Source organism: Ambystoma mexicanum, chromosome 4p, assembly GCF_040938575.1.
Source record: "Ambystoma mexicanum isolate Mex_15411 chromosome 4p, UKY_AmexF1_1, whole genome shotgun sequence".
Classification (NCBI taxonomy): Eukaryota; Metazoa; Chordata; class Amphibia; order Caudata; family Ambystomatidae; genus Ambystoma; species Ambystoma mexicanum.
The window spans coordinates 974050719-974122807 of NC_090927.1; positions in this window are offsets into that span (position 1 = coordinate 974050719).

The window sequence follows — 72089 nt, forward strand, 5'->3', positions numbered from 1 at the left end:
GCTGAGGACTTAGAAAGACACACAGATTCACCTACTATCTTGATCCTGGCAAAGCACCCTGAAGGAGATCCATCCATATTCCTTGCTCCAGACTCCAGAACCTTTGCAAGCAGAAAGGCCCATTCCATTAGTTGAACCATTTTCAACTAGGCCTTGAATTTCCAGAACTAGAATCCCACCACCAAAGGGGAACATCAAAGAAAACAGCCGGGCTGTGCTGTACCTGCTTGCCTGCCAAATAATTATCTGCAGAACCAGGGCAGATTAAACCCAATCCTGTGCCGTGTTGTGCCAATCCCGTCCAGTCCTGTTGTGCAGTGACCAGAGCGCCTTGCTGATTGCAGACTCTGTCCAGTCTGGTGTGCCCTGCAGAATTCCTGTCCAGAAATCTTGACTGACCAGAATTCCTGACGGTTCTGTTCAAACATATATAGTGAGTGTCCAGAGTATAGAACTGTGTCACTAGCCTATGTACTATCCATAGTCAATCCCTATCTCAAATCCATCCTCTCTTATATCCAGAACTGCATTGTTAGAATTATTTTGAATTATTTTGAATTGCCTGAACTCTCTATCTCATCCCTACAATCTTCCTTCTGTAATAGTATTGTTAAACATATCTTTGCGCTGATATATTTCTGAAGAAGAAGGCAAGCTCCTCAGCAGGCAAAAACTTGATCCAGAGACGTCCTCGTCTAGTGGCTGTGCTCCCGTGTAGTATTTGCTTCTTCATAGTCTGACCCTAGTGTAAAGAAATCCTGTTTGTCTTTTGAGAGCGCATCCCTGTTTTCCGATTTTACGCCTATTTGATAAAAACGACCTCCACAAAAACGTCCATAACTTCCTCAAATTTAAACGTCTGCTTGTAGTTAACATCCACAGCTGTCCATAGAACCAAAAACCGCATCTCTAATCCCTATAGTTTTCCCGCAATCTTGATTACCGCACACGGAAAAGTTTGCCGCAAATTTTCATTTTGGCAAAATATTACACGTGTAAAATAGCTTTTCATTGCACCCGACCTCAGATTTCAGTTTGCACATTGCCTATTGGTGTCAAATCATTGCTAGTGTTTGTCTGCAACCATACAAAGCGGCTTCCATTAGAATGTAAACAATTTCAGTGATTTAGCCCATATTTAGTGTTTTACCCAATCCATTCAAAGCCAACTTTAAAACCATTTTGACAGTTTGCCAATCAATTCTGTTTCTCTCTTTTGTCTGCTGGGGGAAATTGGGATTGACATTGTATTTGAATTCTGCATTCCTGAAACCTGTTCTCTCTCCTCCTATCTCTCTGCGGGGTTGAGGGGTGTGCAGGGGGAAATAGTAACCCCATCGCCATTTGATTTGAACACACACCCACAAAAGTATTATTGCTGTGCTGCATTGTGTTTGCTTATTATTATTCCTTGTGATTAAAGAGGTTGCTTAGTGTGACATCACCCCATTGGTGATTACTGTATGCCCATTAAACATAGTGTGATTATATTGTGAATACATAAATAAATATTTTTACTTTGCAAACCAGCCTGATTCCTGGTTCAGTGTGACCCGTGGGGTTCCAAGAGAAGGGCGTGATATAAGTGGTACATTGTTCAGAATAAAAGAACTTTTAGACATAAAAAAATAAATAAGGATTTCAGTCGTGCATTACATGCTAGGCATTGACTTAGGTGAAGTGCCGGATTGAAATCACTTACACGCTCGAACCTTTACAGGTGATATCAACAAATATGCAATATTCATGAACCAGTGCCACTTGCACTTCCTGTGCAGACCAGGGGCCTTCCCAAACGACCAGTCAAGAGTCACGTTTGTGCTCTCTTATCTGGGCGGCATTGCTGCAGACTTGTCGATTCCCTTGGTCAACCGTGATGACCCATTGCTTCGTGATTTCAGGGGTTTCCAAAACGAGCTCGAGAAGTTATTCGCCCGGCACACCAGAGGTCAAGCCTTGGATAAGAACTGCTGTCCCTCTGACAAGGTAACCAGGATCTATTAACGTACATCGCCACCTTTAACAGGCTAGTGGTTGAAACTAACTGGCTAGAAGAGAAAAGGACAACACTCTTCTACCGGGGCTTGCGAGGAGAGTTAAAGGACGTGTTGGCTCAGGTAGTGGACCCCCCCGAAGGGTGTGCGGAATACATTGACTTGGCAGTGCAACTAGACCACAGGCTACAAGACCGGAAGAACGATCGAGCCCGGTCTGAAGGAGGAGCAGTGTATGTGCGACCCAAAGAAGCTCAACCTCGGCAACCCGAGACCCATCCCAAACCCATGCAAATTGGAGGCTTGCGGAGCCCTCTTAGCAAAGCTGAATGAGTAAAGAGAAGGCAACAGCAGCTATGCCTGTACTGCGGCAAGCCAGGCCATTTTCTTTGTGAGTGCCCAGTGAAACCACCCAGAAAGACAGTGGGGACCACAGACAAAGATACAGAACCCGATTCGGGAAACTCCATTGCCCGGCAAGCACAAGGGTCTGCTTGTCGAGCAAGGAGAAGGAATTACCTCAGACCTCGCACCTAGTCGTAACAGTCATCCTGATAAGCCATGACCAGCCGTCCAAAATGCATGCCTTGGAAGCGTACGTGGACAGTGGCGCAATTGGCAATTACCTGGATCAAGACTTGGCAGAAAGGATGAGTCTACCACTCTGGAAGAAATTGGCAAAGAAAATGTCAGGGCAGTCAATGGCATCCAAATGTCCTCGGGTCCGATAACACGCTTCCTCCACACTGGCCCTACGACTGCCCAATCGACCTTATACCTGGGGCCCAGATTCCTTGTAGCCGGATTTATGCACTAACAGAAAAAGAAAACAACCACCTGAAGACCTACCTGGACCAGTACCTGGCAAACGGCTTCATCCGCCCATCCAAGTCACCTGCAGCCTCGCCCCTTTCTTTGTGCCCAAAAAGGAAGGAGACCTGAGGACTTGCATAGATTACAGATCCCTGAACCAGATCATGGTAAAGAACCGATACACCTTGCCACTCATCCCAGAAATCTTAGACCAGGTCAAGGATGCCCAGATCTACACCAAGCTAGACCTTAGAGGGGCCTACCACCTGGTAAAGGTTAAAAAGGGAGGCGAATGGAAGACTGCCTTCCGTACAAAGTATGGTCTGTACGAGTACAAGGTCATGCTGTTTGGGCTATGCAACGTCCCAGCAGCATTTCAGTTCTTTATGAACGATGTGCTCTGGGAGTTGCTCAATGCCTGCGCTTTAGTATACATAGACGATATCCTGATCTACTCAACTTCAAGGCAAGATCATATCGCCCATGTCTGAGCGGTCCTCCAAAAACTCTGACAGCACCATCTGTATGCCAAGCTAGAAAAATGCTCCTTCCACGTTACCAAAGTTGAGTTTTTGGGTTTCATCCTCACCCTGCGTGGCATTTAAATGGACACCCGCAAAGTGGATGCCATTCTAAACTGGCCGTCAACAACATCTGTGAAAGGAGTTCAGAGTGTCCTCGGTTTCGCAAACTTCTACCGCTGGTTTATTCCAGGGTTCTCCAAGATTGTCCATCCGATTGCTTCGCTACTTCGGAAGAACAAACGCTTTACAGGAGCTGAAGCACAAGTTTACCACAGCCCCGGTTCTGCAACACCCTTGGCCTGATCTCCCATATGTGGTAGAAACTGACGCCTCCAGGGTCACCATGGGGGCAATCCTCTCCCAGAAAAACCCAGATTCCGGCCAGTTAGGCCCGGTAGCATTCTGGTCACGCAAGTTCTCAGCACCAGAACTAAACTATGCAGTCACCGACAAGGAACTCCTGGCCATCAAAGCGGCATTCAAGGCATGGAGACAGTACCTTCTGAGTGCCAGGCACACAGTCACAGTGATTACAGACCATCGCAATCTGCAAAACTTGAAATCAGCCAAAGCGCAGTCTTCTCGTCAGCTCCGCTGGTGCCTCATTTTAACGGAATACGACTACGCGATCATGTTCCGGCCAGGGGTGTGCAATGGAAAAGCAGACGCACTGTCCCGCATGGGTGAGGGTAAAGATGCATACCCAATACCAGCCCCCGTAGCTATCATCCAGGAAAAAAGGATTCTGGGCGCTCTTTTCACTGCTTCACCTCTGGATGACCTGCAAGCCGAAGTTCAATGCCTTGTGAACGAGGAAGCCCAACAAGCCTGGGTGATGAAAGGACAAAACAATACGATCTACATCCCAAGCAAAAGACTGCAACACCAAGTCATCGGTAGCTACCACAACTCACTAATAGAGGGACATCTGGGAATCGCCAAGACGATGGCCAAAATCAAGAGAAACTACTGGTGGCCAACCTGGCGGAGGGATGTGGCCCAATACGTGTTAACTTGCAGGATCTGTACACGGAACAAATCCCAAAAACAAAGACCTGGGGGTCTGCTTTGTCCCCTGGCTATACCTCCTACACCCTGGCACATGCTGTTGCTCGACTTTATCACAGACCTGCCTCCCCACAAGGGCTACAACACCATCCTAGTAGTGGTAGACTTGTTCTCAAAGATGGCCCACTTCATTCCACTAAAAGGCCTGCTGACTGCGTCCACCATGGCAAGCGTGTTTCTGGAGCAAGTTGTTCGATTACACGGATTCCCACTGATTCTGAAATCAGACCGAGGCAGCCAGTTCGTTTTCAAGTTCTGGAGAAAAAGCTGCAAATTCTCACAAATCGACGTTCGTCTATCTACAAGCCATCACCCCCAGACCAATGGACAAACCAGACGCTGGAGCAATACCTGAGGTGCATGCTGCACCAAACGGAAGACACCTGGAAAGACGTGCTGTGGATAGCAGAATAACAATTTGATCCATACCAGCACCGAACAGACCCCTTTCTACACCGTGTACGGGCGACACCCACGGACATCTGTTTTCGATCCACCTGATACACTGGAGATGCCAGCAGTAACAACTTTGCACTCCATGATCACTCATGTTTTCAAGGAAGCAACTGAACACCTTGTCAAGGCCAAGGAAAGACAAAAGAAGTTTTCTGACCATCACCGAAAGGAAGCTCCAGCTTACCAGGTCGGGGATGCAGTATGGTTGGCATCCAAGCACGCACCACTGAAGGGACCAAAGAAATGTAATCCACGATACATAGGCCCATATGCCATTGAGGTCATCATCAATCCTATTTCTATGAAACTATCCCTACCCTCCGACATGCACATCCACCCAGTGTTCCACGTTTCACTTCTAAAGCCAATGCCACCGAGGACAAGGTTTACACCATCACCAGCTCCGGTGGTTGTGGGTGGCAAACCTGAACTCGAGGTCAAGGACATCCTGGTTTCCAAGGTAACAAAGTCCACATTGTACTACCTCATGGACTGGAAAGGATATGGACCCCAAGATAGAACATGGGAACCCAGCGACCAAGTTCATGTTCCATGCTTTCATCGCAATCACCTGACCAAACCAGGACCAGGGCATAAACTGCCCTTGAGAGGGGTCTTGGGGGAGTACTGTCACGATGAGCAGACCAGATTGCCCCAGTCCAACAGCAGTGGGAACATTGGGGCACATTACGGGCCTTGACTAGATCAAGCCTCAAAGGAGGGCCACCTCGGCCCAGTCCTGGCGCCTTTGGCACCAGGCTCATGGAGCTAACCCCAAGGAAAACACAGGTGTAGACGGTCTGCCACTGAATGAGTGACTTCTGTGCTAATTGCAGTTAAGGGCGTGGCTTTGAGCCATTAGCTTTTGCATTAGTCTACAATCATGGGCGTGGCAGAGAACTTCTGCAACTCATTACACCTTAGGAGTGGCAGGGCGTGGTTAGCTATATAAGCCCCATCCAAGCCCAAAGGTATGCTTCGCGTTATTCTGCAGTTAGCAACGTAACACTCCCCGAAGAACTCCTGCCAGCAATCTTCCACAAACCTGCAAAGAAAAGCCGGAGACCATCTGGCCTCGCATACTTACCTCACTGACTTACCTGTGCCTCTAGCAACGTCCCGGTTGTTCAACAAGGACTCCAGTTTACATCTGTCGCCGGCACCTGCAGGAGCAAGAGAAGGAAAACAAGGTGAATCGCTGAACTCATTCATCGCGCTCTGTCACTGCCGCGCATTACTCACCACTTCCGTCGCCATCGATCGGATTCATTCATCACACCGGCTCACAGGTACCTGGAAAAGAGAAAGAAAGAACAGGTTAGATTACGCAAACCGCACCTGAGCTTGCACTGGCCCCTGGACACAAGGCAGGCCACCCTGGCTCACTGGCTTAGCCGCTCACATGCATTGCACCAAACCAACGCACACCATGGTGGGATTAGTGCCACAACAGTGACACGAGCCACAACAGTGAAAAGAGCACTGACTGCGGCACGCAGCAAAGGACAACAAAGATAATTGGACACGGACAACATACAATACAACGGATTACACGGACAATAACAAGCAGAGCAACACAAGCAACATGGTCAAGGGTCAGTGAAGTAACTGGATCCTACAGGACATTGCGCCCCTGCTGAGACTAAGCAGGAAGGAGAGCCCACCAACCAAATACACAAGGTGAGAGCACCCCGGAGTGGGGAACACGTGTGGAAGGAACAGGGTGGGGGTCACAGGTGGCAGGCACAGACAGTCTCACTCACCACCCTTTTCCCTATCGTAGGAGCTGACCAAGGCCAGTCCAGGAAACAAAGGATGCGCAGCGCCTTAAACCAGGGAAGCAGACACGCCACGCACCAGCGCCTGACGTCCCCGTGGAGACAAGGTGAACGTAACAGTTATCTGTACTCAGTTGAGGGGGGGGGGATTGGCACCCCTATACATATTCTTGAAGCCCTTTTTTCTTCCAACCTGGCAGTTGAGCGAGGAGAAGCTAATCGACCTATGAATAGTGTTATGACTCACGCTAACTTGGTACGTAGGGGTGTTAATACATCTCCTGTCTGTCCCCTCAGTTGTTGTCCAACCTACACTAGTCAATACTGTACAGTATTGCAGATAAAAAACTTATTTTGTGACGGTAGGAATCTATGCATAAATTACTCATGCCTCCTTGCCCTCTTATATGCCGTGGCCCCCCTGCGTTACATCAACACCAGTGATATAAGATTGTGGACAAATGTGAGAATGCCAATAAAGCTACTGCTCTTGTGCATTTCCACACAGAAGACACTCTTTTTTACATTCTGGAACATTGTGTGGCAATCTACAAATTGGACTATGAATGTTCAATTATTTACTTTGTAGACTTCAATGGGAATAAATATTTGGGTACTGCTGGAGTGTTGAGTGGCACAAGGCCGCCAAGGAAGGTTGTCAACAGGGTAAAGCACTGTGAAGCCCTTAGATGCAGATGGACAGGGGTTCCAGGTGTTGAGTCACACTGGGAATTGTTAGCGTCCTTGGTGGAGATGAGGGGGTCTCCTCACTCCTAAGCACGGGCCTACTCAACCTTTCTTGCTGCTGAGTTGGAACACACAGGCATGCTCCATTATTTCACCTGGGTGGTCTACTTGACAATATAGATGGGTTTAGTGTTATCCTACTTCAGGAGACCTTGTTAACGGATCCCCTCGAGATGGATGGATGGAGCTTCATAACCTATGAGGCGATCGACTGGGCACTTAAGTGTCAACTCGGTACAAATCGTATTATGTGGAATGACCGGAATGTGGCCAAGGCACTGATGGTCGCACAAGACACTCTATTATAACAACAGGGTCATCTAGTATTGTGCACACATCAATGGAGAGCGCTCATCTGGTTATTTCCCAGTTTGAAGCTCACTTGGCAATTATTCAAAAGTGCTCCCTAATAGCCACTTATTCCACACATAGGCTGGACCTTGGTTTTAGGAACCCCCATCGGCATCCATATAAGGAAATCAGGAATAAAAAGAGGATGTTGAGGGTGGAACTATAGGCCATTGCTGAATTAGAGCTACAATCGGTAGCACATAGTCACAAGCTGAAAATCACTGAACACAACTATCGTAAATGGTTGAAGAAGCACAGGTATGTCACCAACTGTCTCTGGTGGCATGATTTAGTACAGGCGTCCCTGTCTAATAACGCCATAAAATTGTGAAGGATTGGAAATGGTAGGGCCTCGACTACCGGAGACATAAATTATATACCTGACTTTGGTTGGGCTAAGTAGATACATCAGGTGCTTGGAGGAACATATGCAGCTCTTCTTGGTTGGACGAGGTCTCTGCCTTGTCTTCTGATGATATCTTTGGGATAATTGGAGACAGTAATTCCTCTAGGGCCCTGGGTACTGATTGGATCTGCACATAATCATTAAGTCTGACCCGGTAGTTTCGTCTCTGGCATTACATCAGCTTTTTTGTTGCATCAAGACTTTGCAGAGAATCCCAGCTTCTTGGCAAAATTGCGTAATCATGACAGTTCTGAAAAGGGGCAAGCATGATGATCCAAAAAATGATCGCTTACTTGCCATGTTGAATGTCTCTGCCCGGGTCTTACTTAAAGAGCTGGAGGACTGGGCTGAATCCCTCAATATTATTCTCTATAATCAGACGGGGTTTCGGAAGAAGTCTAGTACCATCATAAACATCCTCGCCCTGTCCACCATCATCCAACAAGCGTGGATGATTAGGAAAATCCCGATCTACGTCGCTTACATCGATCTAAGTGCTGCGTTTGATACAGTGGATCATAATAGGTTGTGGGGAAAGTTGTTAAATCTGAAGATCCCTTCTGGATTATTAAGGATGATCATGTTGTTATACTCTCAGACCAGGGTTAAGATTAGATTGGACCAGCATGGTGGGACTACTCATTGGACTACTACCGAAAAAGCCCTGAAACAAGGCTGTATCTTAGCCCCCATGTTGTTCAACCTATTTCTTTCCGACCTGTATGCGGTCCTTTAAAATCCCTGTTGCTATTCCTCCCAAATTAGGCCCCACGCCGATAGAGTGGTTAGGTTATGCGGATGATCTTGACATTTTGGACCTCACCCCAAGTGGTCTACAAGCTTCTTTGAATTAATTGAAAGAGTATGTTGATGACAATTCACTCATTATAAATATCTCCAAAACTAAAATAATGGTTTTCAACTCAGTGAGAGAGAAGAATAAAAAGGCGACATGGGAGCTAGAAGGGACCAAACCTGAAGCTGTTCCCTCATATAAGTATTTGGTGTACATCTTGATTGCAAATTAAACGCCAGAATTCATTTGGATTATGTCAGATGAGGACCAATGTGAGTTTGGGTGGCATCCACTACTTCGCCCAGAAGGGTGGGGGGGTTTTCATCCGGCTCATTGGTCCAGTTGTACCAAGCTAAAGTGGCATCTCTCCTACTTTATGGTGCTGAAAAATGGGCACTAGTACATTTTTAAGAGACGTGCAAATTTAAAAAGATCTTTGTTAAAAAGTCTTTTACGCCTTCCCTTATGTGCAGCAATTGAGATGGTGTTCCTGGAATATAACATCATGCCCATTCAATGTAAAATATACCTTAGTTGCTAAACCTTACGTTGGAAGCTAGTTAATTCTCCGAAATGTTCCCTACAATGTTTAATCTTTGTTGTGTGCAAGCCCAGAGCTTCCTTGATGCCATTTGTGATGTCATCTTTGATGTCCTGTGTGTTAGTCTTAGCAGTGCACGGTGGTGGCGCGAGTTATGGTTGCTTAACTTACCATAACTGGGAAATTTCTGGGGTTTTTCAGTTTTACTTTTAACAATAACGTCCCTTTAACAAAGGTTTTTTATTGAATTTCATAAGTTTTTATTAGTCGAACTTAACCATAACGTCCTTTTACCAAAGATTTTTGAGTGAATTTCATAGGTTTTTATCAGTGCAACTTAAGCATAATGTCCCCTTAACAAAGTTTTTTCATTGAATTTCATAGGCTTTTATTAGTGCAATTTAACCATAACGTCCCTTTAACAAAGTTTTTTCAGTGAATTTCATAGGTTTTTATCAGTGCAACTTAACCATAACGTCCCCTTAACCAAGTTTTTTAATTGAATTTCATAGGTTTTTATCAGTGCAACTTAAGCATAATGTCCCTATAACAATGTTTTTTCATTTAATTTCATAGGTTTTTATTAGTCCATCTTAACCATAACGTCCCCTTCACAAAGTTCTCTATGAACCCTATTTATAAGGGTTCTGTAATACCTCCTGGTATTAGAGAACCCCAGTCCTTCTCTAAATTCAGACACAATCTGACTAACTGGCTTAAAGAAAACGATAAATAATCATTTTGATATACATTCTCTTAACTGCCTATTTTCATGCATACCCTTCTGCTTACTGATTCGTTTATCATGTGTTAGTCCCTTTGGACACCTTTTCTGATGTACTGTGATCACTTTAATTCCATTTGCTCATGTAATTTACATTGTATATACAGATGTATCTATTGTATTACTGGCCATGCATTTCATGTACCCTGTAACCAAGCTTAACGTATCCTTGTTTTCTGCGCCCTGATGCCCCTGGGTCTGGTGCGCATTATAAATAAATAAACTAAACTAAAGTTTTTTCATTGAATTTCATAGGTTTTTATTAGTGCAACTTAACCATAACGTCCCTTTAACAAAATGTTTTCATTGAATTTAATAGGTTTTTATTAGTTGAACTTAACCATAACGTCCCTTTAACAAAGTTATTTCAGTGAATTTCATGGGTTTTTACCAGTGCATGCTATTTTCCTACAACTGACTAATATCATACTTACCCAATATAGCAATATTTGTGTCCGATTTACAAAGTGTCACCTTAAAACTCTGCCATTTCCCACCTTCTAGAATCATTTTTAGCACTTCTATACACTTTTTGCAACTATTTCAACTAGTTTTGCATCCTTAGACGTCTGCGAACATCTAACTTCATTGCGGACCTTCCGGACAGTGCCACATGACCACACGCTGGTCGCGCGGCATGATGATGTGTCAGAGAACCTGTCCGCACTTCACAATAAGATCTGTGCTTCATGGGCAGTTCCGAACTACATTTTCTACTGATCTAGGAACTTTCAACTTAAAAATTTCCATTGCACAGCTCCAACACCTGTTCCTACTCATTATCCATTAACAATCTAGTACACAGTACATACTTTTAGCAAAACTGCTATTTATCTTAAAATGGCATCAGCTAATGCCATCCCTCCTCCCCAAGAGCCACCACCACTGCTGCAATCAAGGAGCATGAGAAACACTGCCCCCTACCTTAGAAATAACACACGCACAACATTTTCCCCTGTCCACCTACCCCTCCATATTAGTGTTTGGTGTCTCTTCCCTCATTTTCCTCCACACCTTTTGTTCTTAGCTCTCCTGTCAAAAAAAAAAATACATTCAAAAACAATAAAATAAATGTTCCTTTAGGAACCACTTTTCACAGTTAAAAAATAGAGAACTAAACAAAAACGTATAGACTCCATCTACTTTATATTTCTCAGTAAAGTACATTGGCCCTCATTACGACCCTGGCGGAATTCGGAAAACGATGGCGGAAATGCAATACCGCCATCGAATAGCGCTCGGTGCGACTATGACCCGTCACCGCAAAGTACGATGCCATTAGCGACACCGTAGTGAACGCCAACGCTAACTGCACCAAGCACGCACGCGCGCGCGCGCCATGCCAAACCGTAAACACCACCATGGCGCAACGGTACGCCAATTCCGACCCTAGCGGACATGTACCTAACGCCATCAAGCATGGCGGAATGCACCATTCCGCCATGGTGAGAAGTACGGCATCGCGAATCAACCGTAAACGGCCCCACTGAGTGCCCGTACACCGCTCCCTGCCCACAAAGTACAACTCCCCGTAGGTGCAATGAAGTCACAATGCAACCAGTGAAATGTACAAGTCACCCATGCATGCCAACGAACAAAAGAAACACAACAGGGGCCAATGGGAGCTGCAGGGCACAGATGGCACGAATACAGAAGCCATCCCAATGGACATGACCACAGTCCCCCACCAAGAAACGCACGCAAACACAGGCACCTGTGACCAGCAATATTCCGAAAATCACATCATTCCACCAGTCCACCTGGCTGACCGGCATCTGTTACACAAAACCCAATCCCCCGCCCCTGAGCATGACAACATTCAAACTGTCATATTGGCAGCCCCCATCCCTGACCTCACGTGCTTCGTAGGCAAACGCGCCCAGGACAGTACCACGCAACTAAACTCCGAAGCTGGAACCCAGTGCAGATCTCCTCACAATACATCGCCCCCCAAATAGGCATATGCCACATCACTTGCAAAGAAGAACGCTACACGGGCCAAATCAGAATAGAAATTTAATGCACATCAAAATCACCAAGCCCATACAGCCATCAGGCCATGAACTCCAAAACACATTTCACCATTGTGGGCTGCATCCGCAAGAAATGACCAGCCACTACTTGTGTGACGCCCTGTTCCCTCATGGTACACAGAGCCACATTCACGTACGAAAAGGCAACATGGAAGCGCACAGAACCGCAGGGCCGTCCCAATGGGGAGGCACTAGTCCAGCTGAAAGGCCGAAATGTTGCTCCGAGCCACTAGTACTGCGTAAGGGCATGTGGCCCATTGGCGATCGTCCCATAAGATCGTAATGCTGCTCCACTGATTAACACGAAGCAGCAGGTGTCGGGAGTAAAACCCATCTGCAGGAGTGGCATACAGATGGCAGTGGCAAAAGGGGAGGAGATACCTGTCAACCAAAAGAAAAGAAAAAGAACAGAATGGCCATCAGTACTACATTCCAACAACTCACTGCAATGATCACACTAAATCCACAGCCATATGCATGCTAGCCCACTCCAAAGGATCATCACCACCCCAAAACCACTTGCGACTCATAACTATCTATATCGAGGTGTAAAAACCATCACAAACGAGTGTACCTGTGCATGCGTCTGTGAAAACAGAATCCATCTGATGGGATTGTTAACGTGCATGGACACAAGTGTCTGAAGGCGCGTCGAGACAGGGAGGGCTCAACAAGGCCAGATAGACGATGGTCCCACTATGGCAGCCCTGCATCACATAGCGCAGGGGAGGTGGACTGATTCCAAGAAGCCCTGTACATGGCAAACTCTGTATCAAATCATCTGCCCATGCATCCATTCATCATTCCCTCATCCCGGTATAAAAACGCCTGAATATTTACTCACATAACATTAGAAATATCCATTGAGTCTGTGCGTTATGCAGCCTGCAAAATCCACAGTGCCCCAGCCCGTAATTCCAGTGTAGTGAAGTAACATGTATTTGGGAACGTCCGGCCTCATCGCCCACGTCGCTATTGCGCATCCAAAACCATTCATATCAATCATTGCATTCTCGCCATGGCCCCTGTCTCAAGGACATTGTACAATAGTACGTTATATTTGCAGTCAGACCTGTGGGCATTTCCTCGCCGCTAGCTGAAAACCGAAAGCGCCGCCCTTCGAATTCCTCATTTGCAACATCACGTCGAAGAGGCATCTGTGGCCGTTTGAAAACACTAATTAATCCATCGAGTGCGGCTGTGTGTGAAAATGGCAACTGCCTTCACCCACGAATGGGACGCCCCGCCCGTCGTTGCAACTCGGTACAGTGATGCATGAGGGCCCACCGTTACTCGAGTACTACGTTCCACTGACCCTTCACAAGTCTGTTCGCGACTGCAAAGATTGTATGTGAAACAATGGGACCACAGCAGAATGAACATATCAACCAATGTTACACGGCCATCGGGTACAAATACATGATTGCAATAGCAAGATGCCATTCCCCGAATTGCAGCGTTGTGCGCGGGACGTGCTCGGCCAAAGGGGAGAGCAGTTTGCACAGGTGGAATGAATCACCACAGGTGGAGGCCATACAGCCTGAAAACACATAAATTGCACACCCAGTCTCCTCCCACAACCACACCCACTCCGAAATGCTACCGGCAGGACTCGCGATGTTGGCCCTGGGGGACCTGATAGCACTGCAAGTACTCCAACTCCAAGAAGAAGACGAACACCAACTACAACCGGCCGCACGGAGGAGACGCAGGAGGAGGAGGAGGGCAAGGCAGGGCCAGCAAGGGCTGCCAGCACAGCCACTACCACCACGCAGGCAGCCCGCAATCCCACGCCTCCGAGCACATCCGTTCAACCTCACTGATGAGCAGATCCACACCCTCTACCGTCTGGACCGGGACACCATAGCCGCCATTGTGGACATGACACAGGCTGACCTTGTCAGCATGATAGATAGCCCAACCGCCATCCCACCCCTACTGAAGGTGGTGTCTGTACTCCACTTCCTGGCCACAGGCACCTACCAGCACACAGTCGGACAGTTGCATGGCATTTCTCAGCCACTGTTCTCACGGACACTATTGCAAGTGCTCGATGCCCTCCTGCAGCACGCAGACGACTACATCTCTCTACCACGCTCGGAGCAAGAAATTACCAACTCAAAAATGGGATTCCATGCACTTGCCGGCATACCGGGTTGCATTGGTGCCATCGACTGCACCCATGTGGAATTGGTCGTCCCACATGCCATGGAGGCCCAGTACCGCAACCGAAAACAATTTCATTCTCTGAATGTACAAATGGTGTGTGACTCCAACAGGATCATTACACATTGTTGTGCCCGATTCCCTGGATCAACCCATGATTCTATGGTCTTGAGGAACTCTACAATACCACGCTACATGGAGCGACACGCAGGGAACAGATCCTGGCTACTCGGTGAGTCTCATTACATGCATGATAATGTGGGTATGTGATTCGGCAATGACCTGGCAGGAAGGGGGGGGGGTGTGCGTACGTAGCAATGGCATTCCACATCATACGTTTATCGTCCACATACAGGTGATGCTGGATATCCACTGAAGAGATGGCTCCTCACACCAGTCCGGAACCCACGGGACCAGCATGAGGAGGACTACAACCATGCCCACTCACGTACCCGTGTAGTCATTGAACAGGCATTCGGCCTACTGAAGGGTCGTTTCCGCTGCCTCAGCAGGTCTGGCGGGGCACTCCTGTACCGCCATGAGAAGGTTGCAAAGATGGTGATGGCATGTGTCATGCTCCACAACATGTGCGTACGTAGAAATGTGCCCATGCCCCCTGACGCAGAACTGCAAGCACCTGATGATGGTCATGATGAGGGTGGGGATGTGGCAGCACCTCAAGGAGTCTGCGAGGCACCGGAGGGCCGTGACATTCGTCAGCATCTCATTGATGTATGCTTCTAGCACTCACGCCTGGTGGCTGATACATGGACACGGGACTCGTGGCACTGTGTGTGTCTGGGACATGCACAATATGGACTGTACGCCTATGATGGCCTAGTACACAAAGATCAATGTCCACACATCTCATTGGTTGATCGTGCACTGTTTATGGCATATGTGATATCATGTTGAACACCCTATCGACCCGCCACCCAAGTGAGCCCAACACACCCCCTCCATCCTCCTACCTCCCCCCCGAACACCAGTGTCCAAAGATGCTCATTGTCAGTGGGCTGTCGCTATTGCAAGCCCCCTCTGCGGGTATCAGGGGCACCCCTGCCTGTGGAGCGCAGGTTCCTCCCAGATCTACGTTGGGGGCTGCCCTGGACGGAACTTGCAACGGATGATGTCTCTGCCTGCTCACGTCCATGCATGTCCCTAAGGGTTTGCGATAGCTCAGTGAGCACACGGCGCACTGCGGCAAGTTCGGCACATACGTCTTTGGACGTCGCATGCAGTTCCCCCCTCAGGCTCTCGGTGCTTCTCTCCATTTGGACTCTCAGGCTCTCGGTGCCACTCTCCATTTGTGCCCTTAGTGTCTCTGTACTTCTCTCCATTTCTGCCCTAAGTGTCTCAGTTGATGTTTCTATGTCTGCCTTAGTGCCCCCACATTCATCGGCATGGTCCTTGAGGAGCGTGGCCAGTTGCTGCTGTTGCACGATTAACTGGTCGAGGGACTGTTGCCTCTGCTGGGCCATGGCCATTTGCGGGGGTGTCACAGAGGACCTGTTGACCTCATGTTGCCTTGCCACAGGGCTTGTGGGGGATGGCCAGTCGTCGTCTTGTGGGTGCCCCTGCGTGGTATCCTCATGTTGTACGGGATGGGACAGACAGGGGGATTGGGACAGGTCATGGATGGATCTGACTTCGACATCCCCGTCTTCTGTGTCGGAGCATGCTGCCATCAATGGGGTGTCACCTATGGTGCTGCTGCCACCGGAGGCAGTGCCTTCTGTGGCATCCGTTGGGGGGACCTGTGGTGGTGGTGTTGTGGGCATGCTGGCTGCTGGGGTGCCTGTTGATGTTCCCTCCTCTGTGCTGCCACCTGATTTGTGCTGCTGCCGTGTCTTGATGCGTGCAGCTGAGGTGGAGGGTCTTTGGCCGTCGGTCTTGGCCCTCTTTGCAGGTGTGCTGGTAGGGGTGTCCTGAAGCTCGTCGTTTGGATCGGACCCTGTGGTGGAGTAAAGGAGGGCGAGGGTTATTGATGGGTCTGTGGGAATTGGAATGGCATTGTATCACATGCATTGGGGTGGTACCTGAGGGTGATTTGGGTCGGGGCCTTGGAGGTGCTTTCATTTGTGTGTGGAGTGAGGGTGCAGTTGTTTGGCAGCCTGCAGTTAGGGTGTGCTTGCTGCACGTGTAGTGCGTGTTTTAGGGGTTTTTAATTATTTATGTATTTATTGTGGGTTTTAACGTGCGCTATCAGGCCAATGTGTGTGGACGTTCTCCTGGACATGTGTTTCTGTTGCACTATGTGGACGCATGGTACTTCACATGGATGGACTTTGTGGATTTGGCATTGTTTTATTTGGGCCACCTACCTGAATCTTCGGATGTCTGCACTCCTTTCTCCATCCCTCCGACTCCCTCTATGCTCTCCATTCCGATGGTGGAGGCACAGATTTCTTCCCAGGGGGTCAACTTGATGGGTGATTCAGGACCTCCCCCGGTGGCTGTGGCAATGTTGCGGTTGGCAGAGAGTATGCTGCGGACGCGTATCCGCAGGTCGTCCCATCGCTTACGGCATTGCTGTGGGGTGCGGGGTGCGGTCCCCACCGCACTTACACGCTGTGCCACCGAGCCCATATGGCCTTCTTGTTTGCAAGTGCCGTCCTGGTCATTTGCGTGCAGAAGACGACGGCAGCATTCTCCTGGAGGGTCTCTGTTAGCACGGTGAGTTCCTCACGGGAGAAGTGGACCTGCCGCTTGCGGTCGCACGCTTTCTTCGCTACTTTTCCCATTTTTCTTGGTTTCGCTAGGGTGGATGACGGGTTGGGGTGTGTCTCAGGGTAGTGATTTTAGTGGTTGTGTGGTTTTAGTGGTTTTATAGGTGTACGGCGGGATGTTTCCCGTTCCGGGCCCATGTTTTAACTTCCGTTTCCGTATATTTCCGGTCACCGTACTTTCCGGTAGGCGCACACTGCGGTGTCCGCTGTGATGGGTGGCGGTATTGCACCTAGGGCGCCGTACGGCGGCGGTGTGGGCCGTTTTGGGGTCATTTCCGCCATCGCGGACTTTGCACTTCCGCCATGCCGTGGTGCTCGTGCCCGATGGGTCGGAATGGGCCGCACTTTGCTCCTTCGTGCAATGGCGGAAACGCTATTTACGCTGTGGCGGTCCGGTCAGTCACTTTCCGCCAGGGTCGTAATGAGGGCCATAGACTCAATAAGATTTTCCAACATTTCCATTTGCATTTTGTGTTATGCTGATGGGAATATTGTGGCGTTCATCCTCCGTTCCAGGGACTGGAACGGTGGACACCGGCCCAGCAGCCCACGTTATCAGCCCAAGCAAAGCAAGGGTGGATGGAAAGGGAAGGGCCCCTCTTCGATTTCCATGGCAGCCTGCAGAAGGCAAATAGAGAACTCTATGACCATATTACCACAAGCACATTTTTCTTCCTTTTCAAATCTATCCTAATTTCGAATAACTTTACCACAAAGCCAGTCCCAGGTGGACATGGCCAATTTAACCCCATGTTTTGTCCCTCGTGATCATGGCTAGTAGCCAGATTGTCCGGATCATGACCTTATTCCATGACCCGCACAATCTGGCCACTGCCCATGGCCACAGGCTACATCTCAGTCACCAAAGGTATATCACATTTTTTTTGGACCTACATTATGACACTTGTCAAAAAATAAAACACAGGCACATTTGCAAAACCATGGTTTCAGATCCTTCTCAATGCTCCTTACACAAGTTTTCTGGAAATCCACCCATGTTTTATTTTTTCAAAAGTGTCAAATGTATGCACATACAATCGTCATATAACCTAGCCCCCACTTGCCAAAATCCATTCAAACTTTACAAAAACATTTGTATCTAGATCAGAGGTCTTCAAACTGTGGGGCGTGCCCCCCCCCCGGGGGGCGCAGCCGCATCCCAGGGGGGGCGCGAGAGCCCAGCATGAAATGTAAAAAAAAAAAAAATAATGGTTTTTTTTTTTTTTTTAGTTTGGAGGAAATGGCCAGGGGCGGCTCACATGGTCGTACTGGACCATAAAACTGACTCAGACACCAATGAAAAAGTGGCCTGCAGTTGCAAACGGATATTCATTCCTTTAGTCACCGACCATTTGAATAGTACCCAAGGGGGTATTTTGTGCCAAAATGTAAGCAAATGGTGATGTTTAAAGAATATTTATTCCGCAACAATGGTCAAAACTACTAGCTGCATAGTGAAGTAACTCATCAAACTTGTCTACATTGGCCATAAGAGTGGGCCATTTTGATTGGGATACACTAGCATTTTGCATTTTTAGTACAGGCATTGTCCTATTGCCCTATAGGCCAGTCCGAGCCTAGCAGCTCATCCATAATGGCCGAGGGGGTATCCACCCAGAGGCCCCCTCACCCATTATGGAGGGTCCGAGGAGCCAGCCCAGTGAAACACTGAGCACTCCCGCAGCTGCTTTTTCCAGCTGAGGGAGTGCTCCTGGGCTGGCTAAACTGTGTGTGTTTGTTTTGGTCCGAAGAGCTGATTTTGTAGATTGGGGGTAGAGTGGGGAAGGAGGGTTGTACAACAAATGCATTTTAAAAATGCCTTTGTTGCACAATCCCCCTACCCACATGCCAAAATCAGCTCTCCTTCTGAGGCGCTGTGGAGCCCAGGGGACAGGGATGGTATTTATTTTCCTGGATATCTATCATAGATGTCCAGTCAAAAATACCATGCTTTTCCCCTTGGCCCCCCAGCGCCAATTGCAAACTGTTTGGCTTTTTACCCATTTCTTTTAAACCATACTCTAAAATGCAACATTTTAACCCATTATTTAAAAAAATTCACACGGGGAAACCCCCCCAAACCTCCCTTGATTGGTTCCCACTCCCTCGCTGTGCTCGTTCGCTATGGCATTTTTATGGGAAATATTTATGCCCCTCCACCTAAAAAAATCCCAGATCCCACAGGCACTCGGACTGTGTTGGGAATGTGGGGGGGGAGCTCAGGGACTGTGGTGGGAGCATGATGGGCGGGAGCACTGGGATAGTGGTGGTAGCAGGGTGGGAAGAGCCCAGGGACTTGGTAGGAGTGGGATGAGGGAGCCCAGCGACCGTGATGGGAGAATTTGGGGGAGCCCAGGGACTATACTGGGAGTAGGGTGCAGTGACGGCGCGCAATATTTCATAGCCATTTGTACATACTGTCCATTTGACATTTTGGGGGGGGGGCCCGGCCTGGCCAAACTTTGCTCAGGGGGGGCCCAGGCCAAAAAAGTTTGAAGACCACTGATCTAGATCAATAATCTTTTTGCAAACCTTTTTGTAGATTTGTCAAATGGCACCATATTTATAAGCCTTTACAATATTTTGGGACCCCCCTCTAATTTTGCCCCCTCTTGACAGAATCCCACCAAACTTTGCAAAAACATTTATATCTACATCTATTATCAGTTTGCCAAATGAAGTGTAGATTCGTCAAATGGCACCTAATTTATAAGCCTTTACATTATTTTGACCCCCCCCTCTAATTTTGCCCCCTCTTGACAGAATCCCACCAAACTTTGTAAACACATTCGGGATCAGGTCAGGAATATAATTGCAATGCAGTTTCATTAAGTGGCACCAAAGTTATAAACCATCCAAGAACTGCTTTTCACCAACCCTGTAATGCCGATGTGTTCGCGAACATCCGAACTGTTTGCGGACTTTCATGGCGAAAAACACCATTTTTTTTTTGCTTCTTGCAGCCATATCCATCCCATCCTCATCACTCCTCACCTCCTCAGAGATTATTTGATAAGTTTGACAAGTGCAATGTTGTGTTTTTTAATATATTTTTACTGCGATGTCCGCGGACTCCGGCCGCTGTCCGCTAATCCAAGGTGGCGGGCGTTGCCAAAAATCTGATGCACCTCACGCTTCACTCCAACCAATCAGCGAACACGTCGTGTGTCCGTGGACATGACGCAAGCCGATTATCCAATCGGTGTCCTGTCCGCGAAGCGAACAGGGAAGTGTGTCTGCGGTGCGGACATAGATATCACTAATTTTTTTAGACCAAAAGGTTGGTCGTTTTAAAAAATAACTACTGGACAGATTTTCACCAAATTTACAAAAGCACGCTTTCGGGAGCAAGCCGCTGCTCTTACTGCAAATTTGGTGAAAATCCGTCCAGCGGTTTGGGCTGTAGGCGCGAGAGAAATTTTTTCTCCATTCAGTCTATGGGAAAAAAAGAAATGTTGGGACCCCCCCTATAACTTTGCCCCCCTTTTTTTGCAAAGTTTGGTGAGGATTCGTCCAAGGGAGCAAAGTTATAAGCCACCCAAAAAGTGCTCTTCCTATGAGATGAGCAACTTAACCATAATTGCATGGCCGCTACCGCAGGCCATGTAATATACATACATACATATTTATGTATATATTACAAGGCTCGCGGTAGCGGCCGTGTAGTTATGGTTAAGTTGCTAAGCTCATAGGAAGACCACTTTTTCGGTGGCTTATAACTTCGCTCCCTCTGGAGGAATCGTCGCCAAACTTTGCAAAAAAAAAAGTATATGGCCGGCTTTGAATTTTGCCACTAAGTTGGGTGAGGTTTCGTGCGGGGGTGGCAAACTTATAGGGGGATCCTAATACATTTGTTTTTTTCATAGATTGAATGGGGAAAAACTTTGCGCACGGCTACAGCCTGAAAGGCTGGACAGATTTGCACCAAATTTGCGGCATGAGCGGGGGCTTGGTTCAGAAAGCGTGTTTTTGTGTGTTTGGTGGGAATCCGATCAGTACTTTTATTGCAAACAACTGAAATGTACGTCTCTAAAAATTAGTGATATCTGGGTCTGCTCCGCTGACCCATTTCCCTGTTCGCTCTGCGGACAGAAGTGTCATTGGCTTGCGGTACGGCGTGCTGTCGGAGAACTTTGGACGCCGCTGGTGGTTGGCTGGAGGGAAGCGTGCACTGCGTCAACATTTTTTGGCAAACATTTTATGGCAAACGCTGCCATGGTGTATCGGAGGACAGTGCACCGGCGGAAGGGTCTGGAAAATATACCGTACGCCATGTTTTGGTGGCAAGAAGGGAGGGAAAGAGTGGGGGAGTGAGAAGTGGTTCATGTGACATATGTAAATAGGTGGAAGATGACGGAGGAGTGCCTGCAGTATTTGTGCGTATTGCCCCAATCGCGGGTACCTAGACAGGCGACTACTTTGTGTGGTGATTGGAGGCAGCTGTCATAACGGCCCGATAGCTTGTGCCGCGACCTGTTTGCGGCGACCTCTTTCTGTGGTGAGTGGTGGCAGGTGAATTTCAGAAGGGGAGTGAATTGCACATGACATAGGTTGGGTGGGAGCGTGGGTGGCTGTGCTGTGCATATGGATTGCGGTAGTTGGGCACATGGTGGCATCATGGGTGCATGAAGTTGCAGTGGGTCTCTTGAAGGATTAGACTATTGGGTGCATGGCCGAAGGCCGTAGGCCTTGGGGCATGCACTCACGAGCCTAGGGCTTCAGCACACCTACCGCAGCAATGCATGTCTGACTCTGCATCCGGTAGAGGGTGGTGCTTGCATAGTGCGGTGTGTGCAGATTGGTTGGAGTAGGCCCAATGTTGCGATCAGTAAGTGGTAACAGTTGGCAGTGACACAATACTTTGTGAATGGAAGTGGGTACGCCCATAGTATGTGAATGAAAGTGCACAGGGGTGCAGGAGACAGTGTTTTCTTTCTACATTATGGTAACTGTTGCATTTTTTTGCTGCATAGCTCTGTGGCAGTGCGCAGGTTGGGTAGAAGTGCTGGGAGCAGTGGTGTGTATGTGGATTGTCGTAGTTGGTGACATGGTCACATGCATGGTGGCATTACGTTGCGGTGGGTGTGTTGAAGGCCTAGACTATTGGATGCATGGCCGAAGGCCGTAGGCCATGCAATCAAGTGCCTAGGGCTTGAGCACACCCACGGCAGTAATGCATTTTTGAATCTGCATCAGTTATAGGGTAGTGACTTGTACAGAATGGTTGTGGAGCACATTTCAGACGCAATAGAGCAGCAGAAGTGAGCTGCCATGCGTGTTTGTTTGGTTTTGCAGGTGAGGTCACTGTTAGAACATGGTAAAGTTGTTCATGTGTGATTGGAGATGGTGCAGTGAAAAGTGACACAGTGTGGGCACTCGGTGCAGTGTTTGCATACTGTCAGAATGGAAGAGGGCATGGTTGAAGTGCAGCTTATATGTGCTTGGATAGTGTGCTGTGTGCAGATTGCTTGCACTAGGGGCAATGTTGTGAACATTTTGTGGGTAGGCTGGCAGTGACACAATACTTTCTGAGTGGAAGTGGGAAAGACCATAGTATGTGAATGAAAGGGCGTAGGAGTACTGGAGACAGTATAATGTCTGTAGATTATGGTAACTGTTGTACTTTACGCTATATAGCTCCATTGTGGTGTGGAGGTTGGGTAGGAGTGCTGGTGCCAGTGGTGCATATGTGCACAGCGGTAGTTGGTTACATGCTGACATGCATTACAGCGCAGTGAATGTGTGCAAGTAGCACACTCACTGCAGCAATGCTGGTTTGACAGTGCATCAGGCACAGGGTGGTGATCTTTGGAGAATGGGTGTGGAGCACATTGTAGACGTGCTACAGCACAAGTGAGTTAAAAGGCATGTATTGTTCAATCCATGGTTGTGGTGATAGTTGCAACATGCTACAGTATTTGAAGAATGGCAGGAGATGATGCAGTGAGAAGTTGTGCAGTGTGGCCACAGGGTGCAGTGTTTCTATACTGTGAATATGGATGAGGGTATGGTTGAAGTGCAGTTTATATGTGCTTGGTTAGTGTTCTGTGTGCAGATTTATTGAAGTAGGCCCAATGTTGTGAAGATGCTGTGCTTAGGTTGCCAGTGACACAATACTTTGTGAATGGCATTCGGTAGGGGTGGTGCAGGCTGTGGTATGTTTGTGGATTCTGCTAATTGTGACACTTTTTCGTGAATGGGTGTTTTATGATGTGCGGGAGTTTGGTAGAAGTGCTGCTACGTATGTTACATTTGTGCATAATGTTAGCTGCCCACGTGGTTGCATGCATGGATCCATAGTGTTGTGGTGGGTGTGGTCAAGGGCTGCACTGTTGTATGCATGGCCAAAGGTGTGCTGGGTGCGCGCACCTCAGGATCTTTGTGGATGCTGCAATCGTGCCTTCTTTAGCAGAAGTCTCTGATGGCGGGGCTTTGGAAATAAACAGAACATGCACTGAGAGTATTTAATGGTAAATATGGAGTGGTGTACAGAAATGATAGCCTGCAATGCAGAGGTGTTGTATGTGATTGTTGCATGCGTGTTTGAAAATTTGACAGCACCCAATGAGGGAGTGCTGAAAAAATGCCAGTGCAAAGGGAAGAAGTATTGTGTCTGCTTTATTGGGCCGTGGCCCTCACTGTAGATGGGAAAGCGCACGTGCCACATCCTGCCATTATGAGCATGGTGGCCATGGAAATGTAATTGCGGGAAATAGGCAATTAGGTGTTTAGGGTGTGGTTGACAGGAAGGGGTGGTACCATTTCTTCCCAATACTGTGTCGTGAGGTTGGTCGAGATGGAGAGACGCACAGTGATCATCGTCGGTGATACCTTTGTGCGCCACCTGCACAGGTGTTATGTGCAAAGAGGCGTTGGTGGTAATTTCGGGTTGGAAGGAGTGGACGCTTTCTGGGTCTGTCAGGGTGACTGCAGTTTTGGCGGGATTGTTTGCCTTTGCATATATGTGGCTTCCGTCACAAACGTTGACTTTGCCGTGGTGCACTATGGAAGTCTACATTTGGGTTACATGTCGTGTGGACGTTTAATCCATCACCTGAAGAGGTTGCTGAATGCAGTGATGCAGATTTTTCCTACTGCGAAGGTCGTTTTCTCATGCATAAGACCAAAAGGAGTTTGGGCCCATGCCTGTGTAATTTGTCCCCACCCAGAGGTCGGAAGGTGTGTTATAAACAGAAGCATGTGTGAATTTATGCAGACTGCTGGCATGTTCTCTACCCACTATGAGATCATGAGGTCGAAAAATATGGAGTGCTTCCATAGAAATGGCATTTATTTGAGTGCCATTGGCAATGCCGTTTTCTTTTACACTGTGCAAGAAGTATTGACCAGAATGTGGTAAAAATGTGAGGAGAGGTAAACAGAAACGCATATGAAGAGAAAAAACAAAAAAAGATGCTTTCACGCAAGTAAAACAAAAAACAACCTTTATACATCTACGATGGAAGACCCAATCCCCTACCCAGCTTTATATTGCTTCCCCCGCCACCCACACCCAATATCACAAAAAGGTAGCAGATTCCGCTGTACTTTCCGGATTATACGTGCCACATCCTGGGTGGTCATGTGGATGTATGTGGATGGAGAAATCGTGCATACTTTTACTGAACTTTGTAGTGGACGTGCTTTGGAATGGCACAACACTTGTACTGTAAATGTGTAACGGTATATTTCAAGTGCTGTACAGGAGGGACAGTGTTGGATGATGGCGGCTTGGATGCGATTGGTGGATGCGTGTGTGCCTATTTATGCATAACCCAATGAGGTAGTGCTGCAGAGATGATAGTCCAGAGGGAAGAAGGGCTGCTCCAGCTTTACAGGGGTGTGGCCCTCGCGATACTTTGGGAAGCGCACATGCTAAAATCTGCCCTTCGCACCATGTTGCCCAGTTGACATGGCACTGTGGGGATTATCCAATCAGGTACTGTTGGTGTGGTTCACATGAAGGGGTGGTCCAACTGTTGTACATTATACTCTGCATACAGAGGGTGGCTGACATGGCAACACGCATTGTGTTGCCTGTAGGTGATCCCTTTGTCATAGATCTGCACAACTATGCCCTGGAAAGACACTTTGATGGCAATTTTGGTTTGAAAGGAGTGATGCATTGCGGAACGCTGTGTATGAGTGCAATTAAGCCGATATGCATGCACTTTGCGAAGACCTGGACACTTTTGTACTGTCAATGTTATCGTCATCCACTACGGCGACATGCATATGGGTTACGTGGCTTGCTTAGATTTGTTCCGTCGACTGAGGAGATTGCTGGATGCTGTGAAGATGATTTTTTCCCACTGCCAAGGTGCTTTTCTCATCCATAATACCACAAAGAGTATGGGCCACTACTCATGGATGTTGTTCCAAGCCAGATGCAGGAAGGTGTCTCATCAACAAAAGCATGTATACTTTTTTGTCCTCTCGTGGAATGTTCTTCTGCTACAATTACCTAATTAGTTGTGGAAATGTGGAGTTAAAATGGCAAGCACAAGAAAACAAAAAAGCAAATAAAAACCGGAAAAAAACGTGTTTCTCTAGAAGCATCTAAAAAAATGCTCTTTTAAGAGCCCCTTACCATGAACTCCCCCTAACCTGGCTGCATGTTATTCCCCCACGCCCGCACGCAGCACGAAAGCCACATCCGGGGATGTTGAGGATGGCGGCCATGGAAATGGGACTGTGGGGATTGTCCAATCAGGTGATTACGGTGTGCGGCAATAGGAAGAAGGACTCCTGTTTCACTCGGGCCCGGCACTTGCGGTACTTGGGGAAGCGCACGTGCCACATTCTGTGATTCTTCCCATGCTGGCCTATGGAAATGGGACTGTAGGGATTGTCCTATGAGGTGCTCAGGGTGTGCGTCACAGGAAAGCGTGGCAATAGGAAGAAGGACTCCTCCTGCTTTACTGGGGCGCGCCCCTCGCGGTACTTGGGAAAGTGCACGTGCCACAATCTGCGCTTCTCACCATGTCGGCCAATGGAAATGGGACTGTGGGGATTGTCCAATCAGGTGCTCAGGGTGTGCGTCACAGGAAAGGGCGGCAGTATATTTTCCCATTACTCTGTGTACTTACGGTAGCAGGCAGAGAGGGAGAGACGCACTGTCTTGATAGTCGGTGATGCCTTTGTGGAAAATCTGTTCCAGTATGCCGTCTAAAAAGGCTTTCATGGCAATTTCGATTTGGAGGGAGTGTAGGCTTTGCAGTGCTGTGGCGATGTGTGCAGCTTCGGCGCTGTGCTTGCAGTATGTCGACGAGTGGCCACTTTACCTACTGTACATAGTGTGGTCGTGCACTATGGAGCATTGCATTTAGGTTTGATGCCTTGTTCTCGTCTGTACTGTCAACTGAAGAAGGTGATGAAAGTAGTGCAGTGTATTTTTCCCACTGCCAAGGTGCTTTTCTCATGTATACCACCAAGATTACTATGCACCTATTCCAATGATTGCTGTCGCCAGCTAGCGGTCGGAAGGGGTCTCATCAACAGAAGCATGTATACTTTTTTGTCCATTCGTGGGATGTTCTTCTGCAACAATTACCCCATCAGTTGTGGAAATGCAGAGTTGTTCCAAGCAAATGGCATTTTGTTGTCGTCCATTGGTAATGCAGTTTTCTTTGCTCGTCTACAGGATGCGCTGAAGAGTTTACTGTAATAATGTGAGCACAAAAAACACAAAATCAAATAAAAACCAGAAAAAGGTGTTTCTCTAGAAGCATCTACAAAACAAAATGCTGTTTTCAGAGCTGCCTCTTACAATGAACTCCCCCTACCCTGGTTGCAATGTATTCCCCCACGCCTGCACACAGCACAAAAGCCACATCTGGGGATTTTCAGGATGACAGTAATGGAAATGGGACTGTGGAGGCAGAGGGATTGAACAGTAACATTTCTGGGCATGGTGTGTACGCAGAGGACTGTTGAAACATAACTGATATTGTTACATGGGGAGCTTCAGTGTTATTGGTGGATGTGTGTGGAACCTTTTAACAGTACTCAATGATGGCTGCTGGAAAGAAGACAGTAGAAAGGGAAGAAGGAATGTTTCTGCTTTATTGGGGCACGGCCCTCAATGACCTTGGGGAAATGCACGTGCACATACTCCCAGTTTCAGCTTGCTACCCATGACATTGGAACAGTGGGGACTATCACACCTGCAGGTGTGGGTCACAGGACGGGCTGTTCTTAATTTTCTACATTACTGTTCACACTGAGCCGGACTGACATGGTTACATTTACTTGCAAACGCAATGTAGCACAGCCCATTTGGTTCAACATCACTTACACACTAAACCTAGGTGGTCTGTTACTGTGTTCTGAAAAGCTGCAAACAGATTGCGGAGCAGCTCTGGGGTGTGGCCTATTGTAGGGTTGCTGTGGAGAACTTGCACCTGGAAAACAGGCCTACATTGTTCAAAAACCTACATACGGCCCATTGTGGTGTGTTTGTAAGCATGTACTTTCCGATAAACATTCCCTACATTCCTCAACAGTGTACTTTGCGGCTGTCCATGAGTCCGGATCGTGTCACCAAAATAAGGGCCCATGTGCAGCATGTGTGCTGTCGCATGGTGATGTCGCCACTGCTTTCCTTTCGAACTGCTGTCTGCAGGATGTGTTTTGGGCAGAATACGTTGTGCGCATGTGCATACCGTTGCAACTTCTATAATTAATAATAGGGCGCCATATGTCTGGCAAGCATTTTTGGAAATGCTGGCTGGTTATAGGGTATAGCAGGTGGGATGTTTATCTGTATAGGTACCTGCAGGCTGTGGGTTGGCGCCGCAACCTAATTAACATTTGTTTGCATATGCTGCTCAGTGGCAGTGTTTCCAGGACACAGAGGACCAAATACACATGCGCGTACTTGCACAACGAACAAATGTCCCCTCCCAACCGTCATCATAGGTGGAGGACAACATGCGGACATGCAGAGCATGCTGGCGTCGTACAGATGCCTCCATTGTCATTGTGGACAGGCTGGGCAACTGCGGTGTCCGTAGGACACCTACCTTTTCCTTAATTGTGGTAATTCCAATGAGGACTGTGTGCCGCTAAGTGAGAACAGCATTTCAACAAAAACAAATCTAATAATAAAGGAGGAATCCCGGTTGACACTTGAATGCTGCTAAATCACAAGCGTCTTTGTTTATCTAATCCGGGGTAGGATAGACAATGACAATAAGGAAAATAGAACAAAGGCAGACAGGTTGAGTGAGAAATAACTACAGTAGCAGAATGGAGTGGCCACTTGCAAATAGCAATTAAAATACAAAAGGTTAATAAATTGGAGCAAGGTTAAAACAATTAATAAATCAGCATACATGTGACATAGTAATCACAAATCAAACAATTTCGTAATTTTGACACTGGATGTCTTAGGAATACAATAACAGAAAAACTTATTGTTGAGCAAAAAATGGAAAACAAATTGAGTACAAAAATCCAGTGGTAAATTACTGTGTACAGTTTACAGTAATTTTACATGTAATTCAATATTAAGAGCTGTGCAGTTCTCCAGAGTCATCAAGTCTCGACATGTTTCAGTTCATATGTCATGTATACAGAACTTTCTTCAGGAGAGAGGTATAAATGAGATTCCTATAATCAAACAATTAGTGTCGGCCAGTCACAACAACCTTGAGACGGTTTATGTGGGGGCGGACAGCTCTGTAAATGAGATGTCGAAAGGTCAATGCAGTACTCCTTCTGCGTAACTCTTGGTGCAGTTGGTAATCACCTAAGAAGGATCTAGAAAAAATCTTAGGCCTCTGTATTGTCGGAGCTGGTAGGTACTCTAGGCGTAGTCCAATAAATGCATAAAGTTTGTAGCAACCATGTAACCTTGCTGTGGCCATAAATCGAACAAAGGGTCAGTTCAGCAGATGTTCAGATGTGCCTGGGTGTTTGGACTTAGCAGGGTAGTGCATTGATAGAGTGACACAGCCTGCAGAGTTCAATTAATGAACCAGTCGAAGTATCGGATCCACTTATTAGGATAACAGTACGGCTGTCACGGCATGTTCCCGCGTTGTCAATAATGACGGGGATGTGCACGGGGAGAGTTGCCCAGCATGAGTGGTCTGCAAACAGTTACGTGAGTGGTCTGCGTGAGTGGTCTGCTACGAGTGACTGCAGATTTGTTTCCCATTCCACTCTTTCTCCTCTTTCTCATCTGACCTTCACCTTAAGCTCTCCTTCTGCCTCACTGCTATCAAGAACTGGATGTCCTCCCGCTTTCTATCTCTCAACACAGATAAAACCGAAGTCCTTTTCTTCCCCTCTAACTCTCTTCCCCCTTCCTCACCTCCCCCGTTCATTCACTTTCCTCCCTCCAATCTCCCTATCTCTCCCCAAGCTCGTAACTTAGGCGTTCTCTTTGACTCCTCGCTCACCTTCTCTCAACACATTTCTCTCACTTCCCACGCCTGCCGATACAACCTCTACAATATTCGCAAAATCCGTCCCTTCCTCACATTCCATGCCACCAAACTACTAGTTTCCTCTCTCATCTTTTCCCGCCTCTTCTACTGCTCTTCTCTACTCATTGGTCTTCCCGCATCTCAGCTTGCCCCTCTTAAATCCATATCCACTCTGCTGTTCGTACCCTCTGTCTCCTTACCTCCCGTGACTCCATCTCTTCCTCGCTCTCTTACCTTGGCTGGTTACCTTTCCACTCACAACTAAAATTCTACTTTCTCTGCCTTGTCTTCAAATCCCTCCATGGTCTTGCTCCTCCTTATCTCTCCGCCCTTCTCTCCTTCTACTCCCCCTCCCGTTCCCTTCGTTTTGCTCACCATTTCCTTCTCAGTGTACCTCCATCCCCCTGCGCCTCCTCCCGTTTCCGATCCTTCCAACTCCTTGCACCTCTGCATTGGAACTGGCTCCCTCTCACAATCCGCTCTGCTACAACCTTCTCCTCATTTCACACTTCCCTCAAATCCCTCCTCCTCCATTCTCCTCCTTGAAAACTCCCTCTGCCCCCTCCACATCCCCTCCCCCACCTCCCCGACTCCGCTCCCCTCTCCTGCTCTCTCTCCCTTCCATTTTCCCTCGCCCTTTCCATCCCAAACCCCCCTCCCCCTCACATCTAGTCCCACCCCCCTTCAGTTAATTGCTCTTTCTACTGTTTTATTGAATGATTCATGATGTAATTTCTGCTCCCACTGTTATTGTTGTTGTTATCTTGTATTTTGTTGTTTCTTTGTACAGCGCCTTGGTGTAAGGCGCTCTATAAATCAATCAATCAATCAATCAATCAATCAATCAATCAATCAAGTGGCCACTCCATTCTGCTACTGTAGCTATTTCTCACTCAACCTGTCTGCCTTTGTTCTATTTTCCTTATTGTCATTAACAAAAAAAATTATCACAACAACCTTTCACTTATTAATGTTTACGTGTACACATTCATACACACCATTAGGAAAGGGAAGGGGTAGCATAAGTGGATACTTATTGTGGGGAATTGGGGATTTCCTCAAGTTGGTTATGAGGGGAAGAAGACATTGAAGTATCACCTTAACGTCTCCCATCACATGGATTTTGAGGGGATGGCGCCCTTTGACATGGGGAAGGGGTACACATGCAGGTCTGATAGAGATGTTTCATTTTGTCACTAATCGCTGCCTTTCAGCCAGCACAATTGTTCACCAATTTTTCCACTTTGGCTTCCAGCCTGTCCTTTTTGCTATGCACAGAGTTTCTTTCCTTTGATATGGCCATATGCTGTTGTGGAAGGGATGCCGCTTGTGCTGCCTTGCTTTCCTTTCCAATATGTTCTCTCTCAGAAAAGAAAATGTGTTTGGTGTACATATAGCAATATATATTACATAATGTACGCTTCACAGTACTGTGCGTACCAGTGGGGTTAGTAGTGTAAGTCATTGTGTCATGAGGGGAATTTTCTTCCAGCCACTCTAAGGTGCTTGCCATTGCTCTGTAATAAATGAGACATTATGCTTCTCTACTATTGTTTACAGGAGCGCCTATGCAGTGAGTAGACAAACTTCAGTGTGCTTACTACATTTTAGTGACGTTCTGGTCTTGGTACTTTCCAGTCCGTACTCTCTGAAAGCACGTTGTTAAAAGGGATGTTATGGTTAAGTTACGCTACTAAAAAACTATCACCTTTACTGAAAACACTATGCTAAAGCAACGTTCTGGTTACAGTGCCCTACTAAAAACCTATGAAATTCACTAACAAAAAACTTTATTAAAGGGATGTTATGGTTAGGTTGCACTAGCAAAAACCTATGAAATTCAATGGAAAAACGTTGTTACAGGGACGTTATGGTTACAGGTAAAACCGAGAAATAAAAACTAAATGTGCCAGTTATGGTAAGCTAAGCAACCATAACTTGCGCCACCAGTGTGCACTGCAAGGACTAACACCCATGACATTAAAGATTCCATCACAAATCTCATTGATGACTTCACTGGTGACATCACAAGTGCATTTAGTTTTCATGGAAAGCCTCCACAAGGGATTGTTATTGTAATGGTGGCAGAAAACTATCAAAGATCATTGGAAGAACTCTAATGAAATAAGTAGTTCATTGCACAATGCATTGCTATACACCTCATTGTATTACAGACTTCTTTGCAGTACATGAACCAACTCATGTGGAAAAGTAGCCATTGTCTGCACAATGCCCCGTAGAATTGTAATCTTCAAAATGTTCCCATGTTACATAGTGAAATCATGAATGCTTTCGTTTTAGAGTTTCGGGTACTGTGAAACATGTAAGAAGTAGCTACTATTACCTTAATAACTACATAATAACTACATAATTGCACTACTGCACAGAAAACATAAAGACACCACAATGCATACAAATATGAGCATATACAGGGAAGTTACAGTAAGCAAAAAAGGAGCAGTATTACCAGAAACTGTTCATAACATAACTGATTATCTTCATGCACAGAAATGATTGCTGTATTTTACGCTTTCTTCTTACCCTATATGTATATGTATCATATGATATGAGTGAACCGTAAGGAAAGTAGTGCAAGAACATATGAGAAGGGTGCCGTACACAAAGATAGAACCTTTTGAGTTGTTAGTTCCTGACTGTTAGTGAAGAAAATCATCTGGCCTACTTATGTCAGTGAACAAAAAAGAGGCAACCACACATGTGATGTCATCGGTGATGACATCAATGAGATTTGTGATGGCATCTTTGATGTCACGGGTGTTAGTCCTTGCAGTGCACACTGGTGGCGCGAGGTATGGTTGCTTAGCTTACCATAACTGGCGAATTTCATTTTTTTTCCGGTTTTACCTGTAACCATAACGTCCCTGTAACCACGTTTTCCATTGCATTTCATGGGTTTTTGCTAGTGCAACTTAACCATAACGTCCCTTTAACAACGTTTTTTGTTAGTGAATATATATATATATATATATATATATATATATATATATCTGTTATGGCAATAGAAATCCCTTTTTAGCCACAGTTTCAAAGCTAGTGTTTTAGAATGGTAACTGGCGCACCCATCTCCCTTTCAAATTACTTGCATTCTTTCCCTGCAACCAGCATCTCCCCCACTCCCTGTACTCCTTTCCACCCCCCGCCCCCTGTGCCCCTTCCTAAATCCAACCCCAGGCACTCTTTGCAGTCCCTGAGCTGTATTCCCCTCCTGTCCTCTCTGCCAGTTGGTAAGTCTTCCACACATTTCCCTGCACTTTGTAATGTGATTTTAAGTTGTTGTGTAGGAATGAATGGACTGTGGTAATGGGCACACCTCTACGTGGTGCCACATAGATGGGATTTAGCCATGAAGCATGGAAATGAAATGTTTCAATCTGTTTAGAGCTAAACACGGGTTGCTACGTTAATAATGCAGCCTTCTTCAGAATGTGTTTATCAACAATTAATGTATGCCAATGTAACACAAAATGCTTCCCTAATTACCATCATTCTGTGAATATAATGCAAACTTCTTAAAATAATAAATAAATAAAGAATGCAAACTTCTTTTGGTATGTGTGCAATCCAAATCATCAAAGAAACAAAAGTGCTTTCTCAACTGTTTGATGAAATTAAGGATTACTTGCAGTTTGTTTCATTTTTTCAGAATGAAAGTGGAGAGATAACTACTTTCAATTTGCATCCTAGTGAAAATAAACTAAATCAAATTGTAAGGCTCACATATTGCCATTGCAATGCTTATTAAAGCCAATTGAAGAGTACGCTTTCCTTTACTCGCCCCTTTTCAGTAGATACTTTTTATTGGCCCCTGTAGATGCCACACCCTTTTGGGTACAATCATGTCAAAAACACTATAAACTTAATTAACCTTAATTAACCTTTATGTTATGGGACGCATTAGCATGGTTGTCCCCATTGGTCAAACTAAACTCATTTTGCATGTGTAAACTTTCTCATAGCCCGCTCTTTAGTGCAACGTTTTTCAAGTAAGCAAAACTTGGCGTGTCCTCGGGCAGCAATTTAATCTTCGTAGCTTCCCATACCAACTAGAACGTTGCATTAAGTTCCTGCATGCACCATATTGGGAATTAAAATGTTTGACACCTTCATGTTTCTTTTAATAGCCCATAACTTTCAACGAAACAACTTTTTTGTCTACATCCCTGATGCGATGTTTATTATTGTTACTGTTTATCAAACTTTAATTGTTTTCAACACATCCAAACAACAGTGTAGCAAACTTTGTTCATTTTTTTAGGATGTAATTGCAGTGTATGTAGCACATATTTAAATGTACCTCGTTAGTTATCTCAGGGACACGATTTTAAAACAATTAGTTTAGAGATAACCAATCTACTCTAAAACACAAATAATTACAAAAAATGATTTTTGCAACATTACTTCATATGTTGACATAACTTTCTCTGTGAAACATCATTTTCTGATATTGAAAACAGCATTCCCTCATATATAACCAGTCTTTTCAGAATGAAACACTTCGAGTATGGTATAAAAAAGCCTCTCATCTTCCCGCTCTCAGAGAAATATTTAGGCTACGGGTTATTGAATCTAGACGATGTATCCATTTCTGTTCTAATTTGGTTAAAGTGTGGTCCAAATCCCCTCGCCTTCGATGTGGATTCATATCACAAACCATTCAAAGTCCTCATCAATTTCTTTCCATTTTTGGTAGTGATCACCTACTGGTGTGTCTGTGACCTTTACATATGCAGGATATGTGTTTGAAATCCTCATTCTACTCTGTCCTGTTGTTTTATGCATGTACAAAACACAGAGCACCACCTGTAATGTCCTCTTATGGGTAGCATGCCCCATAAGCTCTAAAGGAGTGGTTAGTAGGATATGTTGTTAGTTAGAACCAATCTTTGTCATAGATTACCACTTCTTTTGAAATCCAAAAATGGTCCTGTAGCCAACATTCCTGGTTGCGTAATAAGGTGCCAATTTCTAGAAAGTGTTTTTTGATAATGTTGCTAATGGGACTCAATTTGAAGACGTACACTAGCCTCTCAACACTATACTATGTTTTTGTTACCAAGTGTATTCGTTAGTCTAGATTTGCTGCTCTCCTTTAGGCGTGCTTATGATTTTCTGTGGATAGCCACGATCTGTAAGTTGTTTATGTAAATCAATGGCATGATTCCAAAAATCATCTTTTGATGTACAATTGTGCCACAATCGAAGAAGTTGCCCATAAGGCAAGTTCACCTTTAATACCCAGGAATGATAACTATTATAATGCAAGAGGCTGTTCTCGTATGTAGGTTTCTTATATAATTCAGTGTATAGTTTTTGATCCCTTTCCAGTATATATAGGTCCAAAATGACGAGCTGTAAGGATAGCGAGAAGTGAAGATGTTGGTCTCTATTATTTAACCAGTCAGAAAATGGGATTAGATCTAATATTGTATTCCCCCATATATGATGAATGTTTTATATGAATTAATCCTCTCATCACTTGTATGTTTTTTTCTCAAAGTGGGCAGTATTAAGATTTGCCACTTCTGGAGGAAATGACACTCCCACGAGTTTGCCCTAATGCTGTAAAGTTGCTTTTTGAATAAAAAAAGAAATTTTCAGTCAGTGCTAGTTGAGCACATTGAGTAATGAAATCTGTAGGTACTGAATATGGTTGTGGCCAAGTGTTAAAAAATTCCACTTTTTTAAACCATTTGTAAAAGAGATGCCTTCACACACCAGAGATATATGATCAATTTGTTTGATGTCTGCGCTGTGGGAGAATTTGAGATATTTGCTTCATTGGATAAAGATGCTTTATACACCAACATCTCACAATTAGACAGCCTATATGCGATAATGGAATTTCTTAACACTAGTTTGTAACCACATTCAGTACCTACAGATTAAAGTATTCTCTGCTTTGGTAAAATATGAACAAGCTTGGAGATGCTCATCAGTGCACTTTCATCATATTCCCCCAGCTTTTCCTGTAACTGCTTTACTGTCGTATGAATCTATCAAAGCTCCTGTTACTGATAATCCCTCTCCCCTTCACTTTCACCATAGCTTTCTGCACTGAATCATGGGTTCCGATCAATAGACCTTCCTCTATATCCTTGTTTGCTTTCCATTTATCCTGTGCTCCAGTGTCTCATGGTGCCCACCACCCACATCCGGACTGTCTGGAGGGTGATGTGTCTTTCTTCATCGCTCCAATACCACATTTGGCTGGGGATGTCAGGAGTCAGGCAGGAGGCAAAATATGGATATAATGAAGTTGTCTCAAACGCTAGAGGATAGAAGAACGCCGGCACCCAGTGTTGTACTGCAAGAACCCAGCATTAAGGACAACTGCGCTTCGAAATGCACATGGACCAATTCGCTCCATAAGCCAGGCACAGTTATCGCTCAATTAAATGAAGCACGGGCCTCTCGAGCCCTCCTTTCCGACGCAGCTCCATTGAGATAGGCTCGCGATCGGCGAACGCAGTACAGCACGCAAGTACCTGACAATCAGTAAATGGTAATCGCCCCATACTCGAAGACGACAGTACTGACGCGATAGAATTGCTGCTTGGTGCCATAAATTCAAAACGTTCCAAAGACTGACGACGGCGAATCCACTCATGCGGGTGAGGACGCAGTATCCCGATGAAGCGAGGACCACAATATTGGATGAACATCCAAGAGGGCATCACCACTAATTATAAGTGTGAATTTTGCTCCCCCAAACCTATGCTGTTTTTACATACACAACTGTGCTTAACCCCTGATGAATAGTGTAGAGGAAAGAAACATGTTGGGATGGATGAGGATGAGTCAACAAGAATGTGCAAGTTGGAATTGAATGCCTGATGTGAGTTTAATTTGAAAAACATGTTTTTGGCACAGCACTTGACACTTTAATATCAGTGTTATGAAAAACTGCTGTACAAAAGGCGATTGGGGTTGTGGATTTTGAAAGGAGAATTGATCTGAGTTTGTTTACTAGGAAGCCAATTGGGAAGGAAGGTGGACTGGCAAGTCGAGTGTATAAGGAGATTGTGTCGCATTACAGTGGTAATGACTTGTTAAGGGAGGAGTGGGGTAGGAGGATAGGCTCGGGTATTTCTGAGGATTTGTGGTGCCGCATGTGTGAAAATGTTAAGTTGTGTTCTTTGGGGCTTACAGAGAGGTCGAGACAGATAAAGATACTTAATCAGGTTTTTTGGACGCCAGAGAGAATGGTGGGTAGGGGGATGTCAGAGAGTTCGGATTGTTGGAGGTGTATTCATTCGGAAGGTACGTTGGAGCATATGTTGTGGGACTGTAGGTTGGTATGGTTGTTCTAGAATGAGGTTGGTTGAGTATGTGGTGAGGTGATTGAGAATTTACCTGCCTTGGACTTCAAAATGATGATTTTGGGGGATGATGAGTCTCTGGAGGAACTTACTTTGAGTCAGAAGAAGTGGTTGTTCCGTGAGGCGATGATTGGTATGAAGATTGTTTTGCGAAACTGGAAGACTGTTTTGACTCTGAATGTTGAGACGTGGATGATTGAGATGGAAGATTTGGCAGCTATGGAAAAGTCACTTTACAGAAGAGAAGGGAAAATTAGTTTATTTGAGAGGATCTGGGGTACATTTCTTCAGCTATGTTAGACTTGGTGTTGTACTTGTGTATATAGGGGTGTAAAGGGGGTGAATATGAGTTGTTGGAATTTGATTGGGGGTTTATCTCGTTGTTTCGTATACTGTTTTCATGAATTTGGAATAATTGTCTTCTGGAGTATCCTGTGATTTTATGGTTTTGTATATAAAATTTTAAAATAAAAAGTTTTAAAAAATAAACAGTCTCAATGTACTGTTGTGTGCATTGCAGTAATCAAACATTCGTTTAACTAATTTGTATAAAAATAAAATATGTATTTTTGTAACTAAATTTCAGATGTTTGATGGGTTGGTCTAAATATGAGTCCAAATAAAGTGTCCGCCAAACAAGAGTGAAATCCCTCTTGATAGGGACTGGTACCCCCCTGAAACATTGTTCTACCCACAAGCATTTTTGTTGTTATTTAAATTTTCAGAAATCTAACCGAGGGGTTGCTTAAAGAGGTAGGCTCAGCTCCCTCACGCCTCTCACAGTATTATATAGTTGGTTTATTTTACCCTTGCATCTTACATTTAGCCTGATTTGCATTCTTCCTACCATTGCATACATATGGCTCCTCTGATAGTCTACAATTCCTCTTGCAGCTCATCCACTCTTGCTTTCCTTTTTTTTATACCTGTATTTAAACATTTTCAAAACGTAGAACACACTTTGAATATTCATATACTGTGAAAATAAATGTCTTTATGCCCATCCCTTGTCCTTTACACATGAGCTGGAGAGTCACATGCTTTATATCCTTACAATATACATTGGCAGTTCAGCAGATTATAATCATGGCAATTGAACCGCAACAGTTTAACCTCATTACTGTACATTCAGTTCTGCAATAAAGTCTGGAGCATCCATAACTTAGTCGAACGCATACACAGGCGCAATCCCGTTTTTTGAACCTGGACCATATGAACACAATGCCATATTTTCTTTATTTACTTCTGTTCTCACTCGATCTGAATCAGTGATTTCACTCAAGTGCTTGCGAAAATTGCCCCATATCTAGTGGATGACATTTTTGGTTCAAAATCACTCTTTATAGTTCTTCCTTATTGTTACAAATGACAGTATCCGTAATCCATTTTTACAAGGTTTAGTATTGTTGGTCAGAGCGAGTACATCAGACGTCCATCATGAGTAGCACATGTACGGGATCCCTACTTATTTGCACACCCATAAGGACCTTTGGGAATCGTGCATGTAGTCCGCATGTGGTTGATAAAATATAATAAAATTGAATTAAATTGTTCAAATGTATCAAATGAACTCTAGCATTGTCTCAAAAACCTCTTCTTCCTCCTCATCTGTTGACTAAGGATCTGTGTCAGATGTATCTTTGGATGGAGGAATAATGGGTTTCTTCTTCTTTCCAGAGCGGCGATCCTCGAAGAGGTATGGTCTGCCCTTGGAGGAAGCCACTCTGTCTAGCAAGACTGAGCGGCTCCCCGGGAGGAGCCTTCAATGGGGAAAAAGCCAGCTGGCACAAAAAAAAACCTGGGTCAGATGTGCTGTTAAGAACGCAACAGCGTTCAGATGTAAGTCTTGTGTAAGCAAAGCAATCGGTTGTAAGTAGAAATGAAGGAAGCCCAGGAGGAAATGTAGCAGCAAGGGGGACAGGCAGCAGAGCGGAAACACTGGAAGCACGGACAATGAATTGGCAAGTGGGAGGAGTTGTGAAGCAGAGATAAGCAGGAGAGAGCAGGAGGACAGGAGCAGGAGGAAAGCAAGGAAAACAGCGTCTTACCCTAAAGCGTAGAGGACAGGGTTACAATGCGCCGGTGAGCGCTACTGATCCGAATATATCACGAAAGGAGGGCTCTATTCTGGAATAACAACTAGACTGTAGTGATGCGATAGGAGGGAACGTGACAGCACGTCAATGGCAGTGCCTCCAGGCATCCCATAACTTCCAGCCCATGCGTGCCATGACACATTGTTAGAGTTTCTTAGTTTTCTTGCATGCCTTATCCCAGAAATCATCTTATATAGGGTTTTCAATTTCATTTTCCACATAGCTTTGGCCTTAATCGGAAATGCAGACCTAACTTCTAGGATATAACTATACAACACTATTACGAGATGGCAATATCATGTGCTGACAAAATATACTGTTGTGGATCTGTTACCCCTGGAGCCCGAGGGAAGCTTGTTCTCCTTGCTCTGAAAAGTGGTCTTAACTCAATGTATCGAAATGTGGTAGCGCCACCTTGCCTATTTCCTTAAATTGCAATGGTCCAATACAGTTAGCATCCTGGAATATATTTCCCCATGTCAAGGTTTGGTCCCGACTTTGCGCCGCTATAGTCTAGTAAGAGGGGACCCTTTCAATTATACTAACGGGGAGTAGGGTTCATGTAATTTAGGAGCTTCCTCCAAGCCATTATCCTGCATTTCCCTTTCCACGTGCCAGGAAACATGAACTATGTGGCAGCTTTCATATGTGCAGCTAGCCTGTTCTCACTTGCCACCTAGAGAGATGTCTCATTCATATCTCATCAGGATATTGTATTTCGTACCCGCACTGCTAAATAATATGCCATTATATCGGAACTCCTAATCAGCACTGAAATAGCTTCTGGTTAACATATTTTGCTGACCTGTTGTTGCCCTTCCTCTACCTATTGCCCCATCAGTGAGGTACATTGAGCATTAAACCTACTGGACAATATACAGGGAATGTTCACCGACATATATAGAATCTTCAGTAAAAACGCCATCTTAGATGAAATCGGCAACTGCACCTAGATAGGTATCTTTTGCCTCAAATTTGGTATTCACATCTCAATATTGTTCATTACATTTTGTCTATCCATTCTGTATAATTTCTTTCCTAAATATTGAATAGAATCTTTCGCCAATGTCTGTTTTGTGCCCTTAATGTCCACCCACTCAGAGCATCTCAGAGGAATTACCTCAGAGTTGCTCCAGTTTATTCGTAAGCCAGACACTTCTCTAACTTGATCAATTATATCGAGAGCCTCATGGAGTCCCTTTGTTGCTTCTCTGAGGTACAACAAAAATATCATTAACATTTAACAACACTATGACTCCACCCCCCAGTAGTGATCCACTTACCAGCTAGCTCTAGCCTTAGTTTTGGGGCAAAAAGCTCCATCAATAGAACAACCAGTAGTGGCAAGAGTGGCCAGCCCTGAAGGGTACCCCTCTGCAGGTGGAAACAAGAGGAAAGAGTGCCATATGGCATTACTCTCGCTTGTGGCTCATTATATAGTAGCTTAATTAGAGCTATAAGGTGGGGTCCAAATCCAACCTTAAGCAATATACAAAAAATATATAAACAGGCCACTGAGTTAAAGACTTTTTCGACATCTAACGTAACTGCGACTGAGCGTCCCAGAATAAATCCAACTTGTGATTGGTTCAGATGGTCCAGTTTCTGCATCATAGGTAAAGTAAAGTAGTTATGAATGCTATGTCACCTAGCGCATCTGTCTTAAATGCCTAATGTCTTCCTGGCCTGAGCGTGTCTACATTTAATACTGGACTATGGACCAAAAGAGATATTTGTAAAATCTCACAAGTGTTCTTTCAGCCACCCCATCAAATTGCTGTTGATGAATCCTGCACACTTGAATGTAATACGTGTTACTCTGCCTCAAGTTGCTCAGGGATGTCAATTCAGGGGTAGCAGAAGTAACATCACATGCTTAATGACATCACAAGAAGTAGTATTCCATGACTTTTGACCATCCAATACCTTCACAATCGGCAATGTTATATGGCCTTTCACTCAGGCGATATGACAATGACACCACAAAAACAAACATAAACCACAAGTTTACGATGGATAAAATAACTAATAATGCAATAGTCATAAAATGTAACAGACATATGCTGGAGGCCCACCAAACTGAACCATCATTGACCCAGGAGGTGAGATTTCGTATGCAAGTACAGCCTCAAATGGCCAGTTCCTGCAAGGAATTTAAAATGGAAAAAATTAAATGAAGTAAGAAGAGAGAACATTCTTAACATTCTTAAAATGGCATGAGCAATCAATCTGCCATTTTTTCGCCATTTTTAACTATTACAAGGATAGATGCATGTTTTTAGTCTAGCTGTAAGTAGACAATTTATTTGTGACCATAGGTTGAACAATGCAATATGAACTGCATCAGAGTCTGTATTTAGGCAATAATGCCAAAAATGGTCAGACTTGATGATGTCGTAGTCACCAACAACCTGTCCCAACGTACACATATATTTTGAACTCAATTTCACACATTGAGTTAGGATATGTCGTTGGCTTTCGAGTTTATCTATACTATTACAAATGTCACAAGTTCCGGATTCTCTGTGCATTTTTGTACAGGCACCCTGGGTCACAAGAAGTGGAAGTTGGTTAGTTCTGAGACGTAGCATGAAACTACGTGCACATGGATTTGGGCACTTGATCAAATAGTGCTGTGTTTTAAGATATTTGTGGGAGACTCCCGTCATAAAAATGTAATTATGCAACTTTTCCAGGTGTACATAATTATTCACCCAGTCATGACATCCCACATTCCTCTTAAATATGTTTTTTAAAATTGGGAAGCCTGTACCACGTTCAAAATCTGGTACCCAATTGATCTCACACAAGCATTCTACATTAAACACTGAAAATCAGGAGTTTTTGTTTTTGTTGTACCTTTTTTGGCACCCCTAAGTATACTTAATAAGGGACATTTAGAATTGGACCTTGATTTTATATATAGCAAACCACGACGTAGCATACACTGCATTCTCATTGAGGTCAGAGCTAATTCAAGTCATAGGTAAGCCATAGCTGTAGACTGGGCACGAGACAGAATTGTCCTCCAAAAATTCCCCTATAGAACGTAAAGCCACTTCAAATCAGGTATAGCCAGCACATCTAAGCCATATAAGATGGTGGGCATGAAACACTGATTGTATAGCTTGATGGTTCCTGCAAAGGAAAATCCTGCAGTAGATTTGGTGAAATGGTTAACAGCATAGGTCAATTGACGGGCCTCACGTTTCTTTAGTCCAATAAGGCTATGGTAACTACCTTCAGCCAATAGCTCAACTACTAAATACGCACAAGTCTCAACATAATCAATAAGGCCAAGTTCAATTTCTAATCAAACTCGTTTTACCTTACCCCCTGACACGACCAATATTTGTGTCTTATTCATATTAATTGACAGATGGTTTTTCTCGGTATATTTAACCAAGATGTTGAATTTTGTTTTCACTCCTGCTATAGTGCGATCTATAACTACAAGATCGTCAGCATATAATATGCTAGATATAGCAGTATTGCCTGTTTTAATAGGGCAGCCACAGTTAAAAACCAAAATCGGAGGAAGGTCTGCTAGGTACAGGTTGAACAAAAGGGGTGCAAAAGAACACTCCTGTTTAACCACCATATTTATTTCAACCCATGGGGACAGAGTCCCAGCATCAACCAACCGTACATACACTTCAGTACCAGTATGCAGCAAAATAAGTATATTCATGAACCAGTTGGGGCAACCCATAGTTCTCAGCTTTTGCCACAGTATGTCTCTATTTACAGAGTCAAAAGTTGCACTGAAATCGACAAATATAAAATAGGTAGCAGAGTTACCTCTCGTTGCCGCTTCTTGGATCATTTTGTCCAGTATCCTGATATTGTGTGTGGTACTTGTGCCTGGTCTAAAACCGGTCTGGGTAGGATGTAAGATGTTGTAGCTCGTGACCCAATTTTGCAGGGCAGCTAAAACAAAGGTAGTAAACAACTTCCCAGTAACGTCAAGGAGAGAGGTAGTCTGTCATTTTCAGGCCTTTTGTATACAGGGAGTAAAATTGCCTGTCACCAGAGGACCAATCCCTCATTACAGACTTTTCCGAAAGAGGTCTCTATTATCTTAGCCCAAATAACCGGGTTTCCTTTTAAAACAGCATTTGATAAACCATTGGGACCAGGCGCTCTAGAGCTCCTTAGTTTGAAAATTGCCTTAAGAATTGCATCAGTGCCAATTTTCAAAGGGAAAGGACTCCTCACAGCTTTTTTATCTCCCCAAAGGTTGCCCATATGAAGTTAGTCTTAAGGAAACTGGTCCAGTTGCTCGCAGGGATGGGGTTAACTATTTGTCGTTTTGAGTCTCCTTTTGCTCCTGCTAAAAGTTGCCATATTAACCTAGAGTTGTTACCACATAATGTGGAAAACATGTGTTGCCACCCCAAGGTTATAATAGCTGTCCTTTTTCTCTCAAGCCAGTTCTAGTATTTATTTTTGATCTTCATCATCCTGGCTTCTACCTCGAACTGCATACCCCCCATTTGGTTGGCTTTTCTAATATGCCAATGCATTTGTCGTTTGGCGTCTCTGATCTCTATGTCAAAGGTGTGTTTGTGTTGGGTAGGGTGTATGCTAATGGATTTATTAGAAATAGAGCCTGCTTCCAATGCGAGTAAATGTATGCAGGCAGCCATTTAGTTGGCGTCCATAATTACAAACCTACTGGCTTCAAATTTAACAGCCTATACGCTGCACTTGAGGCCTTGTCAATGTTTTGAGGTAGCCAGCTTAACCTGTTCCCAGCATAATAGATACCCACATCCCGGGCACCGACTGGGCATTTTTTCAATTTAGGCATATGCAGGGAAAGGGACAGGAGGTGACGGTTGCTATATACTGTACCCAAGGCCACCAGTGATTACACCTTCTCTGCACATAGATTACTGCCAAAACAATAATCCAGTGTAGAATGCCTATTTGCCATCTGCCAGATAAATTGGCTGAGTATATCACCGGGGGTATGACCATTGAACATAATAAGGCCCCATTCCCTAAGTAATGAGATACATTTGGCACACTTGGAATTACCCCGGCCCTTCAGCATAACACTGGTAGAGACCACTGACCCATACTCGACACCTAGTTCTTTGTCTATGCAACTGGTGCTTAAATCGCCTCCCAATAGAAGACATTCATGAGTCTCATTCATCAGCCAGTTAGCACAGACATTATCGATGTCTTTGTGCAGGTCATCTAAATTATTCAAGGTAGGTGGTGCATATACATTGATCAATAGTAAGCTCAAGGGTTCCCTGTTTCCAGTATCCAAAACCAGTTCAATTGTCAAAACGTTACTTGTACTACATATAGTTTTTACGCCGTTAATGGGTAATGACTGCCTGATCCCTATGTAAAGTCCCCCGACGGACAGCCCAGAGTTCCCTTTATGGCTACTGACTGAAACAGGGAAAAACCCTATAAGTGGATTTTCTTGGACAACCATGTCTCTTTTAAAAGAAAGACATCAAGTTCTTGCAAAAGGAACATAGAGCCATTAGGGCTCACGAGGTGGCTGTTCCCACATTGTTCCAGGTTTCCACCTTCAGCAATCAATTAGGCTGTACTAGATGCTTCAACAAAAATGTCCTAAACCATTACCAACCCATAGCACCTTCAGGTAGTGATGGGGGGGAATTGCCAGTACCCAACGCTGCACTTATAATTGGGGATTGGACCCTATTCGCCAATCGGTTTGCTGCCAGTTCTTCTTCTTGCTGTTTGAGACTGGTCTGTGTGTCACTATCGATCAGATATCCTGCGTTGGTCACCCTGAGTTACCTGGGGGCAACCAGACGTGGACTCCCTGCTCACTGTGCTCAGAGAGGCACAGCTTCACCTCACTGATGAGGCCCAACAAGGCTGAAACCCGTGTATGGGGTTGCTGTTGGTACTCTTGTTCAGAGAGGAATTGCCAAAGCATTTCGGTGCTGGACTGCCCATGTCGGCGGGACAAAGACTGATATGCAAATGGATATTTCCCATCTGTGAAAGGTACAGTGAGCAAAAAGCGTGTGCTGCAAACTCTAATCTTAGAACAGGTTATCATGCCATGTTCTTTCTGGAGAGGAGCGCCTGCTACCTTTTTTGAAATATTTTCAATTTCTACCCGGTGAGCTCTTACAAGTGCTGAGACATCTGGGGTGACACAGTGCACCCTCACGTAGTTTCCTCCTCGAGTTTTAACAGGTTCAACGAAACTGAAGTTAGACGAGGAGAGCACTCGCAGGGCCAGCACTCTTTTACAGACCAGTACCACATCAGACCTATTAGTGGCTTTATCAGTAAAGGTCTGTGCGCCTCTCCCAAAAGTGAACATCATAGGGTCTAGGCTGACATTACACGGGCCCACCATGGGGGGCGCTGGATGGTTTACACATAACACAGGGGTAGGTTGAATCACCACAGTTGGAGGACCTTGAGAAAGGCCATCTTGTAAAGGGCCTGTAGGGCGAGGCAGACAAGATAACAAGGCCGTAGGTGTTGATGAAAAGTCTTCTTCTAACATTTGGGGTTGTGAATGGGCAACATCACCAAGACGACCCGCGACTCCACCAGCATCAGCACAGCCGAACCCGGCCTCAGAACAACTAACCAGCCCAATGGCACCCATATTGGGAGGACCAGCTCACTCCACCTGGAAGCTCACCCTTTACTCAATTGGCCTTGAAAAAGACTCAGGTTGAAACGCGCGTTGGCTGTGTGAACGTAACATCATGTTATAAATATCATCTCTACATCCAATGATGTTTCTCATTGGTGCAGACCAAACCAACGAATAAAACAACCTCATGGTTGACAATCACCAAAAGAACTTGACTAATCCATTACTTATGTAAACTGTCTTTCAACTACTACTGGATTATCGAATCCTACCAGCGCCTCACTAGTCCAGAGTTTGCCAAAATCCCACAAATCACCAATCAACCAACTGCTAACTGTACCTGCCGATTTTTGCCTCTTTTTCCTCGTGACCTTCGTCCTATACCTCTTGTTTTTGCCCTGAATGTGCGGAAGGATAGTCGAATTAAGATGATCCACAGACTGAGATTTATTTGGGATCATTTGTGGCGATGTAGTTGCAGCTTGTTGGCGTGCCTTCACCCGTTTAGCTAAACGTCTTTCCTTACGTGTCATATATACGGTAACATCCAAATGACTAATTTCCAACCTGTTGGAGGTGTGAAGTAAGCTTACAAAGTGTGCCCCAAGAGGTGTAGGAATCTGTTGTAGTTGTAGGTCACTCATGGGATTAGTTAAAATGTTTGTGGAGGAAGCCATTACTGAGAGTTTAGCATCCAGTGCAGAAACCTGTTTGCCAAGCGATTGCACTTCATTCAAAGTTAAGCCGCAGAGTTTTAAAAGAATCTTGGTTGCAAAATGAACTGCATCGGAGTGCACACTATTCGAGTCATGCTGCTCTGCGTCTCCACTGTGTCGTAGGGAGCTTTCATTGCTGACTTCCAACGGGCTACTAGGAAACAGGTTGGGTGATGCAGAGAGGCGTGGATTTGAGAATGAGGGGGTAAATTATAGCAGCAGGATAGGCAGTGAGAGATGGGGTCATGTGAATAGGGGCCCGGCTCTCCAATTCAACAGATGTCTCCAGCAACCCCCTGTTGTTCTCCAAGGTGCTTTGCAGGGTATAGCATAGTTAGACCCAACAATGAGTTATCATCAATGTCAGATCTAGTTTGATTCAAAAGTTCGATATCCGTATTGGTAATACGGGCACGCTGGGTTGTATGTGCCCTTTGCGCTAGCTTGTAGTAGTGCGTTATCTTTCTCCCCTCCACAGGGGGAAGGGCATGTATATCTGCCAGTACCACTACATTCAATTTGTTGACTAAACCTGTGTGGGCGGACAACATGGGTAAGGCTCTTGCAATTAGGCTTCCTCAAGCAGGAATTCTTCATGTTGAAAGCTGACTTACCCGGCAGCTCGGAGGTCACACGGATATGTGGGCCAGAAGGAAGAGAAGAGGAGGTGGGGGGGGGGGGGGGTTGGGGGCTGAAAGGTTAAATAGTACTAGTACTGTAACGATCATCGGCCCGAGGTATTGACCAATCTCAGGCCCAGGAGTGAACACACTAATTTTGCTTAACGAATACGAACGGTAAAGGCAGAGTAGACCCTAGTCTAGTAAAGTAAACGTGCAATAGCAGGATGGCAGAGAGGGTCGCTGTCATGAGGGGCTCAAAGGTTCCTTCACCCACATTCACCCCTCACTTTGACAAACACGGTATCTCAAAGTCTCAAGTGCTTTCACGGCTTCACGTTATTATGTTTGTTTTATTTTGTTGTGTTTCTAATGCTAGTTATTTAGAGCAGCCGCACGTCTCCTATTGCGTGCCAGTCAGCTCGTGCCTCTTATGTGCAATCTTGCTTTTCAATAAAACATAGGCACGTAAGGCTTTGTTCATACGGCATTTTATTTGGTATGTGTACCTGCTCAGCGTCTAAATCCGCGTTCCCCTCTTGCGGGCAAACAGCGCGCCGAACAACCTTCTCCTCCCCGGCGATGCTGGTGACTGGCAGCTGCAGGACTGCAAGACTCCTCTGAAGCCTGCTCCCACAGTCACGATCTCAGTAATGGAAACCAAGGTAAGAAGACTGCGCTGAATGTTGCTGAGACTCTGCTCGATTCCGTCATCTTCTATCTATTAAAGTCTGGCATGCTTGATATAGTCATACCACTACTATAGTATGCTAAACACAGCCTCACATGCCCAAGTTGTGCCTTGTAATACACGCTGTATAAACATCATATGCAAAATACAGCCCCACACGCCCAAGTGCCGTGATCATATGCCAAGGGCAGCCTCAATCGCCCAAGTGCTGCCATCTTATGCCATGTAAAACCTGTAGTGATAGATACATAATTCAGCTTCTTTGTTTTTTTACAGTTTAAACTGAACTGCATCACTTCTTGGAGATCTACATTTGGGAAGTTAAAGGAAATTAAGACTTATGAAATAGTGATTTGCCCAGGATCACACACGCTGGGCAAAGCAAAGCCTTGATTTGTGCCTAGGTGACCTGTTTCACTGTCTCCAATTTATCCACCAGACTACATCTTTTACCATCCCATCTTTAGTTTTACACCAACAAACACTGTTTTTTCAGAAATTCGACATTTTTGTTTTCGACTTTATTTTTTCGACATTATGACTTTCGACATATTTGTATTCGAGATTATGACTATAAACCTTTTTTCATGGTATACTTTCGTGAGCAGATTCGGTTTGTGTTTAACAAAGCAGATATGTGAAGTGCCAAACCATATTCAAAATCAATCTGCAAATATAAAATAAACCATATGAAAACCTGTGGGCTAAAACAAGTATGAATTTCTGTGATGGGGTACTGGGTGAACACAGTTTCTAGCGGTTTATAGTCATAATCTCGAATACAAATATGTCGAAAGTCATAATGTCGAAAAAATAAAGTCGAAAACAAAAATGTCGAATTTCTTTTTTTTGTTGATTTTTATTCGAAATGGGGGGGTTCCCCCCCAACCCCCCTTTTTTAATTTTTTTTTTATGTTTTACCCCTTTTTTTTAAAACCGGAACCCCAAAAAAACATGTAAATTAAAAAAAAAAACAATTCGACATTTTTGTTTTCGACATTATTGCTTCGACATTATTGTAATTCGACATTTTGTTTTCGAGATAATGACTGGACACCGTTTCTAGCAGCAAGCACTTAATCCACTGAGCTGTTTTCCATCTTTCTACGTACTTTATAAAAAAAGGTAATTTCTAAATGTGAAAAAGAATAGAGATAAGTGCTTTGCACAGTTTACAATAAAGTGTCACACAAATGACATTAAACATAACACTCAAGTCACCTGTAGAGATGTTGCACACAAACACCCTACCGCTCTCCTCAGCAGCCAACATGCAGCAGCACCCGAGGGACAAAGCTAAATCACAAATATATTACAAAATTAAAAATATATTGTGCAATGTCCAAGAAAATCCACCCAACACATATGCTCACACACACATGCGCGCACACACACAGGCACACTCGCACGCAAACACCCATCCTGACTATCAGAACAGTGACAACCCGTGGAAGCCAAGATACATCTCTGCCCCAACTCACCAATGCGCTTTTACTAATAGCAATGTGCTTGAAATAATATGCTCAAAATAAAATGGGCGATATATCATTTAGCACAATAGTGAGACACAAAAAAGAGGAAATCAGTTCTGCTATGTTATATTAAAGGTTATTATACCGCTCGTTTTCACCAGTTGCATGGTACCTTTGTGCTCTGGCGGCTCTGTAAAGCAAGAGGGTGGGGGGTAAGTTAGCAGGACTCAGCAAGAAAAAGGAGCAAGAGAGCTGTGATGTGCTGCTGGCAGCTTCAGTTCGGTTGACACTGTTTGGTGAGCGTAGGTGTATTATACGGTTGGTCGCCGTCATGTTCTGTTGTGCGAGGCTATATGTGGTTTGTTTCGTTATTGTGGTGGTGTATTGAAGTGCGTGCAGGTTATTTGGGCTGTAGAGCTATGCTTGTGTTTAGTTAGGAGTTTGAGAGGTGTATGCAGAAGGATGAGTTTTTAGTAGGGATGGTTAGTGGCGGTACCTTATCCTACACCATCTGTTTTGATTGACTGTTGCATGTATCCCTTCCCGTTGTGTATTCCGGTGCGATACACGTGCCACCCCCCCCCCATGATGTGTGCAGAATAGTGGGTCCTCAAAGACACCTAGCAAGTGGGAGAAATATCCAAACTAGGGACACAGAAGCAAGCAGAAGTACCTAGATTTGATACACACGGCAAGTGGCGGAAATGCCCAAATCAGGGAGACAGCAGCAATTTGAAACACCTAGATTTGAGACACCCAGCAAGTGGGAGAAACGCCCACAGTCTGTGACACAGCAGTAACTAGAAATATCTAGATTTGATATACATGGTAGGTGGGAGAAACACCCAAATCAGGGACACATCAGCAATAACAGTTGTGGGACAACGCCTAGGGTTGGGACAAAGGAGTGGTGAGCAAACCCCTAGGTTGGTGACACAGGTATGGTGGGAAAATCCCTAAAACTGGAGAAAACAGTGAATGCTGAAACATCTAGGTTTGGGATTCCTGGATAGAGGAACCAGGAGAATTCACGATAACAGAAAGGAGAATTCAAGAGATTGCTTTCCTTTGGGCCCATTTTGGATTTCAAGCGAAGCACTGCAAGTGAGGCCTAACTGAAGTTAAAGTACCAGGCCTTCTTCCGTGGAAAATAGGGCAGGCAGAGCCCATCTTGCTGAATGATGTCCACCTGTTCCTAGAGGGGATGAATTGAGCCATTCCATAAAAGGTTTTTCAGCTGTCTGTGAGAAAGCCAAAAGAAATTCCTATGCAAGTATAATAGTAAGGGGAAATAATTCTGAAGGGAGCGATACATTAAAATAGAATAAATCCCAGTACTTTTTATTGCTGAAAGTACTGAGAGGGGCTGGGGGGTATATAAATGGACTATTTATTCTGAGAAATTAACAAATGTTTCTGAAGCGTACGTGCTCCTGGAATTATAGATTTGATAGAATAGTTCTTCCGGTGTGTATGGCCAATATTACTTACCAGTATTCATCTTTCTGTAGCTTGTATCTGCACAGAATCATATACTTTGCATAACCCACCATCTAGTGGTTGGTGCGTGGTACTGCATATTGTTTTTACAAATTCGAAAAAAGGGGCATACCGTTAACACTATCCCTACTCTACGTGTAACAAATAATTTTTCACGTGTTGACGTCCTCAGATTATGCCTCATCCTCTGTGTAATTAGCAAGCACAGAAGTAGTATTCTGGGAGTCAAAAGGAAAGTCAGGGGAAAAAAGCAAGTTTCAAAAGGAGTTAAGTTTACTACCTACAGAAAGGTGAAGACTACAAATGTTGGGGAATGTCAATGTTAAGGTACACTCAGCCTGGTGACAAAAGGTAAAGTCCACAGATGTATGGAATGCCAGCATTGAGGTAAAATCACTGTGCAAATAAAATATTTGCCTGATACAAAGTCCATCACACTACAAATGAAACCTTAACTCACACTACCAGTGGTGCCCCCAGACATGTTTACAAAGGTGGGCTCACTGGAAATCTTGGGGTGGCACACCAAAACAAACAAATGGGCCGGTGGGCATCGGTGGGGGGGCAGCGTTTTTATAAGGGTAGCAATGGCCCCCCTCAGCCCTCCTGGTGGCGCCACTGCACACTACACCACTCACACTAGTGTGGCAATGGCTGGCAAATGCTTAATGCCTATATAAATGCGCACCGCAGCCCTCGGGGGAGCCATCTACCGTCCTGCCACAGCAAACTGTGTAATTTAACTGCCACAAGTGTAAATCCTTTAGGGCAGCCTTGCACCCTGCTAAAGTTGATACCAACTGTGCTATTGGATAGCAGTGTGTTGGTGAAGATGCCATTTAGATTGTGATGTGTGGCTTACAATGGTTTACAATGTATTCTGGAAAAGAAAGCATATGTTCCCTGTTTTTTGTGTTTGTCAAAGTAATTTATTTTTACCCTAAGGAAGGCCTTGAGATTGTACCCCGGTGTCTGCCGGTAATTAGTGCCGTTTTGTGATCTGCCCACTGATTACCAATGCAATTACTTCCCAACTTTGATTTGCTTCTGATATCCAATATAATTTGCACGAATAGCACCGAGATATCGCAGCTAATCTTGGGGCATATTGAGTGCCAAGGGACCCCACCTGGACTTTGCCCTCTCTAAAATCCCTACTTGTAACTATCTTCAGGAATTATTTCTCACCCACTGTCTACTCAATACCCACTGCTGCATGTGCCCTACAGGGTCGGATTGGCCCATCTGCCACTCGGCCCGTGGCCGTGCTGAAATCAAGTGTAGTCTCTGGGGGCCGGTTTCTGCCCCTGCTTGGGCCAGTTTGGAGAAAAAAAAGTTTGAGAAATCTTTTTTTTTTTAAACAAACAAAAAGCACCCAAAATGGCATAATTCGTCAAAGTAAGGTAACACATGTCACCCTGCTTTGATGACTGATTTGCATGCATGATGTGTGCATCATAATTGAGGATGCATGCATCATTCACATGCTGCTGCAGCATGCGGCCAACCTTGCACCAGACCTGCAGATGAACTTAACTGCTCTGCTGTCAAATCTCAGTTACCAGTTTAATGGTATCCACTACAGAGTAATTGCTAATTTTACTATAGCCCATATGATAGCTCAGTGGATTGAGCGCTCGCTGCTGTGATGTGTGTGTGATCTGCAGGTTGCAGATTCGAATCCCAGCAAGGCCATCTCAGCCTTTCATCCTTCTGAGGTCGATAAATGAGTAGCAACACAGGTTGGGTGATATCGTGTGAAAATGTGTTCTTTAAAAAAAGAGCTTAAGCGTAAGTGCTATACAATAACATATTATCATTTGGCCTTGGACGTCTGCTTGCATTCACAGTAATTTGACAATATGGATCTATACTCAAAGATATTGATGATCCATATAGTTATCCATTCTTGTATGAAATGTATATCACATTAGGGAAATCATAACCATATTTTTCGTAGTGTACTTAGGAACAATGCTATTTGATTCCACTTCCTGTTTTGTCAAGGTCGTGTTTCATCGCTTCCCGGGATGTCACTTTCAGGTGGGGTCAAATGACATCACTTCAGGGGATGTCATCAGAGGTCAAGGGTCGTGAGGCGAGGGGTGGCCCACTTTTTTAAGGCGAGAGGCGGGCCACTTTTTCTTGAGTGTCCGGGCCTATTTCTTGGCCCAGTCTGACCCTGGCACCCTATGACATCATCACATGTTGCCCATCTCTCATCCAGGACCACACACCCTGCTCACTGCCCACCACCAGAGCTACCAGCTTACAAAAGCGTGTCTAACAACTACCGAGATATGGCCCAAGAGGCAGTCCAACAGAGATGCCACTGCACACACATCGGATGCACACTCTTTTAGTTGCCCACCGGGCACTCAACTTCTAGGCTGAAACACAATCTATGCAGACCACCTAAGCCACTCACACATGGCAATTTAATATCCTTCCCAACAGACATCAAACAACTAAACTCGACACCCATACAACCAGGGGCACCGAGGACGCGAGTGCTCCGTGGCTCGCCCCCCACAGGAAAGGCCAATGGTGTGAAAGTCCCCATATGTAACAAAGAAGCTTTTTTATTTTTGCTGTCGGCTCCTTCTAGCCCCTGCCGGGAAAAGCAAAAGTCTACGTCCAAGGCTCAAGCTAAGGGTACACGCGGGTGGATGGAGTCCACCCAATTTTTTTCAGAGGGTAAACACAGTCCCCCCCAGCTAAAATAAAAAACATTGAACGTCCTCTTTGAATTTATGAATTAAAGCAGACCTCGGAGATCAAATCCAAATCGAAGTCGTCAGGATTGCAGGCCAGACACTTAACCACTACACTATATAACCTGAGGAAAAATAACGAACAACTAAAGATGAAATGTCCCATTTCGTTATTGCAAGTTCCAGGGAAAACATTTGTATTAGTTCTTAGACTTTAAAACATGCAAACCTTTTAACATTTTCAAAAACACTATTAGAAGAAAACGTCCTCTTCTGGTTTTGTGTGTGTATTGGTTTCATGAAAAGCAAATGCCATTCGTCCTATGGAATTTGGGTGGTTATGGAATGAACGAATGCAAATGTAATGAAATGTGCATATTTGACCTTGATATGCTCTTTTCTGGCGATGTCACACCCCATTGCCCCCCACTTTATTTTTTAGCACTTGACCCCTGTATACCCCTGCATACAGCCAACGTACATACCACAGCCCTGGCCTATGCATCCTAGCACCACGGGCATGCAAGGCTCCCCTCTGGACACAGGCTCCAGGCTCTTCACACAGAACACCTGTGCCACCAGGCCCTTGACACAGAACACCTAGAAACAGCCCCACAGCCAGAGCTCAGAGTGGTTCTGATCTGCATGCATTACTTCTCAACACAACAGGAAAGGTGTTTTGCATTTCCCAATCTCACCATTCTCGTCCATATCCTCCATAGTGCTTGGAGACCATGCTAATGCCGGCGGAGCATGGTATAAAACACAGAACGTACGCCATTTTGGAACCTGTATTCCTACTGTAATATAAGCTTGCCGGTTTGGTTATCTCTTTTCTGATGCAAACTAGAGTTGCTGCAGTAACAGCAGAGTGTCACGGGGAGTAATGAGCAAAGCTTGGCCCATCTCCCCCCCCCCACCCCCCACGATGTCACGCTTCGGCAAGGATTGCGTTGGAGGTTATCGGTAGATCATGTCAAACTGCTTTGACCGCGCTTCACAGCTGAGCTCACACGCCTATCAGCAAGCCTTGTTTGATGTCCAAAGGCTGAGGCGCGCGATAAAGTCAACCTCTGACAAGGCCGTGATTCAGAAGAGGCAGAGGTGCGCGCTAACCTGGAAGACACTGGCTCTTGTGTTAATGTGCCTGATGGGTTTTATAATGTGTTTTTTTTTCTAGGCATTGTGTTAGCATCGCGGCAGTGGCTGCCCCGCTATCTCTGCAGTAGTCTGACCCTTAAGGGAGACCCCCCCACGCCCCCAGTTCTTTTGGGCGGCCATATTACGTTGCCAAACCCTGGTGGAGCGATGCGCTCATTCGTCAATCCCTTTCAAGTGTGTCTGATCAATTCACGCATGCAGATTAATCATTCCACAGGGTTCATTAATTTCTGCTTACCACTCAGCTACAAGGCAAGGTCAGAGTCTGGGGAAATTGTCCTGGCATGAGTGAGGGTTGGGCGTTTTGTAATGTTGGAATCTCTGCTCTCCGTGTCAGCGTTCCTTCCCTCTTTGCAATGCTTTCAAGTTTGTTGTATTACATTTTGAGAATTAGTTGATTTACAAAATCCTCCAGTATACCATATCATAAAATTTCAATTAAAGTCTCAATCCGCTGTTAGTGGGAACGCCTACGGAGGGCCGAAGTCCAGAGTGCTGGAGGTCATGGAGTATGATTAGGATGCATGTGGGCATTTCGCCAAAAAAGGCTTAGCAGGGCTGGCCAGGCTCCAGCAGAGAGCAACCCTTGCGGTCAGGCATGTGGATGGGTGCTGAGAACAGTTGGGAGATGGCGTGAGTGCTGAAGACTCGCTATGTGTTCCTAGTCCTCGAATTTGTCATAGGTCCGCACTGCATTCTGCGGTCACAGGTGTTGGGGCGTAGTCTGGTGTAATTAGGCAGAGAATTATGTGAACAGGCTCGACCAAATTTTGTCATATTCCTTGCAGTATACTGAGTGTTTGGTTAGCCATGCCTGTGGCCAGTGTCCACTGGAGTGGTGCGTTATACGTAACTTGCTGAACTTGTTGGTGCTTTGTGTGGGCGCACGCTCAGGTACTTGGTTTCTTCTGTCGATTCTTGCTGCTGTGATAAAATGGTTAGAAACAGCAACAGTCTATGCTCCTATTGTTTGCCACAGGAGGAATCTACCCAGATATGGAATGCTTATTGAACCTTTTCAGAAGTTACCTTTACCATGGGCGGCCCATCCTTCGGTTCATAAATGCGCAATATTTGCCCATCCCCCCATTCCTTCCAGAGCGATGCTGGGCTGGTTCTTGATTGCTCCCATGCTGTATTGCATGGGGGACCCCCACCTGGCCTTCTGATTCAGGACATGCCACAGTGGCAAGTCCTCCCATGACAACTTTCCACAATGCATCCCAATCTGTTTGATTGCGACAGTAGTGGTTCTATCACACCACTGTGCTTCTACCACTGTGTTTGTGATTTGCCTGTTTCCCGTACATGTGATGTGCAGTGACTCATCAATCCTGTGACATTTCATATGTGAGGGCTGTGATTTAGCTAGTGGTGTTTGTGGGGAACAGGGTCATGATTGGTGTACGATAGTTTGTCTGGTCTGGGCCGCTGTGAATACGGCCGGCCTCACGAGGTACTTGGAAGTTGGTGTTGCCGCAAATGCAGCTGGCACTGCCTGGTGGTGAATTTTCATATGCTCGGATTGGGGATTTGAAGTTTTAAGGAGGGTTTCAGGATAATGTGGTAAATAGTCAGGTTTTTAGGGCTTTTTTGAAGGGGGGGCAGTTTTTGGTGTGACGGATGTGCAGAGGACGAGTTTTCCAGATGGTGGGAGCTAGAATAGAGAAAGCAGATCTGCCATCTCTGGCGGAGTGGTGAGGTGGAATAGCGAGGAGGAGAGCTGAGCCCAACTGGATGTTTCTAGGGTGTTTGTAGTGGATGATTTTGTTCTGAAGGAACTCAGGTCTTGTGTTATGAAGGGCATGTTGTGTGATGCACATGGCTTTGAATGTTGCTCTTAGGCTAACAGGGAGCCAGTGCAATATTCTGAGTGCGGGGGTGAAGTATTCCTTGGGCAAGAGGGCAATGTGCTGCCTGGCTGCTGCGATTTGGATTCATTGAAGTTTCCTGAGCTGGCGTGTACAGATGCAGAGATAAAGGGAGTTGGCATAGTCTAGGCAGGAGATGATGATGGCCAGTATTGCAGAGACTCTTGGGGGATAGGAGAGGTAGGGAAAGATTAGTTTTAGGATGTGTAAGTGGCAGATTCTGGATATGCAGCTGATGTGTTTGGAGAGGGATAGGTCTGCGTCCATGGTGGAACCAAGATTTTTTGGTGGAAGTGGCAGGTGGGGCTCCAAGGGTAACTGGCCATGGTAAAGGTTGGGGGATCAGAGCCGTTTTGCTGCATATTAGGATTTCTGATTTGCCCGAGTTATGGACATCTTACTATTGGATGATAACACAAAGCCAAGGAGTGAAGCTTAGAAATATAATCCAAAATTGGTGACTACCCCCTTTCTCAGTGCACCCCAACCAAGGATTTCCTGTCCCTGCCCACTCTCTCCCTACCATATAGTGGGCTACTAGAATTAATCATTGCATTGATGTCACCAGGGATTATAATAATGAGGATATTTATTAAGGATTAAGGCACAGACCTAGCTTCGGGAAGCAACAAGCACTTACAAATCATAGGGGGATATGATATGATGAGGTAAGCAGAGACACGAGGGAGTGGGGAGGGTAGGCAATTTGGCAGCAAGGGATCTACAAGCAACCAGTGGAGGAAACTGGAGGGAGCAGATCAGCCAGTATCAGGTAGGGTTGGGATTGGAGGATGTGTTGGCTTAGGTTTTAACGAGAAGCCATTCCTTGAAGAGATGTGTTCAGGCGTGCCCTACAAATAGCAGTGCACACTTCCCCAAAACAACTATTTTAAAAAACGCTGGTAAACCAGGCAGACACTCTGGAAGTGCCAATTCAACTGACAGAAGTGCCACACACAAGTGTTTGTCATGTAGGCTGGAACACAGAACACAAAAGGGAGAAGGTAAGGAAAAATGTACTCACTGTTTTTATAATTAGACTGTAAATTAAATTAGAAGTGTAAAAATGATCTGCCTCTGCATGAATATGCACACAGCACCGGAACTATATATAATTGTGCAATATTGGTTTGCTTTCACTGGAAAAAAAGCATAACTTGTTAAAAAAAAAATTCTCAATTGCAACTTAGTTTTCCATCTTATTAATTATACAATCCTAAAATTCTAGGAAAACATGCACAGTACTTCTGAAGCTGAATGGAAAGAAACCATTCCTTTTATCAGTGTGCAGTTTATTTTTTTGAAAGGCTTCTGAAAAATACATTATGTTTCAGAGGTGACTTGCAATTACATCAATGTAGATAGAAATCACAAGAAGCCTTCTGGTTTCTGTCAAGTAACCTGACCTTTGCACTGCCCTCTGCTCTAAACCTGTGTGTAAATGTACCCAGGAAAATAATAAAGCTTGCGTATTTACAAGATTTTCATGTGTAAAAAGGCCTGGTACTTGCCTTATCTGGAGCCCTGCATATCTGTATTATCTGCCAAGGAAAAAGCACTCCCACCTGAAGACACAACACAACCACCCTTCCTACTGGCCTCACTTTCATCCACCTCCTCCGTCAGCACCATTATTCTCTCATTGTTCCACACTCTGCCATCCTTCCTTTTAACAGCATAGCTGAACACCTCCAAAACCTAAATGGGTTTGGACCAATGGCATCCATTCTCTCTCAACACCACCGGTACCTTGATTCCGACCCAGCAACCAACATATAGTAAACTCCCTCTTCTGAACTGTCTACTGTCCTGCCGCAACTTGTTGGTCACTTGCCTCTGCCAGATATTGTCCTCCACCTCATATAGTCTGACATCCCTGCCTGCTAGCGCACTTATCCAACCCGGGAAGAATTTTGTGTTGGCTTTCCTCCCCCTGCTCAATTCAAAAGGAGAGACCCCTGTGGTGCTGTGCGGTGTGAACCTATGAGCCACCACTGTCTCTCTCACCACTGCTTTCCAATCTCTCCCATTAGACCACACTCATCTAATGGTCTCCTTAATCACCCTGTTGTATCTCTCCACGATCCCATTTGTCTGAGGGTGGTAAATGGTGCTGACCTTATGGATAATGGATCTTTCCTCCAAGTACTTTTCCATCTCTCTAGATCTGAACTGCGACCCGTTATCCATCAGCATCTCCTCGGGATACCCCTCACGTTCACACAACTCTTCCAAGAACTCAATCACCCTCTGGGTTGTCACATGAACCATCATGGTCAGATCCACCCATCTGGTTAACATGTCAATCAACACAATACAGTATGTTGGATATCTTCCACTCCATACCGGCTCAAGAATATCAATGGCCACTTTCTTCCACGGCCCCTCTAGGGGTATATCCTTAAGCACCACGCAATATTACTTTATCACTGCTTATGCAAATTATACAGTTCCTAACATTCCTCTCAATCTGCAAGTCACACGCTGGCCACCAATACTTGTTTCTTATCCTGCGTTCGTCTTCACAATTCCTTAGTGCCCCTAGTGTCCAAGATGGATGATTTTCTCTCTGATACCTTCAGGCGGCACCAACTTGTCTCCTCTCATTAGACACCCATCCTGGACACATAACTCATCTCTTATGTTCCAGAAGCCTCCTTTCTTGCTTCCTGCATCTCATCTTTGTGCAATCGTCCTTCCTCCACTCTCTTGATGACCACTAACATCTTGGTGTCCTTCAATAACTCTTCATTCCACTCCTGCTTTGATATCGCTGCATTGGACAACTCACAGATCACTTCGTATTCATCTTATTCCACTCCTGAATCCATACTATTGGTCATCCCTGATAAACAGTCTGCTACATAGTTCTTCACACCCGGAGTGTACAATGTTGTAAAGTCAAATTCTTGTAGTCTGGACATCCAACTTCTAATTCTGCTTGAAACTGTAGCCAGGCCTTTTGTTGCAAAGACCTCCACTAGGTGTTTGTGATCCATGTGCACTTCAAATTTGACACCCCAGACAAAGCTCCTGAACTTGTCAGTAGCCCATCTGATGACTAGTGCTTCCTTCTCAATGGTCCCATATTACTTTTTTGCTCCTTTAAGCGAATAGAAAGCAAATGCTATGACATACTCCTTTCCTTCATGGAATTGTGTCAAAGGTGCTCCTAAACCGAGATTACTGGAATCCATGGAGATTACTCTCCGTCTCCCTCTTACATAATTCTGCAAAGCTTCTTTTATGTACCTGAATTCATTTGCGCACTCTCCATCCCACATGAACTTCTTTTTCATTTTCATCATGCTTCTCAAAGTCGCTGTGTGATCAGCAAATCCGCGAATTAACGTAGAAATTTTCTAGGCTTTGCCGAGTATTATGCTGAGTTGTTCCTTGCTATTAGGTGTCTCTAACGGCAGCGGAAGACGACATTTAGCGAAATGTTGCAGGAGCAGGAATGTGGGCACGAATTGGATTGGGAATGGAAACATTGATGAAGGAGAAGAGTATGTCTCTATTGTACTAGGTAAAGGTGAAAACGTAGATAATCCAATAACCACAATCATGGTCAATTGGCATCCAATAGTCATGATGGTTGATTTAGGAGCGAGAAATACTCTCATCCCACGGAGAGTATGGAGAAGATTTGGAACAGAATTTCTGCATGGAGTAGATATCAGACCGAAATCTTATCTAGCAGTGCTAGAATCAAATGAATTGGCTGGTTCAGGGCTACCCTAATGTTCAAGGATAGGCAAGCTGAAGGTCGCATATATGTTTCAAAGAGAGGTGTGTCCTCTCTTCTCAGCTGGGCCCACCGGAAGCTACTAAAGGTTCGACTGGACCCGAATGCTATGGAGTCTGTTTTTCTAGTGGAAAATCTAGAAGTAAATGCAGAGAAGATACAAGTGGAAATATTTAGAGATAATGGAGTAGGCTGTGTGAAAGTCTTCACTCATTGCATACTACTCAAACAAGATACCAAACCAGTAGCGCAAAAACTGTGCAATGTACCTTTAGCACTGAGAGAGGATGTAAAAATGGAACTAAAAAACTGGAAGAACAAGGGATCATTGAAAGCATCAATACATCATAATGGGTGTCTCCCTTGATCGTGGTTAGGAAGAGCTCTGGGAAAGTCAGAGTGTGCATTGATCTAAGAGAACTGAATAAGTGCATAATTCCAGAGAGACACCCGTTACGCAATATACAGGAACTGATCTCGACGATGGGGTCGGCGAAAGTATTTTCAACGCTGGACCTTACAGCTGCCTACCATCAAGTGAAACTGTACAAGGAATTGTATGCCTATTTGTATTTGAGGTGACTGAAGAATAGTAGGGTTTGCTGTTCCACTGTATCTCTATTGATTGTAGGTTTGCCAAAACTGAAAAAACAAAAAAAAAATCTTTTTTACTGTGACGAGGAAGAGGGTTGTTCACTGTGGATGACGCATGACCTTTCAAAATGGCCAGCGGCAACGTGCAGCGGAACACGTTGCAGTATCCTTTACTCTAACGTTCTACTGAACGCAACTTGGGCCTGCCGATAGCTTGTCCGCTATCCACTGTGCGCATGTGCGGTGCGATGCAAATCTGGAATGATTTTACTTATGTTTCTCTGCCAGCTGTTGGTGTTTCCGGAGCGCCGAGGGGATGGCGGACGCCGCGCTCTCACCGTGGTGTAGTTGCAGTTGTGGGTACTGTTCTTCTTTGTAGATCAGGTACCTCGTTGCCACTGAAGTATGGGTGGAAGCAGGGTGAAGTAGAATGCAATCTTTAGTTATCTTGTGTGTCGCATATGAATAAATTATAACTGTAAAAACTATAAGGTATGAAGGCTATAAAGGGACAGCAACGCTGCCGTAACTCACTCCCTTACTGCTCCACCGTCTCTCTCCAACCGCCCAGTCTCGCTCCTCTCCTTCCAGCCTCCAAACTCCCACAGCGTTTTTTTCACTGCAAGACTTCACCATACTACATACGTTTACCCATTTAATTACACTTGGATAAATGGGAAGGATCTTCCTGCGGTTCGCGAAGTCCCAAGCATCATATCTTTACATACATAGGCTTAAAGATTTTGTAATGGCTAGATAGAGTAAGTCCATCCAAATACACAGCTCTGCTCAGATTTTACCCTGGCAGGAGGATCTCGAATCCATTGCCCCAGCGGAAAGACAGTCTAGGCAAAGGGTTTCATCCCCTCATATCCTGGAGTCCTGTCATGATCTCTGCTTCCAAAAGGTCAGGGTTTTCCCAACTCCCTTGGAAGCAGATCCATAACCCAGGTTCCGAGTGCCAACCAGTCCCAATTGGGACCTTTTGGACCCAGTCCTGGCGCCAGTGGCACCAGGCTCATAAATATGCCCAGTCCCAGCGCTGGAAGCGCCGGGCTCATAATGCTTGGGTGGACTTACCTGCAGCAGACCATGCTGCTTACTTGCCTGCCAGTTGAGCCTCTGATCCTCTTCTGTTTGGAACTACTTTTCCTGTTGGGTGGGGCTGGAGCCACTCCCTAGATTTAGAACACTGGAACTCTTCTGGAAGGCAGGAACTCTTTTCTTACCAGGAACTCTTTTCTTACTTAGGCGTGGCTGTGGAAGGAGACACCTAAGCACTACAGGAGGCTATTTAAACCACACCTGGTGGATGAATCTTGCTTTGCGTTATTCTGCACCCTCTGCAGCAGGACGCTCATCGTGTCTTCTGCATCCAGTCCTGGGCCTAAGGAAAAAGGCTTACCATCCTGAATCCAGTCTTCAGCAACACCTATAAAGACAAGAAAGAACAGGTTAGCATTCCGGCATCTGAAAGGCACAGGCTTACCTACTCTTCGTGCGCTCCGGAGGTCTTCACACTGCATTCCGGCATCTGAAAGGCAAAAGCTTACCAACTCTTCGCACGCTCCGGAGGCCTTCGGCGCTGCATCCGCATCTGAAAGACAAAACAAGGTGCGTTTAAAGACATTGGGGAACTTTAATACTCACGTGCCATTACTCCTTTCCACATCTAATCCAGTGGGTATTCCGGCACCCTGCAGCTGCTCCGAACTCGTACCTGCAAAATAAAAAGACAGTTAGAGCGCATCGTGAAGCAGGCATCAAGCGCTTACTCACGTGCTTCCAGGCGCTTCTATTCATCACACGGGCTCCATCTTCAACTCGCTTCAGCCCGTCATCCGCCATCGCCGGAACCCTGCAAAACAAGAGACATCATTACTAAAGACTTTAAAAAGACATTTGAATGACTCGAAACTTACCGTTCGTGCAGTAAACGACGGACAGCAGTCCTCTGAAGTCAAGAGGCCTGCGCTACCTATCCAGTGAAGAAACTGGCTACAGCACCCTGCCCCGAGGCAGATGGAGAGCTCGGCATTCACTTACCTAAGACATCCTACTCTACACGTCAGGCATACAGTGCACAGAGGTCCAGCCCAAAGAGCCAACCGGGTGCTACACATCACCTTTGAAGATACGGTAGTCGCCCAGTCAAGACCGGCGCCTCTGCGAGAATCAGGTGAGCGTTACAGAACGCAGAGACTACCGCAAAACTCTCGCCCAGGCGCTATGGAAACCTCGGATACTGACCCCCTAGCCCGGTTACTTGGGGAACTAAGGGCAGAAGTGCATGCAACTCGTCAGGAAACGAATGCTCTAAGAAGGGAACTAATTATTTCCAAGGAGAGAACAGACAATCTTGCTAGACAAGTGCTACAGTCACAAGCCGGACAGACCCCGTTACCCGCATCAGGGGCAAATCTTCCTTCAACATCCTCTATGAATCCAGTGCAGATCAACCTACCTGGGAATGTACCTCTGGCTCCGCCCGAGCGATTTTCTGGTGACCCAAAGAGGTTTGCAGTATTTATCAATCAGTGCCGGTTGCACTTCTTATGCCGGCCAGCAGCCTTTCCAACTGATCAAGCTAAAGTAGCTTTTGTACTTTCGTACCTTAGTGGCAATGCGGCAGACTGGTCGATCCCTCTAGTTCATCAAGATGATCCGGTTCTCCATGATTTTCAAGCCTTTCAGCTTAGTATGGAAAAACTGTTCGCAAGACATTCACAGGGGCAGGCCTTGGACAATGAGCTTCTTTCGTTGCGACAGGGTAATCAAGACCTTTTGGCTTATATTGCATCTTTCAATAGACTAATAGTGGAAACTCAATGGCCTGAGGACAAAAGGATTACGCTGTTTTATAGAGGTCTACGTGGAGAGCTCAAAGACGTTTTAGCCCAAGTAGTGAATCCCCCACAAGACTGTTCGGATTACATAGACTTGGTCGTTCAAATAGATCACAGGCTGCAGAACAGGAAGGCCGATCGTTCCAAGTTTGATGCTCAAGTATTTTCCAAACCGCCAACTCCTTCCAAAGGAGTATACTCCGGGGAACCCATGCAAATAGGGGGTCTGAAAGGTCCTCTAACACAACGGGAGCGGGAAAGGAGGAAACAGTTGCAATTATGCCTATATTGCGGAAACTCAGGGCACTTTCTTCGAGTCTGTCCGGTGAAACCTGCCAAGAAGGCAGTAGGAGCTGCAGTTACCAAAGTTACAAACTCTGAGCAGGGAAACGACCTCGCCCGACAAGAATAGAGGTCCTCTTGCCGAGCGTAAAAACCAGTTCCGTGACCTCGCATTTCGTGATACCTATGGTCCTCATTAGCCCTGATAATCCGGATCGATTACATGCAATTGAAGCTTACGTCGACAGCGGTGCCATCGGCAATTATGTGGATCATGAAATGGTTTTGAGGATGAATCTAACTCTTTGTCCCAAGGCTGTAAAGGACGTCATTACTACGGTGGATGGTACGGAGATAGCCTCCGGGCCAGTAACGCATACCACTCAAGAAGTGACGCTAGTAAGTCAAGATGGACACCATGAGAAGATCGTGTTCGATGTGATCAAGGCCCCTCAGTTTCAGATTATTCTAGGAATACCTTGGTTAGAGAAACACAATCCTCTGATCGATTGGCGAGCAAGAACGGTCCAGTTTCCAGAATGTGTCTCTACTTGTCACCCTCCACCTGGTGTTGCACTGGCCGCAATTTCTTCAGAGACTCCCCAGTTACCTCCCGAATACCTAGAATACCAAGATGTTTTCCGGAAGGATCAGGCTAACTCTCTACCTCCTCATAGGTCTTATGACTGCCAGATAGACCTGATACCTGGATCTACTCCTCCTTGTAGTAGAATTTATGCCCTCACCGAGCCTGAGAACCTTCACCTTCGACAATACCTGGATCAATACCTGGCAAATGGGTTTATTCGTCCTTCCAAGTCCCCTGCTTCTTCAGCTTTGTTCTTCGTTCCAAAAAAGGAAGGAGACCTTAGAACTTGTATCGATTATCGCTCCCTGAACCAGATCACCGTTAAGAATAGATATCCGTTACCTTTGATCCCTGAACTCCTGGACCAAGTCAGAAAAGCATGCATATATACAAAGCTGGATCTTAGAGGAGCTTACCACTTGGTACGAGTAAAAGAGGGCGATGAATGGAAGACGGCCTTCCGCACCAAGTATGGGCTATTTGAATATCAGGTCATGCCCTTCGGACTTTGCAATGCCCCGGCCGCCTTTCAATATTTTATGAACGATGTCCTCAGAGAGCTCATAGATGTATGTGTTGTTGTTTACATTGACGACATCCTCGTTTATTCTTCATCGGAATCTGAACATCGGAAACACGTGAAAATGGTCCTCGAAAGATTGCGTCAACACAAACTTTTCGCTAAGTTGGAAAAATGTGTTTTCAACGTGACTGAAGTTGAATTCTTGGGATTCATATTATCACCTGGCGGAGTGCGTATGGATTCAAAGAAGGTCGATGCAGTTCTCAAATGGCCATCACCATCCTCCGTAAAAGGTGTGCAAAGCATGTTAGGCTTCGCTAACTTTTACCGCAGGTTTATCCCCGAGTTCTCTCGAATAGTCCAGCCCATCACTGCCTTGTTAAAGAAAAACAAAGGTTTTGAATGGTCTACCGAGGCGGAACAAGCTTTCCAGGATTTGAAGAGTAAATTTATCTCTGCACCAATCTTAAAACACCCTCGCCCCGAACTCCCCTACATCGTGGAAACTGATGCTTCAAGCCTTGCCATGGGGGCAGTTCTATCACAAAAGGACCCGGTAACCAATCAGTTGCATCCCGTGGCATTTTGGTCCCGCAAATTCTCGCCTCCTGAAGTCAATTACACGATTACTGACAAGGAACTTCTGGCTATCAAGTCTGCCTTTAAGGCTTGGCGGCATTATCTGCTGGGGGCCCGACACACCGTTACTGTGATTACGGATCACCGAAACCTGCAATATTTGAAAACCGCAAAAGCCCAATCCTCTAGACAACTCCGTTGGGCATTATTCTTTGCCGAGTTTGACTTCATAATTACCTATCGACCTGGTACAAAGAACGGTAAAGCCGATGCCCTTTCTCGGATGGGAGTGGAAGAACACTTGATCAACCCTAAACCTGTACCAATCATTCCCGAACAAAGAATTCTGGGTGTAATCGTCACAGAATCCATAGAGGAAGTTAAGGATAAAGCCAGGCAACTTGTAACTCCAGCAGATATACAGAATTGGCATCTGCAGGGAAAGGACTTTGCAGTAAAGGACAACTTATTGTATTTCCAAGAACGATTATACCTACCCAGCACAGATTTACAGAAAAAAGTAATCTCTTGTTATCACGACTCTTTAATGGAAGGTCATCCCGGTATAGCCAAGACCTCAGAAAAGATCAAGCGCTACTTCTGGTGGCCGTCTTGGAAAAAAGATATCAGAGACTTTATAATGTCCTGTGGAGTATGCGCCCAAAACAAGAGTCAAAAGGAAAGACCAGCAGGCCTCTTACGCCCTATTGACATCCCACCTCGCCCTTGGCATACGCTTTCTATGGACTTCATCACCGATCTACCTCCATGCTCCGGATACAATACGATTCTAGTAATCGTGGACTTATTCTCCAAGATGGCGCATTTCATTCCGCTCAAAGGCTTGCCAACAGCAGCAACTCTGGCCCGAGAATTTCTCGAAAACATCGTCCGACTGCAGGGTTTTCCTTCGGTTCTAATTTCGGATCGAGGTAGTCAATTTATTTCTCATTTTTGGCGAAGTTGCTGTCGGTCGGCTCAAATTGATGTGAGACTATCGACCAGTCACCACCCTCAGACCGACGGACAAACCGAGAGGACCAATCAAACTCTGGAACAGTATTTACGCTGCATGCTGCAACAAACTGAAAAAACTTGGAAAGATATCCTTTGGATAGCCGAGTATGCCTACAATAACTCTGTCCATTCGGGAACTGGGAAAACCCCGTTTTTTCTTTTGTACGGCAGTCACCCTCGAACCTCGGAGTTGGATCCCCTCCAAGATCTTGAAACACCAGCAGTAGACTACCTGCATTCTACAATCACCCAAGCCTTTAAGGAAGCTGTTTCTCACCTTCAAAGGGCTAAAGAACAATACAAGAAAGGAGCAGATCAACATCGGAAGGAAGCCCCTTACTATCAAGTAGGGGATCAAGTCTGGTTATCCACCAAATATCTATCTCTAAAAGGGCCACGCACATTCAACCCAAGATACCTTGGTCCCTATTCCATCACTACCATAGTAAACCCAGTAGCGGTCAAGTTGGACTTGCCCCCGCACATGAAGATACATCCGGTCTTCCACGTCTCTCTATTAAAACCCGTGCAACCTCAAACCCGACTAACCAAATCTCCAAAACCTATCCTAGTGGATGGAGAACTCGAGTTTGAAGTCAAAAGCATTCTGGACTCCAAGATCTCCAAATCTAAACTATTCTACCTAATTGACTGGAAAGGCTACGGCCCCCAAGAGAGATCCTGGGAACCTGCTGAATATGTCCACGCTCCTCGCCTAATCAAAAGATTTCACCGAACATTTCCTGACAAGCCAAAACCCCCGGAGAAGCCCGGTTTGGGATGGGCCTTGAGGGGGGGTACTGTCATGATCTCTGCTTCCAAAAGGTCAGGGTTTTCCCAACTCCCTTGGAAGCAGATCCATAACCCAGGTTCCGAGTGCCAACCAGTCCCAATTGGGACCTTTTGGACCCAGTCCTGGCGCCAGTGGCACCAGGCTCATAAATGTGCCCAGTCCCAGCGCTGGAAGCGTCGGGCTCATAATGCTTGGGTGGACTTACCTGCAGCAGACCATGCTGCTTACTTGCCTGCCAGTTGAGCCTCTGATCCTCTTCTGTTTGGAACTACTTTTCCTGTTGGGTGGGGCTGGAGCCACTCCCTAGATTTAGAACACTGGAACTCTTCTGGAAGGCAGGAACTCTTTTCTTACCAGGAACTCTTTTCTTACTTAGGCGTGGCTGTGGAAGGAGACACCTAAGCACTACAGGAGGCTATTTAAACCACACCCGGTGGATGAATCTTGCTTTGCGTTATTCTGCACCCTCTGCAGCAGGACGCTCATCGTGTCTTCTGCATCCAGTCCTGGGCCTAAGGAAAAAGGCTTACCATCCTGAATCCAGTCTTCAGCAACACCTATAAAGACAAGAAAGAACAGGTTAGCATTCCGGCATCTGAAAGGCAAAGGCTTACCTACTCTTCGTGCGCTCCGGAGGTCTTCACACTGCATTCCGGCATCTGAAAGGCAAAAGCTTACCAACTCTTCGCACGCTCCGGAGGCCTTCGGCGCTGCATCCGCATCTGAAAGACAAAACAAGGTGCGTTTAAAGACATTGGGGAACTTTAATACTCACGTGCCATTACTCCTTTCCACATCTAATCCAGTGGGTATTCCGGCACCCTGCAGCCGCTCCGAACTCGTACCTGCAAAATAAAAAGACAGTTAGAGCGCATCGTGAAGCAGGCATCAAGCGCTTACTCACGTGCTTCCAGGCGCTTCTATTCATCACACGGGCTCCATCTTCAACTCACTTCAGCCCGTCATCCGCCATCGCCGGAACCCTGCAAAACAAGAGACATCATTACTAAAGACTTTAAAAAGACATTTGAATGACTCGAAACTTACCGTTCGTGCAGTAAACGACGGACAGCAGTCCTCTGAAGTCAAGAGGCCTGCGCTACCTATCCAGTGAAGAAACTGGCTACAGCACCCTGCCCCGAGGCAGATGGAGAGCTCGGCATTCACTTACCTAAGACATCCTACTCTACACGTCAGGCATACAGTGCACAGAGGTCCAGCCCAAAGAGCCAACCGGGTGCTACACATCACCTTTGAAGATACGGTAGTCGCCCAGTCAAGACCGGCGCCTCTGCGAGAATCAGGTGAGCGTTACAAGTCCCCAGCAAGATCACCTAACTGGCCCCGAAGAGGAACCACCGTACTCTGTGAGGGGGTGATCGTCCTTCCTCTACCTCAAGCCCTGCAGGGACCATGGAGGAGGCTTACACAGGACTTACTTGTAATAAATCAACTCCAAAGAAAACCACACACAGGTTTCATGTATTAAAGTCTCAGTTTGGGTTGCCCAGCTCTCGAACCCCCTCTGCTGCTTATTACTTGCATGTTGCCCAGTTGCAAGCTTGGAGGGTAAGACTACATAAAAGCACCCCGTATACTCACCAGGCCCTGTGTCCCCCTCCCCCTTTAAAGCCCAATCTCAGCATGGTAACCAGTAAAGGAAGAAGATCTTCTGTCGAACATATCAAATGCCTAGACTCACTCGGATCCCCCACGGGGCTGAGCCTTCCTTATGCCATAATGACAAGGGAATGTCAGATAGATATGACCTTGTTTGGAAGGCTTTTAATGAATTGTATACTTAATTTGAATGCCAGTCGTCCTTTCGTGCCTAGTGTCTCTGGGTCTTTGTCTCTCGTACCTTATGTGTGATTCCCTTTATTACTTCTTAAAAAGTTGTGGTTATGGTTGGTGATTAAAGTGTGAGTCTTTAGCATTAGTGCCGGTTTGCAGACCATCATGTAGGTTTGAGACTATTCATTCTTTACCTATGTTTGGGAATTCCCTTGCTTGTTGTGTTTGCTACTTTTCTATGTGACTATACTTAACCTGTTTCGACACAATAAAGAGATTTATCCAAAAATAAGTTCCCATATTGAGCAGTTACTTTGTTTGTATACTGTCCTTGTACAGAAATGAAAACATTAACCTCTGGCAATTAATTAGCTTCCACCCATGGGGCCAGGTACACATATATGCAGATTTCCAGAGATATTTTTGCGAATGCTAGAATTCTGAAAGAGCCATCCCTACCGTTAATCCTTATGCAGTGATAAAACAAATGCCATTTGGTGGGGTAATAGTTAACACCTGTTATACAATTCAGTGAGGCTAGTGGCACTCACTATGACTCAGTGTAGTTGACTTCTTGCACTGGATAGCCACTAGGCTGCATGGTGGCATAAAGAGACCTCCATCCCTACAGGCACTGTGTGGCACTTAGGGCATCTGACCTGGAGCCTCACCACATGCAGAAGAAAGGACACTGAAGCTCAGAAATTGAGCCACCTAACCTTCTATGATACCTTAAGAGGTAGAACCTCCAGTTTTGGCATAGGGTGGAATGGTGCTTAGGAACTAGTCAGTAAAAAGGTGAATTTACTGAATTATGTGTGGGTTTGCAAAACGGTTTATGTGTGTATTGTGGAAAGGTGCAATTTGTGGCAGTTTGAGGGCACAGGGAGCTATAAGACTGAACTGGGATCTGCACAGACATATCTTATTTAGACAGACCCCTTGATTTGCCTTGGGCACTAGCAGCATGGGAGAGGGCAGTGCCAGGGATATATTGTTGAGGCAGACCACAAGCTTTGCCTCTGACACAGCCATAATAAATCAGGGCATTCCGGGTATATTTTCTTCAAACAGGACTCTCGTATTTTCTGTGTGCATTCACAACATGAAAATGTGTTTTACAGCGGAAATGCTGGCATATATTGTTGAGGCAAGATTTGTGATTTGCATTGGGAATTAGAAGCATGAAAGTGGAACAGCACTTGCAAATAATGTTGACAAGACTAATGATCTGATTTGTGTGCAATGAGCATGAAAGAGTGTAATCAATAATGCACCTTAAGAAAGCTACCAATAAACAACATTGATTATTTCCACAGTGGAGACCTCTGTTACCCCCTTTCCTTATTTTGTTAAGCTGGAGCCATTCACGTTTCAAAGAGAGAACTCTCGAAATTTCCCCTCTGCCACTGCGCGATCAACTCCATTCCGCCCAAGCCCCATGCAGGCAGCAGAAGTGGCATGTGTGCACAGTTCTGCACCACAATACAAGAGGCATCACTTGTGTACAGACCCATATATATGATCCTCATTTCTACGGATTCTTCACATTCCAGTGGGAGATGTGCCAACCGTCACTGAAGTGAAGGTTAAATCTTTAGGTAAGAAAATCAACGGGGTGATCGATATTATATCTATAGAGCAGAGAAAGCTGCTGTGCTGCAGCATCATGAGGCTCACCATTATGAGTACCACCATTATACAATTGCTGTTCATAGATGCACTTGTATGCAACAACATAAATGGGCCTCATTATGAGTGTGGCTATCTGGAAACAAGGGTGCCAGTAAGCTTACAGGCACCCTTGCTTCCGGAACGCCACACTCTGAGTCTGCTGCCAGGCCCTCTGCGCCTGACAGGTATGACCCTGCAGGGTGCAGCAGACCCGATAGGCAGACTCATCACAGAAGCATCGGCACCGTTAGAAATGGTGCCGATGCTTCCATGAACCCATTCCCATGGAGTCCCGTATGACTGGGGAAAAACTTATATATTTGTTTTGTGGATTTTTCAGGGGAGTTCGATACAGTAAATACGTCAATCTTGTGGGAAAACATGGAAAGATAGGGTCCGAATAAATCAATCATTCATCTAGTGCAGGAATTATACTCTGGCACCTCCTCGTCTATTAGATTAAACTAGGAGGGCTCCCGTCCAAAATACCCACTATTGTGGGTTTAAAACAAGGTTGTACTCTTGGTCCACATTATATAATGTTTATGTATCTGATGTATATAACAGTTTGTCATTGTATTGACATTTTCCTCCAAATATTGGACAGCAGGTAGTCTGCTGGTTATCTTATGTAGACAATACTTTGATCCTAGACTGCACATAAATTAGACTCCAGTGTAGTATTATAGCTCTGCATGAATTTGATACTAAGAATACTAAAAAATCAATCTAAACAAAACTAAAATTATGATTATCAAATCCACAAGACATAATAAAAAATAACAATTTTGTTTGGGAAATAGATCAGGTACCTCTAGAAATTGTGCATAAATACACCTATCTGGGAATACCAATCTATGATTCCTTGTGCACTGACTCTTTCATTAATGATATCTGCACACAAATATATAGGACAGTTTGTGCAATAAAATGTTTTGTTTCAAAAGGCTGTGGATTTTAAAAATGTACAATACGAGTGTCAATCCAAGTGCTCAATTTGGGCTGGAAATTCTCCATGGGAAGAAAGCCCTTTGGCGTAATAAATTGGAGAGTAAACTATGGCGGTCGACGCTAGGACTACCAAGGGAAACTCACTGTGAAGTGATATGCTTAGAGTTGGGTATTACGTCTTTGCATACTAATGAGAGAGATACTAGAGACTAATGGTGACTCATCTCAACTGATTTCACATTTTAAAGATATTTTCCTGTCAGATATTGGGAGAACGATTTT